Source organism: Erpetoichthys calabaricus, chromosome 10 (genome assembly GCF_900747795.2).
Source record: "Erpetoichthys calabaricus chromosome 10, fErpCal1.3, whole genome shotgun sequence".
Lineage (NCBI taxonomy): Eukaryota > Metazoa > Chordata > Cladistia > Polypteriformes > Polypteridae > Erpetoichthys > Erpetoichthys calabaricus.
This window is the reverse complement of record NC_041403.2, coordinates 40,275,817-40,347,905: the sequence shown is the minus strand read 5'-3', so window position 1 is coordinate 40,347,905 and position 72,089 is coordinate 40,275,817. Positions and strand designations below refer to the sequence as shown.

The window sequence follows — 72,089 nt, the reverse complement described above, 5'->3', positions numbered from 1 at the left end:
CAGTTCTTAAATCCTTACACTGGCTCCCGGTTAAGTTTAGGGCAGATTTCAAAATCCTTCTTTTAACATATAAATCATTAAATGGTCGAGGTCCGGCTTACTTGTCTGAACTTATCATGACTTATAAACCAGAGCGCACATTAAGATCTCAAGATGCCGGTCTGCTTATGATTCCAAGGATTAATAAAATAACAGTGGGGGGTCGAGCTTTTAGTTACAGGGCCCCTAAACTGTGGAATGGTCTGCCTGCTACTATAAGAGATGCCCCTTCGGTCTCAGCTTTTAAATCCCGGCTGAAGACTCACTACTTCAGTTTAGCATATCCTGACTAGAGCTGCTGATTAACTGTACAGACTGCATCTCTGTTGTTAGTCATTAGCACTTAAACATAAGTAACATGACAGTTATAATTGTATACTAACCCTCACTTATTCTGTTTTTCTTCTCGGTACTCAAATGTGGCACTTGGTGCCATGGCCCACCTGCCAAGTTGTTTTGCCTGCCTAAGGAAAAGTCATCCCAGATGGAGGATTGCAGGAATCGTGGGAGAGAGGGGTCCTTTCATCGGATTGGCTGGCCCAGCACTGTTTCAGCTGTGGAATGGCCAAATGGGGGAGGCAGCTTGAAGGATGAGGACTCTATACAAATACAAATTTTATTATTGGATATATCATCTACTGTTAAATTCTACTCTGTACTTCTAAAATTTATATTTTTTTTTTATTTCTTACTATATTGAGAAATTGTTCAGTGTACTGTACTGTATTGTATTGTATTGACCCCCTTCTTTTGACACCCACTGCACGCCCAATCTACCTGGAAAGGGGTCTCTCTTTGAACTGCCTTTCCCAAGGTTTCTTCCATTTTTCCCTACTAGGTTTTTTTTGGGAGTTTTTCCTTGTCTTCTTAGAGAGTCAAGGCTGGGGGGGCTGTCAAGAGGCAGGGCCTGTTAAAGCCCATTGCGGCACTTCCTGTGTGATTTTGGGCTATACAAAAATAAACTGTATTGTATTGTATAATGTCTGTGTAATTTCTACAATGAGAAATTGGTCATTGGTAAGTTAGGATAACAACAGATTCTGATACTGTATATGGGATGGTCCCAAGAAAATAAGACATCTGGTCACTCTGTATCTACTGCCAGATTGGCTAGACATGAAAATATCAGGCATCAAAATCTTCTAACATACAGTATCTTGTAGCTATTTTTAAACTTGTCAATTTTATTTCTCTTTAGCAGGAACTGGGACACCTCAAAGTGAAATTCGATGCAGCAAAGTGAGACAACTCTTTAAGAAAACTTGCTGCAGTCTTGCAAGGAAGCTGAAATTTCAACAGAAGTTTACTTTAACATACCTCTTATCACACAATCAAAGAATAGTGAGGTGACTAAAGAGTAAAAATCTAATATCAATAGGAGAGCTTTGACCTAAATCTAATTGCTAAACACCATTTTCTGAAGTAAAAAAAATGCTTTGTTTAATGTATTACTGTACATATTTTACCTTGCTTTTTTCAGACTTTAAGCTTATATTATGAACACCACAATTTTCCTAATAAATTTAATTTGGGCTACTTTTAAAAGCACCACCTTTGTTCATATATGGAGTGCGTGTGCATATATGCAAAGACATATGATCATTAGCCTCTTTATAAGATACACATATTTATTACCAGGTAGGTCCCACTTCTACCTCCAGAACCACCTAAATTCTTTGAAGAATGGATTCAATGAGCTACTAGAAATATTTCTTAAGAATGCTGGTCGAAGATGTGTTGATAGCACAGGTCCTGCAGATTTTTCGGCTATATGTTAGTGCAGAGAATTTTCTGGTCCAACTCATTACACTGAGATCTGAGAAATGTTTAGGCCCTTGGGGTAAACTGAAGTGATTTTCATGTCTGTGGAATCATCTTGAGAAGATTCATTCTTATGTCACATCATTTTTCTGGAACCTTTGGGAAAAAATAGATTGTGATAAAAAAGGGAGGCACATGGTCAGCAGCAATTCTTATGTGCATAGTGTAATTTAAGTGACTCTCAGATTAAGTATTAAGTTGGCATTAAAAGGTTCTAAGAAAACTGTCCAAATACCCTTACCCCAGCACCAGCAGCCTATATCATCTGAGACAAGACACAAAAGATTCATAGATTTATGTTTACACCAAATTCTTACCCTGCCAGCTGCGTTTCAGAACAGAAATTGAGATTTATTAGACTAATTTTTTTTTTCAGAATTCACTGTCTTAATCTTCTTTATTTATTTATCTGGTTTGTACAATGCTTTATACTGTATACACTGCCGTTCTTTATTATATTCTGTAAGTGCCTTGAGCATGGGAAAGGCGCTATATAAATAAAATGTATTATTATTTATTATTAGATGACATTCATCTAATTTCTCTACTATGCTTCGCCTTCCTTTTCTTATGTATATTATTATGTACAAAATGTATATACACTACTTCGTCAAGGCAAAGATAAATTATGGAATATTGATCAAGCACTTCAATCTTCTATAAGTGAAGTGTAATCTAAATTGAAATGAATTCAACAGAGTGTAACTGCAGTCCACAATACCACCCACAGTGTTGTACTCCACATGCTCATTCCAAGATATTTGACATGTGTACTAATAAACTGCATTGCATTTTTCATTTCAAGACATGGTGTATACAATCAACTCTATAACCTAATAAAGAAATTATTTAATAGAAAAAAAAAATGTTAGGAAATAAAATACTGATAGAGGATGTTCTAATTCCTTTAGAGCCCATTGTCTGTCACACAGATGATAACAGCTGGTGGTCAGGCTGTAGGGGTCTAATACTTGTGTCCTGGGAGGCCAGTGTGCCCTCTTTATAGCTGTTAATAGAATTTGTTACATATTTACACAATTAAATGTTGCTCTCATTTTATTACATTAATTAGAGCAGATCAGCAAAATGTTTAATAGACTTATTACCCATACATTCCTTTTTTATTTCCTATGTTTTATTTCTATTTACATTTTTCTTTGTTAAGTTATGCAATCAGTTTGTGTGTTGCCTTAGATATAAAGAACTTGGTATAGGATTCTCAATAGCAGTAATGATGTTTGTTATGTGCCATCTGTTAGAATTAAAATAAAATGTATTACTTATGTTAGGCAGTGAAATAAAGCAACATTTGCGATCTGAGCTCCTTATAATGACATTGAATTTTTATCAATTCTTAATACTTACACAAACCAGGCTGTTACCAGTAATGCATATACAGCATTTTCAAGGCACTTCTGTTTTTTATACAAACATTTGATGGAAATGCCCCATTGTGAAGACAGAGTTACAGCAGAAAGAAAGGAAAAGCTGGTGCAATGCCTGCAGTAGCCACCGTGATCGGACATTCCTCAACGTCTTACGCTTACAAATGAATCTAAACAACTGAAGTTGGAGGATCTGGTAGCAGAAAGAACAACATCCTTCTTCAATGTCCTTATGAAAAAAGGCAAAGAAAAGGCTCAGTTGCTTCTGAAGACACAGAACAGTAGACAGGCAATCTAATTTTCAACTGTCTGCACATATGACGGTAGTGAACAACACAGTTGAAAGATGAATGAGTCTCAATGAAAAGTACAATGACATATTAACAAAGGATGAGGAACAGAAACAGTTTCTACTTCAGCTGGTCACAGTCCAAAGCAAGAATTTTCCAGCTTCATCAAAGACAGTGCTAATGTTATAGACCTACAAGTGTGGAACAGTGGTGTGCTGAGATAAATACTGTCAAATGGAGTGACCTCTAAGTGGCACTCATTTTAAATTAAAATAATGTGCGTTTGTTATAAATATGATAAAGAATAAAACTAACTGTGAGGTGAACTTGAATCTATTATTATTATTTGGACCAAGTGATCAGAGATCTACGGTGAAGCTCCACTTTTAAATAATCAGATCATAGACTGTGCATGCTCTGAACTGGTGCGAGGGTGCACATGCCGGTGCCACTTTGAGGTTGATTGTGGTGCTTGGCTGATCATGCATTCACACGCAAATGCAAATTTGTCAGTCGAGTGCCTCATTCACACCTCAGAGTAGGTGGAAGACGACATCTGCACCCAGTTGGGTAGTATAAAAGGAGTCTGCACGGCAGAGAGGGGAGATCAGATCTGCACCTACCAACGGGTGTGTCCTCATGTTGCAAGGAGATACCAGATTTGAGGAAGATTCACTGGGGATTGTGCTTATTTTAAATGGATGGACAGATTTCTGCCATGATCTGAACCTCCACGTATAGATTATTTATTTATTGATGGGTGATCTGGTTTTGCACTGCACTTTTGAACACTGACACTTCTGCACTAACCCCTCATTTGCCCAGCTCATTTCAGTTAATAACTATCGACAGTTACAGGTTCAAGAGGCTTCAGGATACTCCAGGGAGCATTGAGCATACCTGGACTATCACAGACCACCCTAAAATATATATATTTGGCTGCTACTACATTATATGGGGTGGTGTTCCCAAATCTTTATCTTTGCTTCCGTCACTATATATATATATATATATATATATATATATATATATATATATATGTGTGTTACATATGTTACGGCCAAAATCCGAAATCGGCCAAATAAGAAAATGGCCAATGTCACTGTAAATTGACGAGCCAATGTCCAATCTATTCCTCGATTCCTTTGGGATTTGGCCAGCCAGTTGCGAAATGGCATGGGGCGATCAGCCAAAGTCGGAAGAAAACTGGCATGAGCAGCGATTTGTTGCGCACTTAGTAGTGCAATTGCATCGAGTGTAGCCTTGGCGGCTCTTCTTCAGAAAGCGGACGCCACTTGGTTGTTTCACAATAATTAAGATTAGGTATATAAGTAGGTTTTACATTTCTGTTATCATTTTAGCCCTAAAATAGTGACTTAACATAAGGAACCTATTTTATTGACCTTAAGGTTAGTGTTTGGGTGAGGGGAAGGCCGTCTGAAGTGGTGTCCACTTTCTGTACATGACCCACCTTGAGCAGTTTCTCATGCAGAATGGAAAACTCACTTCTGAATCTGCATCTGAAAGTTTTTAAGCATCTTCGCACCTTGAGCAGACAGTTCTTGCCACTTCGCGAAGTGGCCGGCCAAAGTAGCATACACACTGGTCATTTCTAGTAATTCGGACTTTGGCCACACCTCTCGGCCAAAATGCGAAACGGACGAACTCCGGGTTTTGGCTGTAACATATATACAGGTGCTGGTCATAAAATTAGAATATCATGACAAAGTTGATTTATTTCAGTAATTCCATTCAAAAAGTGAAACTTGTATATTAAATCCATTCATTACACACAGACTTATGTATTTCAAATGTTTATTTCTTTTAATGTTGATGATTATAACTGACAACTAATGAAAGTCCCAAATTCAGTATCTCGGAAAATTAGAATATCAATTAAGACCAATGCAAAAAAAAGGATTTTTAGAAATGTTGGCCAACTGAAAGGTATGAACATGAAAAGTATGAGCATGTACAGCAGTCAATATTTAGTTGGGGCTCCTTTGGCCTGGATTACTGCAGCAATGCGGTGTGGCATGGAGTCAATCAGTCTGTGGCTCTGCTCAGGTGTTATGAGAGCCCATGTTGCTCTGATAGTGGCCTTCAGCTCTTCTGAATTGTTGGGTCTGGCGTATTGCATCTTCCTCTTCACAATACCCCATAGATTTTCTATGGGGTTAAGGTCAGGCGAGTTTGCTGGCCAATCAAGAACAGGGATACCATGGTCCTTAAACCAGGTATTGGTAGCTTTGGCACTGTGTGCAGGTGCCAGGTCCTGTTGGAAAATGAAATCTGCATCTCCATAAAGTTCATCAGCAGCAGGAAGCATGAAGTGCTCTAAAACTTCCTGGTAGACAGCTGCGTTGACCTTGGACCTCAGAAAACACAATGGACCAACACTAGCAGATGACATGGCACCCCAAACCATCACTGACTGTGCAAACTTTACACTGGACCTCACGCAACGTGGATTCTGTGCCTCTCCTCTCTTCCTCCAGACTCTGGGACCTTGATTTCCAAAGGAAATGCAAAATTTACTTTCATCAGAGAACATAACTTTGGACCACTCAGCAGCAGTCCAAAGGTGAGACGCTTCTGACGCTGTCTCTTGTTCAAGAGTGGCTTGACACAAGGAATGCGACAGCTGAAACCCATGTCTTGCATACGTCTGTGCGTGGTGGTTCTTGAAGCACTGACTCCAGCTGCAGTCCACTCTTTGTGAATTTTCCCTACATTTTTGAATGGGTTTTGTTTCACAATCCTCTCCAGGGTGCGGTTATCCCTATTGCTTGTACATTTTTTTCTACCACATCTTGTCCTTCCCTTTGCCTCTCTATTAATGTGCTTGGACACAGAGCTCTGTGAACAGCCAGCCTCTGTGTGGATAGCGCTTTGAGTACTGAGAAAAGCGCTATATATATGTAATGAATTATTATTATTATTATTATGTGGCAGTTTAAGGCTTAAAGCCCCAAGATGCTGCCGAAACACCCTGCACATTCTAAGGCTTCTGACAATGAAAACGCACTTGCATGAATTACAGTACATATAGCAGTAACATCAGTATTTTACATTCTAGCACTGCAGGAGACATAGCAGTACAGTACTGTGCAGTATACGGGTTTACCTTTACATTCTTTTTTTAGGTAATGTATTAAGCTGAGTTTGAAATTAAATATTAAAGTGTTTTGGGGGCATATTTAGGGTTTAAACTATAAAAATAGAGTATTTTTTGACCACATCCAAAATTTGCGGTTTTTCACAATTTGCGGATGGTCTAGGAACGTAACCCCCGCAAAATTTGGGGGTGTACTGTGTGTGTGTATATATATATATATATATATATATATATATATATATATATATATATATATATATATATATACTGTACACTCACCACAGTAAATTCAGAAAGAATTCAGACCCCTTCATTTTTGGCACACTTTATTGAGTTGTAGATTGAATTTTAATTGGATAAATGTGCCATCTTTGCCGTTTAATCTACATTCAATACCCAATTATTGCAAAGTGAAAAAGGTTTGCAAATTTTTAAGAATTGAAATCTCTCTTTTATCATGTGATGTGAATTGCTTGGCCTCACTTTTAAGGACAATCCTGCACAACATTCAGAATGCTTAATTTTATTTCTTTAAAAAGACAGTCTTATTTTCAGTTAATTGCAATGCACTTTGAATAGAGTTAGTCACAGGGCTCCCACATGCAGTATTTCAGCGAACATGATGTACACAAGCTTACAAGTACGTGGATGGTTGTCCTTTCATACTAAAGCAGTTGCTGCACAGTTTGCACATGCGCTTTTCCATGTGTTTCCCTTTCAGAATTCACTCCCCCAAATCCCCACTGACTCTATTTGGGCTGTGCTTAGTGCTTTGAGGTGCAGACTCGTGCCCTGCTTATCAGGCCCAACTTAGTTAACCTCCTACAATATGTCATGTCAGGCTGGCTTCTAACAGAACAGAGCTTGGTGGTAATCTTAGTGAAAGATCGACTAGTTTTAATGCACAAGTATTCACAAGTAACATGATTTATGTGTTCTTTTTTTGCACTTCTGTTGGAGATGTGATATATTGTAAATTATGCACCATTATGGGGATACTGTTTTGTGTGGTCTGCACATTCCCTCAGTCTCTCCCCTAAATTCTCCTGTTAGTTTGTTCCAGTTTTTATATTGGATGTGAATAACAGATTTTTTTTTTTATTTTATTGTTACTGTTTCTTTTTATAACAGATAGAAGTATGGGCTCATTTGATACACACCCAAAAAAAGTCTACAGTACCAACAAATTGATAAACTGCGGTTTGGGTTGGAGATGCCAGTTTTCCCCAGGTGCAGATTCTCTTCTCTTGGCTTGCATTGCAACACCCTTTTCATCCACAAGATGGAGTAGAGAGCTATGAGACAAATCCAGTGAAAGTATGTTTTCTTACTAATGTTAGTATGCAGAATGTACAGTTTATATATTATATAAATTACAGTCTGCACTGACAATAACATAGTCCTTGTCACTCATACAGTATGTGATGGTTTGGTAATAATATTCAATAGATCTGTTCTTTCTGGAATTTAATTGGATTCATTGATATCAAAAGTTGTGTTGTTTGATTTCAGTTCATTAGGCATCATTTTGGCATTGTTTTCCAGTGTGGCTCCTGTAATTAATTTTTCATGAGATCTACAGTATGTCCTCTACATCTTTGCACCCCTTTGGATGTGTAAAGCTGACCTATATGTGCTTCTGCAGCATATTTCTGTCAGACATATTTAGATTGTGGTTGCCTTGTTCGCCAAGATTACTCAGTAAATAATGAGTTGCTCTTGAAATATTTGTTTTAAAGGAATTCTGGAATAATAATATTAGAGTATTTGATTTGATAATCTGCAGAGACTGTAATAATTCTAAATAGCCACACTACTATACAGCAAATATTTTAAAATTGTAAAAACTCAAACACAATTGCAATGATTGTGGTTTCTTATCTTTAAAAAATGTGCACTTTTGACATTAAAGTATTTTTGTGACTTGTGTACTCAATAGGATGGACCTCTTTTGATACTTTTATGTTTATTTTTTTTCTTCTTCCTCCCCATTTTGGCTAATAACTACAGCGTTCAGGCATATTGAGTGCTGTTTTTACAGTTGGCAATTCTGATATACCGTGTTTGATGGCAGAGCTCACATCTTGATATTTAGCAGTAGTACTAAAAATAAATAATCTAAAATATGAATTCCTGCAAATATCTTGAAGCTGCTGAGTTATGCACTTTGCTTACTACAGGCATCACGATTGCAAGAAAAATGAATTATGCATATTATGTCACACATCTTCCATTTATCACCATAGAATATTACTTTAATTGATCACTGGACCAATATTATAAATGAATAATAACATATATCTCTGTCTTCTTATTGGCCATCAAGCTACGAATAATCTACTCATTTACTTAGACCAATGCAAAATACTAAACTAAAGTACTGAAAGCTTCAGGTACAAGTCACAAACAAACCTTTTCAGGACAATAGCCCATTAAAGGGCTCATAGGTAAAAATCCAATTTTAAGACACCAATTTATTTAACATGTATGCCTCGAAGATATGGACAAAACCTGGAAAGCTCAATAAAACCTCACATAAATATGGGAGGACCTATAAACAATTTAGTCACGAACAGGCCATTTAGCCCAACATCGCTCTTCAGTCTCTATTGACGTCTGCCATCTGCTAAATACAGTGGGTTCAGAAAGTTTTCAGACCCCTTCACTTTCTGCATGTCTTACTGTGTAGTAAATTTAATTTTAAATTGATACATTTGCATTATTGCCTATCTGCACTCTATAATTTATAATGACAAAGTGAAAACATGCAAATTTGTTAAAAATCAAAAACTGAAAACTCTCAATCAGGCCCTTCGTTGACTGTTTTATAGAAGCCCCCTTTGACAGCAATTACAGCAAGGTGTTCTTGCCTTAGCCTCTAGAACAGGGACGACCAATGTCGGTCCTGGAGAGCCACAGTGGCTACAGGTTTTTATTCCAACCCAACTGCTTAATTAGAAACCATTCGTTGCCAATCTCAGACCTTATTTCATTTTATGGCTTGTTAGTCTGCAATGTAAGGTTCTTATATCGTAGATTTTTTCCTTTCCATGGATGTCATCCAAATGAGTTGAGGCCTAAAACGTATCATTTTCAGTCTGTCACATTTTTCTCTTAAGTTTTTTATTAAATCAAACAGTGCATGATGAACACACACAAATGTAAATTCAAACAAGCTAGATGGAGAACTGTTGGCTGCTTTGTCTTTTACGTCTTATTGCTAATAAGGAGCCATTAAAAACAGTGAATGCAGCTGTTTAAGACTGAAATGAGCAATTAAGGGTGGGGAACCTTAACAAGCAAAACCACTGAAATGAAGCATCAAAATGTCACTTAAGCAATAAGCGCTTCATCAGCAATAATCAACTTCTCATTAAGAAACTGAGTTGGGTCAAAAACCTGCAGCCACTGCGGCTGTCCAGGACTGACATTGCCCACCTCTGCTCTAGAAGCTTTGCACAACTGAATTTGGGCAGTTTACCTCATTCTTCCTTTGTTAGTTTCAATGAGAAGCATCTGTAAACCACCATCTTCAGGACTTTCCACAGATGTTCTATGTGGCTTAAGTCTGGGTTTTGGCAGGGTCACTCAAGGATAGTCAGATACCTGTCCCAAAGGCACTCCAGCATTGTCTTGGCTTAATGCTTTTTTGCTGAAATGTGAACCACCACCCCAGTCTGAGGTGGTGTGCACTCTGGGACAGGCTTTCTTTAAGAACATTTCTGCATTTGGCTGCATTCATCCTGCCCTCATTTTTGACCAGTCTCTGCTACTGAACAGTACCTCCATAACATGATGCTGCCACCACCAGGCTTCACCCTAGGGATGGTATTAGGCAGGTGATGAGCAAGTACTTCATGGTCTTAGCCAGACCTAGAGCTTGGAGTTCTGCCCAAAGGGTGTATTATAAGACCCGAGATTTTTTTTCCTTTAAACTGTTATGTGCTTTTTACTCAAGATTAGCTTATATCCAGCTACTCTACAATAATCTTCTAATTGATAGAGTGCTTCTGGGATGGTCAACCTTCCAAGAGGTTCTCCCATCACAGCAGAGGAGTTCTGAAACTCTGTTAGAGAGACCACTGGGTTCTTGGTCACCTCCCTGACCAAGGCCCTTCTTGCCCAGTTACTCTTTTTGGCTGAACGGCCAACTCTAGGAAGAGTCCTGGTGCTTCCACACTTCATCCATTTCACAATTAATGAGGCCACTATGTTTCTGGAAACACTCCAAACTTTAAAATGGTTTTATACTCTTGCCCTACAGAGAGTTCTTTAGACTTCATGGTTTGTTTTTTGTCCTGACATGCGGTGTGAATTGTGGAGCCTTATATACCCAGATGCATGTGTGCCTTTCTAAATGATATCCAATCAATACATTTTGCCACAGGTGGACACCAATGAAGTTCTAGACACATCTCAAGGATCATTAAATTGATCATAATATTCTTAAGAATCGCCTTAGTCAATGGGTGGGCCTCTCTGGCAGTGTCTTAAATTGGTTTGAATCCTACCTGACAGGGAGAAAATTCTTTGTTAGTTGTGGTAATTATAATTCAAAGACACATGATATTCTATATGGTGTTCCACAAGGCCATATCCTGGGTCCACTGCTCTTCTCAATCTACATGCTTCCATTAGGTCAGATTATCTCAGGGCACAACGTGAGCTACCACAGCTATGCTGATGACACACAGCTGTATTTATCAATAGCACCTGATGACCCCAAATCTCTTGATTTGCTAACACAATGTCTAACTTGTATCTCAGAATGGATGAATAGTAACTTTCTCAAATTAAATAAAGAAAAAACCGAAATCTTAGTGATTGGCAATAATGGATACAATGAGGCTATTAGAAATAAACTGGATGCGTTAGGATTAAAAGTCAAATCGGAGGTAAAAAGCTTAGGGGTAACCGTTGATTGTAATCTGAATTTTAAATCGCATATTAATCAGATCACTAGGACAGCATTTTTTCACCTAAGAAACATAGCAAAAGTTAGACCTCTTATATCATCGAAAGATGCAGAGAAATTAGTTCATGTGTTTGTTTTCAGTCGGCTAGATTACTGTAACGCACTCCTCTCAGGTCTACCCAAAAAAGACATCAATCGTTTGCAACTAGTGCAGAATGCAGCTGCTAGAATCCTTACCAGGAAAAGAAAATCCGAACACATTTCTCCAGTTTTGATGTCACTACACTGGTTACCTGTGTCATTCAGAATTGACTTTAAAATTCTGCTTATGGTTTATAAAGCTTTAAATAATCTTGCCCCGGCTTATATATCGGAATGTCTGACACCTTATATTCCAAATCGTAACCTCAGATCCTCAACTGAGTGTCTCCTTAGAATTCCAAGAGCAAAACTTAAAAGAAGTGGTGAGGCGGCCTTCTGCTGTTATGCACCTAAAATCTGGAATAGCCTGCCAGTAGGAATTCGCCAGGCTAATACAGTGGAGCACTTTAAAAAACTACTGAAAACACATTATTTTAACATGGCCTTCTCATAACTTCACTGTAATTTATTCCTGATACTCTGTATATCCAATTCATTATAATAACTATTCATTCAAAATCTGTACTAACCCCTACTCTCTCTTCTGTTTCCTTTTCCGGTGTCCTGTTGGTGGTGGCGTGCGCCACCACCATCTACCCAAAGCACCATGATGTTCCAACAATGATGGATGGATTAAAAGCCAGAAGTCTGTATGACCATCAGCATCAAGTGACTCCGTGAAAAACCCGAACTACAAAGAGGACTATTTCATTTATGTTAGGTAGAATGCCCAGAGGGGACTGGGCGGTCTCGTGGCCTGGAACCCCTACAGATTTTATTTTTTTCTCCAGCCTTCTGGAGTTTTTTTTTGTTTTTTCTGTCCACCCTGGCCATCGGACCTTACTCCTTTCTATGTTAACTAATGTTGTCTTATTTTAATTTCTTATTTTGTCTTTTATTTTTCTTCTCTTCATTATGTAAAGCACTTTGAGCTACTTTTTGTATGAAAATGTGCTATATAAATAAATGTTGTTGTTGTTGTTGTTAAATTAAACAGGATGACCACAATTTGGACTGCCTCAGTGAAGAGTCAAGATACTTGTATGAAGTACAGATTTCAGTTTTTCATTTTTAATACATTTAAAGACCTTTCTGAAAATGTTTTTTCTTTGTCATTGTGGGCATTGCCTAGAAACTGAAAAATGTTAATCCATTTAAAATTAAATCAATAACACCATAAAATATGCAGAATGTCAAGAGGTCTTAAAACTTTCAGAGTCCACTGTGTCACCAGTCTGAATTACTGTTCTTCTGTCCACTACACTAACTGGCACAATATTTCACATACTTCTCTATATAGATGAGACTCTTGAGTGGATAAAATCTTTGTAATGGTGGCCAAAAAAGCTAGTGATAAATTAACAGGTGGCATGTTGAACTTTTCTATCATGTCTCCTCTAAGCTAATTTTTTAATTTAATTTTTTTACATTTATATAGCACTTTTCTCACTACTCAAAGAGCTTAGCAATTGCAGGTTAAGGGCCTTGCTCAAGAGCTGAACAGAGCAGAGTCCCTTTTGGCATTTACGGGATTTGAACCGGCAACCTTCCGATTGCCAGTGCAGATCCCTAGCCTCAGAGCCACCACTCCTAAGCCAAGGAGTTCTTCGTCTTTAGTTAAGTGTGATCTCCCACGTCTTAGACCAGGTTGACTTTTCACTAATACTTCTGTACTTGATAGGTGTAAGAGCCAATTTTAGAAACTTAAAGTTTTGAGTTAAACTCATATTAATGTTTGCTTTATTTGAATAGAATAGAATTTCTTCTAACGTCATAGACAATGGTAAAGTCTTTCCCCCCCTATAAGTTAGTAAGAGATAGAATCTTCTTGCTATAATTGAGAAACAGTGTGATATTAAGTTTTGTTGTGTTTAGAACAGGTCCCAGTAAAGAGGGACTTGATAAACCCATTTTAAGTTTAGAAATGGGATAAGCATACAGTTTTCTGACCGTTTTGAAATGGTTCAGAAATTATAAGTGACTAGTAACGATTTAAGATGTAACAAGATTAAGCTTAGAACTACATTTTTTCTTATTATAATTTTTTCTTTTTTTTGCTATTTTAATTTTTCTTCCTTTATTTTTGTGTGAACTGTTTTACTTTTAAAATTTAACTAAACTTTTAAAAACGAAGATATTTTGTCTGTGGAATCATTTCTGCACGTCAGGTCTTTGCTGAATCTCATTTTTTTTAGTTTGAGCTGCAGAATTTTAGAAACTTTGGGAAAACACAGCTACAATAGGTGTTACTCAACCTTTTCATTATTTATTGCTACCAGTAATGCACCAGTAATGCATATTGTTTCTAATGGACAATATTTACTGTCATTTTTTATACAACAGTACAGTGTTTACAAGCTTGAAATTTTTGTGGCTTCAGAAAAATGTATAGTGAGGGTTCACATATGTAATCACTGTGCTTCTTAAGCTCACTGGGCTAAATGTTATTTGGTCCCAGTGATTTATTTCAATCCTAGCAGAATTTTACTTAATTTCTTAAATGCTGAGTACCTCCTTAACAATCCCTGTAGTTATCAGAAGGTGTAATGTGACCAGGAATAAACTGTGATAGACAGGCCATAAGTTGGGGCACCAGAATAATCAGCTCTCGTTAGCATCATTTCTTCTTTGGCTTGCTTAGCTTGGGATTCAGAAACTCTGTCCTTCCCTTTCACTGGTCAAAGTCTGGCGCCTAGATCCTGGTGGCCAGGTTTTTATAGTGACAGCGATTGGGGGCGGAGTCTTACCAGACATGCTGGGCAGAGTTAGTGCCTTCCTTCAGTGCCTGTTCAATGCTGCTGGGGAAGGAGACAATACCGTTAGCAGAAGTGGAACTACTTACCTCACCAAAGCCAGGAAAGTAGTTCCTAGACACATATGCAAGACAAAGTTTATCAACTTCTTCATAAATGAAAACTAGAAAAATAATGTGCAAACTGCCCACAGTCAGTAACCCAGACAAAAATCAAATTCATGTCCCTTCTGCCATGAGGCCGCAATTTTAATTGGTTTGCCACTGGACTTCCCATTTTTTAATTTTTTGCTCCCATAAGGATCTTAACACAGAAATTTGAAACGAACCTGAAGCTACAACTCATGAAAAAACTGGAGACATGCTTATAGCCAGTGTTTGTGGAATTTAAATGAACTTGCTTTGATGTGTCAAAATCAAGAACCTCCCAGGCTATTAAGTCTGTTATCATGAAACCTGGACAGCATTAAAAGAAAATCAATATATTAAAGTTGTTGATTAGCATGACTTGCTATAGTCATCTCAGTGGTGCATTCTAATGTAATGACCTACGTGTGTTATGTTCAAAGTCTGCCTCTTCCTAAATCATTGATTTTGTTGTTACATAACCTTAATTTAAAGAATATAAAGTATGAAAGGTAAGGGTATTATAAGGTGGAAATTTTTTACTTTTAAACTAATGTACCAAAATGATTTTCTCAAGTGTTTTTCAAGTTGGGGGTGGCACTGTGGCACAGTGGGTAGCGCTGCTGCCTTGCAGTTAAGAGACCTGGGTTCACTTCCCGGGTCCTCCCTGCGTGGAGTTTGCATGTTCTCCCCGTGTCTGCGTGGGTTCCCCCCACAGTCCAAAGACATGCAGGTTAGGTGCATTGGCGATCCTTAATTGTCCCTAGTATGTGCTTGGTGTGTGTGTGTGACCTGCGGTGGGCTGTTGCCCTGCCCAGGGTTTGTTTCCTGCCCTGTGTTGGCTGGGATTGGCTCCAGCAGAACCCCGTACCCTTGTTATCAGGATATAGCGGGTTGGATAATGGATGGATGGATGTTTCAAGTTGTGTGCTCAGCTCTGGTGTATTTTTATTCTGTATACTGCCAGTAAAATTATATGTTAATTTCCCCTTGGGGATTAATAAAGTATCTATCTATCTATCTATCTATCTATCTATCTATCTATCTATCTATCTATCTATCTATCTATCTATCTATCTATCTATCTATCTATCTATCTGTCATATAGTGCCTTTCACATCTATCTATCTATCTATCTATCTATCTATCTATCTATCTATCTATCTATCTATCTATCTATCTATCTATCTATCTATCTATCTGTCATATAGTGCCTTTCACATCTATCTATCTATCTATCTATCTATCTATCTATCTATCTATCTATCTATCTATCTATCTATCTATCTATCTATCTATCTATCTATCTATCTATCCGTTTGGCTCTCGATTGGTGTAGTCTGGGGTGGGCGTGTCTGTGGTTTCGGTCATCGACGGCTGGTGCGTGTTGTGAGTATCTCTCTTTTTCTTTTTTTTTTGTTTGTTTGTTTTAGTTTTATGAATACTTTTTCTGTTTCTAAAAAGGACGCGATAGCGGCATCCAAAGTTATACAAGATGGCTTATCTCCACATCGTTTTTCAAATCTTTCTAGAAGGCACGCCATAAGGTTGCTAGTTGATTCGGTGGTCTTGGTGGAGGCCTGTGTTATGGAGGTCTGTAAGGTGGTGGGGTGTAAAATATGCGGTCAGCATCACATAAAGCAGTGGTGATTTTCCTGGATGATGAAGAGCTGGTGCCCCGACTGGTCTATCTATCTATCTATCTATTTGTTTTTCTTTTGTACATTGAATCTATGATTTTCTGTATTATTGTTTATATTTGTTGAGGTTGGGCTGAATTTTACAAGGGTTGTAATTGCATTTAGTGGGGAATGCAAGAGAAAAAAGTTGTACAGATTCTATAGTGGCCAGGAAAAGAATGATAATCCCCTGGAAACAATTTATATATAAATGTGTCTGAAAATATGGTCTGATCTTCATCTCAATTACAATAATGAACAAACACAAGCTGTTTTAAATAATAATGCAGAATTATTGCATGTTCGTGTACATATTGTTGTTGTCATGTGGTGGTACAGCAATGCGCTGTATCAGTGTGTGCTCCTAACCTCTCTCTTTCTCTCTCTACTGTAGAAGTGTTGGCTAGTCAAGATGTCTCAAAAGGCACATGGAATGCTCAATGAGGTTAAAAAAAGAACTCTCAAGTAACATCTAAAGGCTTGAAGGAATCATTGGAACAGGTAAACATCTCTTTTCATGAGTCCGTCACTCATAAAACACTAAACAGGCATGGTATTCATGGCAGGACACCAAGGAGGAAGCCACTGCTCTCCAAAAAAATAAATAAAGAAACATTACAACACACCTGAAGTTGGCTAAAGACCATCTTGAGACTCCACAATGTCATCGGGAAAATGTTTTATGGGCTGATGAAACTAATTTTGACTTGTTCAGGAAGAATATGCAGTACATATGGTGTAAAAAGAGCACCTCATACCAGTATGAAAAATTTATTCCCGTGATGAAGTGCAGTGGTGGGGCCTGGATAGCTTGCCATCATCAAGGAGAAAATGAATCGTAAAGTTTATCAAGAATCCTACAGGGTGATGTTAGGGTGGCTGTCCGCTAGCTGAAATACAGTAGACGTTGGAGGTAGTGCAGGACAGTGGTTCTGAACCTGTGGGGCAGGCCCCCCTAGGGGAGCACGAAGATGTGAAAAAAAGAAAACAAGAATTGAAAATATGAAAAATACATCTATTGAAACCAAAACAAATTTACTTAAACTACATTCTGATACTAGAAAAATAAATATAGAGTTAGATAAATGTCAATAAAAGTTAAGTAGGTATAATAAAATATGCATCTATGATATATCATTAATTAAAAAAGAACAAATTGGTATTAGTGGACTCCTTTCAAAAAAACGTTAGGGGGGTGCAATTAAAACTGTTATGAAAACTCGGGTCGCAAATACTTAAAGGTTGAGAAACGCTGTAGTAGGACAAAGACCATTTAGCACTGAAGTTAATCTATTACAGAATGGCATCAAAATAAAAAGACAATCCACCTTTTGAGATGGCCCAGCCAGAGTCCAGACCTTAACCCAGTGTAGATGCTATACGATAAACCTCAAGTGAGCCGTTCACACCACACAACCTAAGGATATGGCTCAGCTGAAGCAGTTCTGTAATGAAGAGTTTATCAAAATGTGATTCACAAGTACTGGAAGCACTTGTTTGAGGTTATTGTTTGACCAGTTATTAAATCCAACAGTTCACTTACTTTTTCCACAGCACACTGTGAATGTTTGATGGGAATGATAAATAAAGGTACGAAAAATAATATTTGTTTGTGTGTTGTCAGCTTAAGTATGTTGTATTTGTCTGTATGTGTGACATTTTATGACCAACTAATTCAGTAAACCAGGTCATCCCAAAGGGTTTGCATACTTTTTCTTACCACTGTATAGTAATACAATTGAGGCTGACATACAGGCAACTGTTCACATCTGCACAACACGCATGAGAATATGAGCAATTCTTTTTTCACCACTTGTTCACATGTGTGCTGAATGGGTTTATAGTTTCATTATTGTCTAGTGTGCAGAGTACAGTGGAATTCTTACTTGCATGAACTAAGCCTTATCTTAACATGTCACGTTTACAGAGACATCAAAAAAAAAATTTAAAGAGCTACTGTAGTTCAATGCAATGTGTCTATGAAAAAGGATTTATTTAGTACACCATGTTATACATATTCATTCACATGATATAATCAAAGAATGTAAAGTAAAATATTAACATGCAGTCTACTTATTTTGTCATCTACCTATCAAGTCATGCGCAACACCTTCAGATATCTGAGGCAGAGTTTTTCCATTACTTTTAGGTCAAATCCTACAACTTTGTAGCCCGTCTGCTACCTATTTGTTTAGGTGAATACATTGCAGTCATTTATTTAATTTTCAAAATAAGGTGAATGACACCTATAGTACAAAGTGTCCAAACTGGAAATCTGTGTGGATTTCTTTAGAATTGCCATAGGAATGCTCATGGCTCTCAAAATTTCAGTTGGAATTTTCACTTTCCTTATCTTATCTTTATTATTAATTTGCACTTTTTTTAACCAGTGGTTAATTATAGAAGTCCAAAGGCAATGGGAATCACATTCACCTTTGCACCTGGTGTCCATAAAGTTCAGTTAAACAACACTGACTAGTTTTATCTCTAATAGCAGCGGATGAATTTCACATGCAGTCCACACCTGCTTGAGTTCAGATTCTAAGGTATAAAAAGCCATGAATCTCTTAAGCTGAGCCTTGAACATCTTTCTGTCACTAACGGTCACCATGAAGCTGCTTGTGTTCGCGTGGATACTTGGGGTGTGCTGGGCTCAGTACAATCCTAACACTAAGCCGGGCACAACATCCATTGTACATTTGTTTGAGTGGCGCTGGGCTGATATTGCTGAGGAGTGCGAGCGCTTTCTAGCACCTAATGGTTTTGGTGGTGTTCAGGTACAGTATGCAGTTACAAGTACTTTAGATTGATACAAGTCTAACTGAAATCCCATTTTATATTGTGATTCTAGAAGATGGTTGTAATTATTCTTTTTTTTATCTTTACAATGCTATAACAAACCTAAATATACTTGGTTTGTGAAGCATATTCTATAATTAGTAATCGGTTAATTGTTTTTGCATTATGTATACAGTAAATACATGTTATCATCTCTTTGTGTTGGGTAAACAGTGGTAGAAAAATTACTTTATATATGTGTGTGTGTGTGTATGTGTGTGTGTATACATGAAAATGAATCAGTTAGGATACAATGGCTTGAATACATAAATCTATGATAGACTGTTTTCGATATACGTGTGTGTGTATATATATATATATATATAGTCTGAGTCCCGACCTGAATTGTGTGGGTGGTTACCTACCAGGTAACGCTTGTGGTTGCTCTGCCATTCGGCAAACATCCGCCACGGTGCCCTCTTCAGTATGTATGTGATTGTGTGTGTATGTGTGTCCTTCACATGCTGCAGACCCATCAAGACATGGACTACACAAGACATCTGAAGCTGTCCAGTAGTATCTGGCACCAAGATGTTTACAGGACATCTTTTAAGTCCTGTAAATTATGAGGTGGGACCTCCACAGATTGGACTTGTTTTTCCAGCACATCCCACAGATGCTCAATCAGATTCAGATCTGGGGAATTTGGAGGCCAAGTCTACGCGTTAAACTCTTTCTCGTGTTCCTCAAACCATTTCTGAACAATTCATTACAGTTTGGCAGGGTGCATTATCCTGCTGAAAAAGGCCACTGTCATCAGGGAATATTGTTGCTATGAAGGTCTACGTGATCTGCAACAATCTTTAGGTATGTGGTATGTGTCAAAGCAACATTTACATGAATGCCCAGAGCCCACATCATCACACTGCCTCCGTTGACTTAACTTCTTCCCACAGTGCATCCTGCTTCAATCTCTTCCCCATGTAAATAATGCACACACAATCTGCCATCCACTTGACCTAAAAGAAAATGTAATTCATCAGACCATACCACCTGCTTCCTTTGTTCCATGGTCCAGTTCTGATACTCAGGTGCCCATATGTCCACTTTAATAAAAGGAAATGTGTCTGTGTGCCTGTCTGGGTGTCCATCCATTTGTTACGTCTCTGTCATTCCAAAATGCATCACAAACATTAACACTGTTTTTATGAATTCCATACCAAATGGCATATAACAGAGACATATGCATTGCAAATGTTAATGCTGAGGTCTATGTTATGTACTTGGATTTCAACCTAAGGTAGGTAGCACTTGTAACAAATAATGTATATATGTGTGTATGTATGTGTGTGCCCAAGAAACAAAAATATAAATCAGATTGGACAAAATGACTTGAATTCATCTATAATAGATTGGCTTGGAAATATATACAGTATATTGTTATGTGTACATGCAGTGGGTGAGCACAGGAAGTGATGTCAGTGGAGGTATAGCCATCAATCTTCTGGTCTGTAGAGGGAGGAAAAGAAAAGGCATTAGCACACAGTGCCAGCTCCTGGAGCAGCAGGAAACTACCATTCCCAGAGGACTTAAGCTGTCCCCTATGCTCACATGCATGACTATATATATATATATATATATATTTATATATACATATTTGTTTTAATTATATCAGTTCAGATATATACATTAGTTGGAATATATGCAGATTTAAATACAGTACATCAGTTTGGATATAAGTTTCCACACCTTTTTTAAACTCTTAATTTGTTAAGAATTTCAAAAACAAATTACATTACTTTTCTACAAAGTCACCTTTAGTCACCTTCCATTACGATGCAGTTTTCCCAGTCACATGACACTCTCACAACCAATTACTGCTCCTCCCACCTTCACCGTTTCCAATGAAAATATGAAAGTGCAGAAACATTTTTTAAATATATTTTTATACATACCCCACATTCAGACGTGTTCATTGCCTTAGATCAGTGATTCTCATACTCAGTCATGGGACCCCATGTTGCTCTACATTTTTGTTCCAACCAGTTTTACAATCATTGGGTCATTTTACCTCTACTTGATCTTATTTATTTAGCTGATCTTTTTTTTTTTCTCTTCTTCTGCAGTCAGAAAAGCACAGTAGTGTAAATTTTACATTTCTAAGACATTTTCAAATATTTGTACTTTTGCTATACCTTTAAATATTTCATATATTTTCAAACACTAAAATTATCCCAATGTAATATGTATAATATAAGTACAATACAATACAATACAGTTTATTTTTGTATAGCCCAAAATCACACAGGAAGTGCCGCAATGGGCTTTAACAGGCCCTGCCTCTTGACAGCCCCCCAGCCTTGACTCCCAAAAAATCCTAGTAGGGAAAAATGGAAGAAACCTTGGGAAAGGCAGTTCAAAGAGAGACCCCTCTCCAGGTAGATTGGGCGTGCAGTGGGTGTCAAAAGAAGGGGGTCAATACAATACAATACAGTACAGTACACAGAACAATTTCTCAATATAGTAAGAAATAAAAAATATAAATTTTAGAAGTACAGAGCAGAATTTAACAGTAGATGATATATCCCATAATAAGATTTGGATTTGTATAGAGTCCTGGAGACCTCATCCTTCAAGCTGCCTCCCCCATTTGGCCATTCCACAGCTGAAACAGTGCTGGGCCAGCCAATCCGATGAAAGGACCCCTCTCTCCCACGATTCCTGCGATCCTCCATCTGGGATGACTTTTCCTTATGCAGGCAAAACAACTTGGCAGGTGGGCCATGGCACCAAGTGCCACATTTGAGTACCGAGAAGAAAAACAGAATAAGTGAGGGTTAGTATACAATTATAACTGTCATGTTACTTATGTTTAAGTGCTAATGACTAACAACAGAGATGCAGTCTGTACAGTTAATCAGCAGCTCTAGTCAGGATATGCTAAACTGAAGTAGTGAGTCTTCAGCCGGGATTTAAAAGCTGAGACCGAAGGTGCATCTCTTATAGTAGCAGGCAGACCATTCCACAGTTTAGGGGCCCTGTAACTAAAAGCTCGACCCCCCACTGTTATTTTATTAATCCTTGGAATCATAAGCAGACCGGCATCTTGAGATCTTAATGTGCGCTCTGGTTTGTAAGTCATGATAAGTTCAGACAAGTAAGCCGGACCTCGACCATTTAATGATTTATATGTTAAAAGAAGGATTTTGAAATCTGCCCTAAACTTAACCGGGAGCCAGTGTAAGGATTTAAGAACTGGAGTTATGTGTTCGTATTTTCTTGTTCTTGTAATAATTCTCGCAGCCGCATTTTGGATTAACTGGAGGCTGTATAAAGAACAGTTTGAACATCCAGTGAACACCGCATTGCAGTAGTCAATCCTACTAGAGATAAATGCATGAATTAGTTTCTCAGAATCCTGTTTATTTAAAAAGCGCCTTAATTTCCTAACATTTTTAAGATGGAAGAAACATGTTTTGGACAACTTTGTAATATGCGCTTTACATGACATGCTAGAGTCAAAGATAACTCCTAGATTGCGGGCTGATTCAGTAAAATTGACTGGGATTCCCATTGAGTTAAATGATGACAAAATATTATTGTGATCAGCATCATTCCCTCCAACAATTAACATCTCTGTTTTATCTGTATTTAAAGACAAGTAGTTCTTATTCATCCACTCCTTTAATTCACTAACACAACTAATTAAAGACAACAGTGGAGGAACTTCATTTGATTTAAATGAAAGGTATAACTAGGTGTCATCTGCATACGAGTGAAAATTAACATTATGTTTCCTAATGATAGATCCCAGTGGAAGCATGTACAGTGAAAACAGTAAAGGTCCCAGTACTGAGCCCTGCGGGACACCATATTGAACTTCTGTGTATAATGATGGAGTACTGTCAGCACATTTCTATACATATTGGAATCGATTTGATAAGTAAGAACTAAACCAAGCGAGCACGGTGCCTGTAAGCCCAACATCATTTTCTAGCCTGTGCAGTAAAATAGAATGGTCGATGGTGTCAAATGCTGCACTTAAGTTCAACAACATAATTACAGTTGAGTTTCCTTCATCAGAGGATATCAGAATGTCATTTGCAACCCATGTTAGTGCCGTTTCTGTACTATGACCAGTGCGAAAACCAGACTGGAATTTCTCAAATAAATTGTAATGCATAAGGTGTGTCTGAAGCTGACTGACAACTACTTTTTCTAGTATTTTAGAGAGTAGTGTTTGGTATGTTCTAATAAAAATTTACCAAACTTTTGTAACTTCTATTTTGACCCCAAAACATTAACCCTGACAAATAACAGCTTGTTTAATTAAACTAGGAGAGACAACTAAAACAGAAGTTTGTTGGAGCAAAAACCTGCAGCCACATAGAGTCCTCAGAGCTAAGTTTGAAAACCGCCGTTTTAGATACGTCAGTTTGGATATTTAGATTAGATGAGCTATATACATTAGTTTGAAATATCGGTTTGGATTTACAGGTCACCACAGCATGGCAGCCTAGTTCAGCGTCTCAGTTTCGTTTAATCATTGTTTTAACATCCTTGCCATTATTGTACATATTTTATACCAGATTTACAAACCTGTCAGGCTTGTTTTATTTCAGAGGTCATACTGGTCTTGTGTCCTCATACTTTCCTTTTCTTATTTCACATATTGCACAAATTCCCACCACGCCCCCTGCTCTGTCCCACCATGCCTTATTCCACCCACCTCTCTCTTGGTGTCCCCACCTACGTATTGGAAATCCTTCTCAGAAGCTTATTTTTCTGCTACACACAAAATGGAGAAGAAGTGATATTTTATAAGACTAGGGGGTTTGCCCCCTGCTCGCTTCGCTCACCAACATCCGAGTTGGCGCTACGCGCTAGCCACTTTGCAGTTCTGCCAATCGTGTATGGGAATGCAAATGTACAATTTCAACAGATAGTTATTTTCATGGGAATTGTTACATATGCATAATAGAGCTAACTATTTTACATTACAGCGAGTAAATAACCATATTAAGAAAAAGTAAAACGTAATAATTTGAAAGTAAATTATGTTTCATGTTGCGTTAGAGTTATTCATTGTGTTATACAATTTCGTTCTGTTTGGATTTGAAATTAACACGCAAATACTTTTAAAACTTACACTTTTACTGTTAAACTTCAGGAAAAACTATTTTCTGAATTCAATTTTCGCCAATATCACATTGAATTTTGATTCTGTGTTTGGACTTACATCGATAGATAGATAGATAGATAGATAGATAGATAGATAGATAGATAGATAGATAGATAGATAGATAGATAGATAGATAGATAGATAGATAGATAGATAGATAGATAGATAGATAGATAGATAGATAGATAGATAGATAGATACTTTATTAATCCCAAGGGGAAATTCACATACTCCAGCAGCAGCACACTGATAAAGAACAATATTAAATTAAAGAGTAATAACAATGCTGATAACAGTGTAGGTATACAGACAGACAATAACTTTGTATAATTTTAATTTTGTCCAGCTCCGTCAATAGAGCCTGCCTTCCTCACCAGTTTGTCCAGGCGTGAGGCGTCCCTCTTCGTTATGCTGCTTCCCCAGCACACCACTGTGTAGAAGAGGGCACTCGCCACAACCTCCTGATAGAACATCTGCAGCATCTTATTGCAGATGTTGAAGGACGCCAGCCTTCTAAGGATGTATAGTCGGCTCTGTCCTTTCTTATACAGAGCATCTGTATTGGCAGTCCAGTCCAATTTATCATCCAGCTGCACTCCCAGGTATTTATAGGTTTGCACCCTCTGCACACAGTCACCTCTGATGATCACAGGGTCCATGAGGGGCCTGGTCCTCCTAAAATCCACCACTAGCTCCTTGGTTTTGCTGGTGTTCAGGTGTAGGTGGTTTGAGTCACACCATTTAACAAAGTCCTTGATTAAGTTCCTATACAACCTCCTGTCCATTCATGATGCAGCCCACGATAGCAATGTCGTCAGCGAACTTTTGCACGTGGCAGGACTCCGAGTTGTATTGGAAGTCCGATGTATATAGGCTTAACAGGACCGGAGAAAGTACAGTCCCCTGCGGCGCTCCTGTGTTGCTGACCACAATGTCAGACCTGCAGTTCCCGAGACACACATACTGAGGTCTGTCTGTAAGAGAGTCCACAATCCATGCCACCAGGTATGAATCTACTCCCATCTATGTCAGCTTGTCCCTAAGGAGCAGAGGTTGGATTGTGTTGAAGGCGCTAGAGAAGTCTAGAAACATAATTCTTACAGCACCACTGCCTCTGTCCAAGTGGGAGAAGGATCGGTGTAGCATGTAGATGATGGCATCCTCCGCTCCCACCTTCTCCTGGTATGCGAATTGCAGAGGGTCGAGTGCATGTCGGACCTGTGGCCTCAGGTGGTGAAGCAGCAGCCGCTCCATGGTCTTCATCACATGTGACGTCAGAGCGACAGGCCGGAGGTCGTTCAGCTCTCTAGGACGTGATATCTTTGGGACAGGGGTGATACAAGATGTTTTCCAAAGCCTCGGGAGTCTCCCCTGTTCCAGGCTCAGGTTGAAGATGCGCTGTAGAGGACTGCCCAGCTCCAACGCACAGGCCTTCAGCAGTCATGGCAATACTCCATCTGGACCCGCTGCTTTGCTGGTACAAAGTCTCCTCAGCTCTCTGCTCACCTGCGCTGCTGTAATTGTGGGTTGGGGGGAAACTCTGTTCTATGCTGGTATCAACAGAAGGATGGTTGGAGGGTGCACTACTCTGAAGTGAGAGTGGGTTAGGGTGGTCAAACCTGTTAAAAAAGTTGTTCATCTGGTTTGCTCTCTCCACATCTCTCTCGATGGTGGCACCCTGCTTCGAGCTGCAGCCAGTGATGATCTTCATCCCATCCCACACTTCCTTCATGCTATTGTTCTGCAACTTCTGCTCCAGCTTTCTCCTGTACTGCTCCTTCGCTGCCCTGAACTGGACTCGGAGTTCCTTCTGCACGCGCTTAAGCTCATGCTGATCACCGCCTTTAAAAGCCCCTTTCTTCTGGTTCAAAAGGCCCTTGATGTCACTTGTAATCCATGGCTTGTTGTTAGCATAGCAGCATACTGTTCTTACTGGAACTACAATGTCCATACAGAAGTTGATGTAGTCAGTAGTGCAGTCAACAACCTCCTCAATGTTCTCACTATGTGACCCCTGCAGGATATCCCAGTCTGTAATTTCAAAGCAGTCTCTCAGAGCCTGGTCTGCCTGAGGGGACCACTTCCTGAATGAGTGTGTGGTTGTAGGTAGGACCCTCACTCTTGGTTTATAGTGAGGCTGAAGCAGAACCAGGTTATGATCTGCTTTCCCAAGTGCAGGCAGCGGGGTGGCATTGTATGCGTCTTTAACGTTTGCATACAGTAAGTCAATAGTCCTATTTCCCCGGGTGTTACAATCCACATACTGGGAGAATTGTGACCTGGGAGTGAATATCGTTTCTTTCTCTCTAATAAATAAACCGACTTTTTTGAATGTTTGGCTCTGAGATTTGTTAATTGTCTTTGCAAAAGCCATTCTAACTGGAAACTGTTAACATTTTAATACGAATGGCATATCAAGATCTCCTATGGTGTATATTGTTATCCGCGGGAGATATACTACATTACTTTTCTTGGATACATCTTTCTTTCAACAGTAATTCGGGCAGTGGAAGACCGTACGGTGCTAACAGTTGTAGATATTCTTTGGGATATTGTAAGTTGATGTTTTCATCTTCCACACGATCACCACCAACTGTTTCAGCATAGTCTATTGATACGCATTTAACCAATTTGCCGTGTAACCGATCAATAATTTTCACTTTAATTCATAGTACTAGGGTATTGTACCGTGTTAGCCATTATGAATGTAGTGAGAAATCAAGCAAAATGACACCTTTTATTGGCTAACTAAAAAGATCACAATATGCAAGCTTTCAAGGCAGCTCAGGCCCCTTCTTCAGGCAAGATGTAATCACTTACATCTTGCCTGAAGAAGGGGCCTGAGTTGCCTCGAAAGCTTGCATATTGTAATCTTTTTAGTTAGCCAATAAAAGGTGTCATTTTGCTTGGCTTTTCTCCACTTTAATTCATTTAACTTCAGCATTTCTCTGTGCTAGGATTGCCCGTGAACTCATTTCTTCTGTTGATAACCCTTCGGGATGAAATTCTCCAATAAGATTTGGACATAATAAGTCTTCTTTAATTGGGAACTTAAAGTGAGGAACACGTAAAAATTTATAAGATCTGAGAGAGCAGGAACTGTGTCTATCAAAAGCATTCACACGAATGAGATGTGAGATGACTGTGTGTGTGGTTGAATATGGTTGAGAGGAGGGCGGGACTTGAAAAAATCTCATGGCCAAAGTCTCGTCTCAGGATTTCCTTTTATAATAGAGAGATGTTATTTCAGCATGACTGCACTGTACCACATCCTTTTGGTGTGGGAAGAAAACTAAATTAGCACATGTAAACTCCACAAATATAGAAGTAGAGATTTTCTTAATGCATACTTTACCATTTACAAATTTATAGTGACATACAAGTGATGCATTTTTCATTTTTAACCCGCCTATGAATTGATCCACCATGTCAAATGTGGTTACATTCATTTGAAATAAGGAAAATGCGGGATTCTTCTGGTGTTAGTCATATTGTCCCTGCTTCCTCATGTCAGGTGTACAAAACAAAATGTTGAACTCCAGCTTGATCTGTGATGCATCTGCACTAATCACTCTGACACCCATGGAAATGTCCACCTTTCAAATTAACTTTTTTTTTTCTGTCATTCTGTAGATTTCTCCTCCACAAGAAAGTATTCGTCTTACTAATCCATGGATGCCTTGGTGGCAAAGGTATCAGACCATCAGTTACAATCTTTGCTCAAGATCTGGGACAGAAAAAGAGTTGAGAGACATGGTGACGAGATGCAACAACGTTGGGGTAAATATTTTTGCTCTTAAACAGTCAGCTTCAGTTAATGGATTTTTTTAGTATTTTATGTATAGTGATCACTTATACAAAACACACTACAAATAAAACAAAACAAGTGAAAGCAAGTTAAAAATGTTTTGTTCCACAAATGTATTTTTGCATAAAGCACATGCATTGTCACTCCTGTGGTTAATACCAGATTAGTGACCTGTTGCTGTTCACACTTATGGAAAGGTTACTGCAAAATTATCTTACTGGTGAGACCCTTAAGAATCTAGTTCTGTCCTATTTACTTTTACAGTACTTTCTGCTTCAGAATCCTATGGTTTAAGGCAGCATTTCTCAACTGTTTAAGTATTTGCGACCCAAGTTTTCATAACAGTTTTAATCACGCCCCCCTAACGTTTTTTGAAAGGAGCCCACTAATACCAATTTGTTCATTTTAAATTAATGATATATCATAGATACATGTTTTATTATACCTACTTAACTTTTATCGACATTTATCTAACTCTATATTTATTTTTCTAATATCAGAATGTAGTTTAAGTTAATTTGTTTTGGTTTCAATAGATGTATTTTTCATATTTTTCATTCTTGTTTTCTTTTTTTCACATCTTTGCGCCCCCCTTTTTGTTACATCGCGCCCCCCTTGAGGGACCCACCCCCACAGGTTGAGAACCACTAGTTTAAGGAGTCTATTAAACAGAAATCTGCATCTCTTCCATAGCAGGGAAAATTAGGTGAGGTGAAGTTTGAGTTTCTGCATTTAGCTCACAAAACAGAACATTTCACATCACGTAAATTATCTTGAAGGGACAAAATGATTATCTGTAAGAATGGTGCTTTCTTGAAAATGTACACTCTAAACAGGTTCAGATTCTGCAGGGCAGCTGCTTGCGCTGGAAATTGTATTATATAAAGTGCTTTGTGCTAATGTGAATATTGAAGAACATTAAAAAAAAGAATGACTGATAAATCCCTTAAGCTACAGCCTGTATTATATTGTTTCCAAATCTATTCCAGTTTCTTTTTTTTAATTTGTACTGAAACATGATCAGTTTTGGACGTATGGACTTCTCATTTTTAGGTTCGAATTTATGTTGACGCAGTAATTAATCACATGTGCGGAGCAAGTGGAGGAGCTGGTACCCATTCTTCATGTGGGACTTACTTCAATGCTGACACCAAAGATTTCCCTTCTGTACCATATTCTGCGTGGGATTTCAACGACGGCAAATGCAAATCACCCAGTGGAGATATTGAGAACTATCATGACATCTATCAGGTTTGAATCTAGTTTATTTTGAATTAAGAGGTTCCTCCTTATTATCTTGATGTATTGTATGAATGACGTGATTATAATCCATAATCTCTGACGAGAGCCACCTAGCTCGTTCCCATTTTCACTTTTGTCTTCTGGAGAGTGCTATGTGCTTCAGGGACATCTTCTTCCCCCAGGCCACAAAGTCACTGAACTCCCAGTAACTTGATCCTATCTTCCCTGCACTGTGTTTTGTACTCACCTGCTGGTTTATGTGAAATTGTACTGCACATTACATTTTTCACTCTTATTTACTGTATTTATGTATTTTCTTTACTTATTTACTTATCCTCTGCTTCTTCTTTTTCTTGTTTCAGCTGCTCCCATTAGGGGTTGCCACAGTGGATCATCTTTTTCTGTATCCTCCTGTCCTTTGCATCTTGTTCTCTTACACCCATTACCTGCATGTCCTCTCTCACCACATCCATAAACCTTCGCTTAGGCCTTCTTCTTTTCCTTTTTCCTGGCGGCTCTATCCTTAGCATCCTTCTCCCAATATACCCAGCGTATCTCCTCTGCACATGTCCAAACTAACGCAATCTCGCCTCTCTGACTTTGTCTCCCAACTGTCCAGCGTGAGCTGGCCCTCTACTATCCTCATTTCTAATCCTGTCCATCCTCGTCACACCCAGTGCAAATCTTAGCAGCTTTAACTCTACCACCTCCAGCTCTGTCTCCTGCTTTTTGTTTAGTGCCACCATCTCCAACCCATATAACATAGCTGGTCTCACTACCGTCCTGTAGACTTTTCCTTTCACTCTTGCAGATACCTTTCTGTCACAAATCACTCCTGACACTCTCTCCATCCATTCCACCCTGCCTGTACTCTCTGCTACTTTTATTTATTTACGCATTTATTTAGACATCACCCTATCTATCTATCTAACCGTGGCACAAGAATTTCACTATGCTCTCACAGTGTATGTGACAATAAAGATCTCTAATCTAAACAAGTAATTCTGCTGTTCTTGATAGGTGCGAGACTGCCGTCTGGTTAGTCTTCTTGACCTCGCTCTTGAAAAGGACTATGTGAGAGGCAGAATCGCAGAGTACATGAATTCCCTCATTGATATTGGAGTGGCAGGATTCCGAGTCGATGGTTGTAAGCACATGTGGCCTGGTGATTTGAGGGTGGTGTTTGATAAGCTGAAAAATTTGAACACAAAATGGTTCGCAGAAAACACAAGACCCTTCATTTTCCAAGAGGTGAGAGGTTCTTTGGTGGTCAGAAAATAAAACAGAATTGAATTTGGTTTCTAGTGTGATGTAATGTGAAATTTCCTTTCATTTTTGAAAGTAACAAACCTTTCTGCTTTCCATCTATGCCATGCATCTTCTTTAGGTAATTGACCTTGGTGGAGAACCTATCACAGCCAGTGAATACTTTGGACTTGGCCGTGTTACAGAATTTAAGAACAGTGCAAAATTAGGGACAGTCTTCCGCAAATGGGATAATGAAAAAATGGCTTATTTAAAGTAAATGGAGATTTTATTTTTTTAAATATGAAATGAAAATGATGAGTTGCTGTCCTTTTTTTTTGTTTCTTTGTTCGTTTAAAATTTTGCAGATGTATTCCTCATGCAAAATATTTCTGAAATAGTTAACATAGTTATTCAAAAAGACTTCTGTAAATTATTTTACTTTTTCTTCTATGGTGTGCACTTGATATGGCTGAATTGATATCTAACTCACCATTCTGGCTTGATTTTCAAAACAGTATGACATATATTTTATATATTCCTTTATTTTTTATTCTTATTCTTTTAAGAAATTGGGGAGAAGGTTGGAGTTTAATGTCCAGTGACAAAGCAGTAGTGTTTATAGACAATCATGACAACCAAAGAGGGCATGGACCTGGAGGAGCTTCAGTGCTCACTTTCTGGGATTCAAGGTAAGGCATCTAAACCATGAGGTAAACTCACTAGCATGATACTTTTTGTTACTACTAAAGCATGTGAGTATCTAACACAATAAAATTGCTGAATGGTCTGAAAAGCAAACCAGACAACAAAATAAAGGGTCCAAATTCTAAACGTGTATACCTACTTTCAACAATATTGGGCCATTGTGGAGTCATAATAACAGGTATAATAGACAGGCCATCTATTACTTAATAATTAATCATTATAATTGGGTAATAATAATAATTATTAATATTAGACAGGTGTGTATCACACAATAACAATGGATAACCAAGATTTTGCTTCCTGAACACTTTAGGGTGTATCTTATGGATTTTAGCCTGCTGAAAATCCCCTTTAAATGTTCCTATCATGTACTGTTCTATTGCAATCATCCATTTTTATGATTTTCTCTCATAATATAACTATACATATACAGCACAACAAATACAACAGGAATATCTGTGGTAATCTACAAGTAGAGGTGCAGCTGCCAGTAATGTAGCTTGGATATTGCAAGTACTACGAATGGGAGAGCCATGCTAAGGGGCCTCATTACATTAAAAAAACTGGCTGCTCCATAAGCATTTGGTTCTAAGACTGAAAAGGGTGGCGCATAAAATAATTGTTGACCCAACAGAGATATTTTTGCTGCATCTTATAATAATTTGATTGATTGAAAATTTTTTGAAAGTGATGAACAAAGAAAGTGAATTGTTTCAATATCTGAGACAGGTGTCTCTATGAATAACTGATTACAAAATTAAGGAAGTCATTTTTGTTGGTCTACAAATCAATGACATCAATGTTAGTCTGGCCGGAGGAAATCTCATGGAAGGATGTTGTTGAGAATGTTGTTGGCAACCAACAAGCAGCAAAATCCATCCAGTTGGTTGCCAACATGCTTCAAGCAAGTTCAATGTGCCAGTGAAGATTCATTTTCTGCAGTCACACTCGGACTTCTTTCCTGCTAATCTTGGGGCAGTCAGTGATGAACATGGTGAAAAGTTTCACCAGCACGTTGCATCGATGGAAAAAGAGTATCAGTGCAAATGGAATCAATCAATGCTGGCTGAATATTGTTGGACACTGCAATGAACAGCATCACATGCAGAGTATGAACGACAACCAGCAGCAAGACATTTCAATTCAATTGCACTAATGCAATGTGTCAGCATCATTAAGCAATTAAACACGTTAAATTCAAAAAAGTGAATTTTGTGTTTCTCCAAATTACTACGTGACACCGTTGATTTGAAATTTTGTGAAATTTCACCTTGAAGCTGTCTATTATAATCATCAAAAGTTTTTCATGAAGGAAAACCTTTGAATAAATTTGTTGTCCAATGTAATCGAGCAGTTTGGCCTGTCATTTAGGATTCTGACCCTCTGAATGTCTTTCCAACAATGTCTTCCACACCAGTTTTCAGAAAAGACCTAACTGTTCTGTGCTTGGCTTCTACTATATGTTAGAGAAGAGGGTGTTATGGACACATGTGTCTTTGTATAAATTAGGATAAGGAATGGAACTTTAAAACATTGTATGCTGAGTGTTAGGTGGTTGGGATGATAATTACCTCTTTTAAATCTAAAGTAATTGTCTTCTTCCAGCAAAAAGCAGATTTTTACCAATAGGTCATGGGTAAGCAGTAACCCCAAGTAGCTTGGGGCCCTGTTTACCAGTGAGAGTTTAGATGACCATGAGATTGACAAACAAATCTGTAGCAGTAGCAGTTTTTTTTTGGAAATTGTGCCAGGCCATGGTGGTGAAGCAGGAGTTAAGTCTTTGAATAATGTTTTCATTTATTAGTCTGCCTACACCCATATTCTCACCTATTGTTGTAGGGTTAGAGAAGTTACCTTAAAGTGGGGCTTAGACATACAGGCAGATTTTGGAGAATTACTGTTTCTCCAGCTCATTAGGAACCAGTAGAAGTGGTTTGAACATGGAGTTATGGGAGCTGTACAGGCATGGTCTGCTTTGAGAAGGCTTGTGTCCAAAACCAAGACAATTCTCAACAGGAAAATCAAAATACAAATGATAATTAATATACTATAGTATCCACCCTACTCTTTCCTAACTGCTAATATGCAATTTTTCAGGGGAGTATGATGAGCATTTACTAACCATTGTAATTTGTCATTTTGGAAGTTGGAGGAAGGAATGACTGAACATGAAAACCAATCCAATTTCCATATTCTTTGCTGGTGGCAGGAAAATAGGCTAGAGCAACAAAGAAAATTGCTTGGAGTTGACTGTACACCAATTCATCCAACCATTTTCTTAACTTGTTTAATCCAGTAAAGCGTGCATATCCCAGTAGCACTGGATATAAAGCAGTGTTCAACCTTGATACCTTCATGCACACATTTAACAAATTTAAAGTCTCTCATACCAGCATAAGTTGGAGATATCTATTTACATGACCATTCATGGGGCATGAGATAAAGCAGGAGTACAACAAGATGGTGAGGATTTACAAACCCCGTGAAGACAATGGCTGAGTTAGAAACTGAACACTGGCTTCAGGCTAATTTGAGGGCTTGCAGAATATCAGATTCATATATATGAAAACCCTCAGCTACTTTGTCCATATAGATCTAACATTGTCCAAGCTTTTGATTTTTTCCTGAATCATTTGTGTCTTTTTCATAAATTGACAAAACTGGGTACAACACTTTTAATTTCTTTTATTATACCTTTTAACTTCCCTATGTAATAAATGCTATATTCTAAATTTTCCTAGGTTATACAAAATGGCAACAGGTTTCATGTTAGCGCACCCATATGGAGTCACCCGTGTGATGTCAAGTTTCCAATGGCCCAGGCATATTGTCAATGGAAAGGTAATGTTACCACATTAGTGTGTTTATGTAATAATTACCATCTATTATATTTACAGCAAGCATCTAATTTTCATTACCACTGTTCTTGGGTACTTCCATATCACAGAAACATTTTCCCACTGCTCCTGGGAAATTCCATGGTGCCCCCAGGCCAGTAATAAGATATAATGCCTGCAATGTGTCACCCAGATGTCATGGTACTTTGTCATGCCCAGTACGGTTTCATGGAAGGCACCTAGCTGACATCCTGACTAGGTGCCCAAATCATCTCAACTATTTCTTTTTGATACCACATGGCTCTGAATTCTTGATCTCTTCATCCTGTCATTAAGAGAACAGATAATTGTGCTCTTGGTCTCATTCTTTCTGTCATTACACAAATGTTGAACATATTTCACAATAGGGTGAACTATTTACTTGTCAGTTTAGGAACTTACTTCCCTCTTCCCACTCAGTACTGCCAGTGCTGAATCATGATCCTCTCTACTTCATTTGCAAATAAGACCAAAAAGATACTTATATTCCACCTCCTTTTTGGGCAACAACCTCTCCAACCAGGAGGGACAAGGCCACTGGTTTTCCTTAGAACAGCTTGTCTTTTGATATAGAGTTGATGATTTCCATCTCAGCCACAGTACACCTGCCTGTGCACCTTTCCAATTGGCACTAGAGGTCACACAGGTAAGGCCAAAAGTGGATATTCTTTATCCTAAGGGCAGCCGCCCCCTACGCAACATTGAATCGGACAGCACATCAAATTTAAAGTTACTTGATCATGTCGAATAGAGGATGTTAATTTATAAAACAGAAAATTGCAGGGCATGATAAGTTACATGACTTGCTCATGACGTTTGAGTATAGTTTCATATTTCCAAAGTACAGCAAGTTAGCCACATTTTGACAGTCAATTAATGTGCTGTATGATAGCACCACTGGCTGTACAAATGTTTCCCAGCTGCAGTCTCGGCCCACCTTTTTCCATTACAATTCAATACGATTTATTTTTGTATAGCCCAAAATCACACAAGAAGTGCCACAACGGGCTTTAACAGGCCCTGCCTCTTGACATCCCCCCAGTCTTGACTCTCTAAGAAGACAAAAGAAAACTCCCAAAAAAAACCCTTGTAGGGAAAAAATGGAAGAAACCTTGGGAAAGGCAGTTGAAAGAGAGACCCCTTTCCAGGTAGGTTGGGCGTGCAGTGGGTGTCAAAAAGAAGGGGATCAATACAATACAATACACAGAACAGAACAAATCCTCAACACAATATAAAAATAAAAATTTTACAAGTACAGACCAGAATTTAACAGTAATTGATATCACATAATATGATTTGGATTTGTTTAGAGTCCTGGAGACCTCAACCATCAAGCTGCCTCCCCCATTTGGCCATTCCACAGCTGAAACACTGCTTGGCCAGCCAATCTGATGAAAGGACCCCTCTACCCCACGATTCCTGCGATTACTCCATCAGGGATGACTTTACCTTAGGCAGGCAAAACAACTTGGCAGGTGGGCCGTGGCACCAAGTGCCACGTTTGAGTACCGGGAAGAGAAACAGAATAGGTGAGAGTTAGTAACAAATTATAACTATCATGTTACTTATTTTTTATTCCTAATGACTAACAACAGAGATGCAGTCTGTACAGTTAATCAGCAGCTCTAGTCAGGATATGCTAAACTGAAGTAGTGAGTCTTCAGCCGGGATTTAAAAGCTGAGACTGATGGGGCATCTCTTATAGTAGCAGGCAGACCATTCCAGAGTTTAGGAGCCCTGTAACTAAAAGCTCGACCTCCCACTGTTATTTTATTAATCCTTGGAATCATAAGCAGACCGGCATCTTGAGATCTTAATGTGCGTTCTGGTTTGTAAGTCATGATAGGTTCGGACAAGTAAGCCGGACCTTGGCCATTTAATGCTTTATATATTAAAAGGAGGACTTTGAAATCTGCCCTAAACTTTACCGGGAGCCAGTATAAGGATTTAAGAACTGGAGTTATGTGTTCGTACTTTCTTATTCTTGTAATAATTCTTGCAGCAGCAGCATTTTGGATTAACTGGAGGCTGTATAAAGAACAGTTTCAACATCCAGTGAATACCGCATTGCAGTAGTCAATCCATCCATCCATCCATTTTCCAACCCGCTGAATCCGAACACAGGGTCATGGGGGTCTGCTGGAGCCAATCCCAGCCAACACAGGGCAGTAGTCAATCCTACTAGAAATAAATGCATGAATTAATTTCTCAGAATCCTGTTTATTTAGAATACGCCTTAATTTCCCAACATTTTTAAGATGGAAGAAACATGATTTGGACAACTTTGTAATATGCTCTTTAAATGACATGCTAGAGTCAAAGATAATTCCTAGATTGCGGGCTGATTCAGTTCAGTTTTTATACACCAAACATCAGGCAGCCTCTCTGCTGTTTGCATAAAGCAGTGTTTCTCAACCCATGGGTTACGACCCAAATGTTGGTCACTGGATGCCTTAGATGATCATCCCATATCAGCCATTGCTTTAAAGTTTTATGTGGCTACTGATTTCAGATTTCAGTCCTCCACCAGTCAAAGAGACATTTTGTTCCTACATATTGGAGAGTTGAAATGACTGACATAAGTCTATTTATGAGTAGATGACAACCTGTTATACACCACATGCTTCTTTAAGAAAGCAAGAGAACATAGTTCCACAAAAGCCCTGTAGCATCACCTACTCTGAACGCTTCCAATTCTGTATCAATCTCACCAGATTAATCCCAAAATCCTGAATCAAAAAGGAATTTTAAAAGAAGCTTCAACCCAAATTTTCTGAGGTACAGTATATATTTACTTTTATCATGAAGTGTGGCAAGCAATTGTTGTAATGCATATCTGCAGTGTAGTAGAACTAAATGAAAGCATAAAGCCTTCCAAACCATAAACATGTTTGGTAACAAACCTTGCAACTTACAGAAGTAAATTGTTTGACCTTTTTAAATGAGAAAATGTAAATTTTGAGCCTTCCAAAAACATTCTAGTATGTTTGTATAACAAGCTAGTAGGCACTTGGAGTATTGACTCATTGAAAATGGAATTAACGAATACAAGAAAGCGCACACTGCAGGACAGCTCATCCTGGCTTCTGCAATAAATATACAGACTGGTATTGTAGACAAGTCAGTTGCCAGCAAACTAAAACATCTTCATTCTGCAATCTCTTCATTCATTCCTGATTTCTAAAATCTTGTGAAAATCAGACAAGCTCAGGTTACCCCTTAAAAATGACAAATGGACACTAAATTTGATTCAGTGTTAAACACTCATGTGTCAAGTTATTTTTGGATGAATAGCTTGCATATCTATAATGTACACAGTATTTAAGTGTTGCATATGTATTTAATGTTGTTAACCTCCTTAGCGTTAGACCTGAATATCACTCAGGCTGTGAAAGCACTGTTAATCCCTAGTGTCACTCAGGCAACTGTATAGATGTGTCTTGCGTAAGTGTTAGAGTCGAGGATTACTCGGGCTGTAAAAGTGCCAACAGCATTAGCCCCTAGCATTACTCAGGCAACATTATAGACATTTCCTACATAAGCATCAGGCCTGAGTGTTACCCATTTAACGGTCTGTAGTCATCTTCTCCTAGCCTCATAATGGCGTCTCATAAGAAACGTATTTCAGCAGCCCCAGGAGTTGCATTCTCTTGACAGTGATACAAGCAGTGATAACAAAGTGAATCTGTCCTCAGGCAGTGGAATTGAAACTGACAGTGAAACTGAAAGTGATTCTGATGAATTCGAAAGTGATGGTAGCGTTTGGGTTTCTATTGACTGTGCTTCAAATAAATCAGCACCACCTAGTTTGATATTTGTGGAGCTGCCAGGAATAAAAGTGAACATTGACAACCAAGATCCACTTACTTACTTGAAGTTATTTCTTGATGACGACGTAATTGAAAGAATTGTTGTTGAGTCGAACCGTTATGCTGAACAGTGTTGGGTAAATGACCATAAACCTAAGTAGTTTTCCCATTCAAAGATATACCACACAAAATACATATTTTGACAGTTCAGTATTAGCATTGTTATGATTATTGTTCATTTCATATTATTATTTGTATCATTATTATACCTTTTTACACTAATGGCTTTGTACCTTTAGTGTTTTGCACATTTCACAGTAGAAAGATGAGATTTAATAAAAAATGTCACTTTTCAAGCCAAAAATGCAACACTTTTCACATGTTTTTTAGAGAAAAAATGTAACACTAATGAGGGTAATATGTGCGATTCTGGGGAAAATGTTAGTTAGTTTACATTAAAATTTCTACTAATAAATTGTTTATCACTGAACACAAATAATAAAACTAGGTCACAAGGCCAAATAGGTTGATAACCACTGGTCTAAAACACCCATTTTCCTTCTTTCCTTGTGGTCATATTGTATGCATTGTACATCCACCTGAGTGCTAAATCATACCCATATGAGCCCACCCTGCTACTTAAGATAAAACCAGACCTCAAGGAATGTTGTGGGCTGAGTCACTGGAGATGTCACACTACATAACTGGAAGTGAAAGCTATGACTGAAAATCACTGGAAAAGTTGTGTAATGCTTAAATTGAACCTTTTTGTCTTGTTTGCAATAAAAAACAAATAGGAAACAGATTACACCTTACAACAACCTAAAATGCATTTGACTCGATGTCAAAAATGAAAACACATCATTACAGCCCACAGACAAAATGACTGAGTGGCATGAAACTGTGACCCTGAGTCCCTGTTCTCTTTGTCACTTCCATTCATCCACCCATTATATCCTAACTACAGGGTCACGGGGGTCTGCTGGAGTCAATCCCAGCCAGCACAGGGTGCAAGGCAGGAAACAAACCCAGGGCAGGGCGTCAGCCCACCACAGGGCGCGCACACACATACAACCACACACACCAAGGACAATTTAGGATCGCCAATACACCTAACCTGCATGTCTTTGGACTGTGGGAGGAAACCGGAACACCCGGAGGAAACCCACGCAGATATGGGGAGAACATGCAAACTCCACGCAGGGAGGACCCGGGAAGCGAACCCAGGTCTCCTTACAGCGAGGCAGCAGTGCTACCCACTGCGCCACCGTGCCGCCCCTCTTTGTCACTTTCACAAAACAATAAAAAAATCTTCCATACTTGGTTATAAGCCTACTCCAGGCCTACATAACACATTTAGGTTTGGCAACCTCTTGTAGCCCATCAAATTACCTTCTCAAAGACAAAGAGCCAGCTCTCTAAACCACTGCCAACACTAAATCACATTTTACATTTTCATCAGAGTTTCATTTCTTGTGTCCAAACTTTCTGCAATCTCGTCAATATCCACTCACAAACAAACAACTGGTCAATTATTGCATGGCCATGATGGACTCTCTGCTTCCTCTTCTGAATCTGGTTAGACTCTTCATCAGAATTTCACATGGGCTTTCAGGAGAGGTCTAAGAGTGTGATTCATCAGTAAAACCTTCTGATTGTCCTTAAAACCTTAGGAATGCATACAACAAAGATATTCAATCTAAAACAAGAATAAACATACATTAAGCGCATTGCAAGATTTTTAGAGAAAAGCCAAGCAAAATGACACCTTTTATTGGCTATAAAAGGTGTCATTTTGCTTGGCTTTTCTCTACATTCATAATGGCTAACACGGTACAGCGCCCTAGTACTAAAGATTTTTAGAGAAATTATATGAAATAATTGTTACTTTTTACTTACAACATTACAGACTGTGTATCATTTCTACCCTATTTTTCCTTCCAAGTTATGACTTTATACAGAAATGTTACCTTTCCTTCCTGAATGACATGTTTATAGGCCATTGTAGAATATTGTATAAGAAACTGCTTAACCGAATGCCTGATTTTAAATTCTCTGTCACTTAGGATGAAAATGACTGGGTAGGACCACCATCCTACAGTGACGGAAGCACAAAGCCTGTTCCCATTAATCCTGACAGCACTTGTGGAGATGGCTGGGTCTGTGAGCACAGATGGCGTCAAATCAAGTTAGCAATTCTGTTTTTGTCTCAGCCTTCAGTTATTTGCACAGCATGCCAGAAATCTCTTTTGTCTGGAATTGTTTATTTTATATCTGGATTTCTGATCCAATGGATAAAGTCTAATGGAGTTAACAGAGGCAAGGATGAATGTCTAACCTGTAATTTTTAATTTTCCTTTTGACAGTTACTTTTTGAAGTACACTCTCAATAGTATGCCTGTTTAAAAGAAAGTAAAAAAAACCACTTTTATTATTCCAATATTCTTTAGACAGTGACTCTTACAGCTCATTGATGAAAATCACATCTTTCTAAATTGTGTGTCCTATTAGTGTTATCCTACACCAGTGGTCTTCACAGTTAGACTATGAGATGGAGAGCAGCACTGCCCAAAGCAACATAAATGAGAGAATGTATCATGTTTTGTTTTTTTCCACACAATATTTGGCTCTAAAGTGCAATGTAACATGCTTCATTAGTGGTCTGCATGGTAACTGCCTTAAGTGTGGCTGTGTTTACCCAAAATTACCAAAGTTCTGCAGCTTTAGTTTGCTTCATGGGATTCTGGCAATAACTTGACACGTTGAAATGATTCCACAGACAAAATATCTTTGTTTTTAAAAAAACCTTTACTAAAAAAAGCTTTAGTAAAATTTCAAAGTAAAAAAGTTCACACAAAAATAGAGAAAAATTGATACAGCAAAGAAAAGAAACGTTCTTGTTTAAGAAAAGTTCTGTTTAAAGCTTATATATCTTTTCATTCTTTAAGTTTGCTCATACAGTTGAACCATTTCTAAACGGTCAGAAAACTGTATGTCTATCCCATTTACATACTGCAAATGGGGCTTAATTAACACACTGTGTTTCAGATATAGCTAAGAAGGTTCTATCTCATGTTAACTTACGGGGGTAGAAGGCTATACCATAATCTATAGCAGGGGTTGTCAACTCCGGTCCTGGAGGACCACCATGGCTATAGGTTTTCATTCTAACCCTTTTCTTAACGAGTGTCCTGTTTTTGTTGCTAATTAACTTCTTTTGAACTAATTTGAATTGACTTGTCCTTGATGCGGTGGGTTGGCACCCTGCCCGGGATTGTTTCCTGCCTTGTGCCCTGTGTTGGCTGGGATTGGCTCCAGCAGACCCCCGTGACCCTGTGTTCGGATTCAGCGGGTTGGAAAATGGATGGATGGATGGACTTGTCCTTGAAGACTCAGACCCCTTAATGCAGGGGTCTCCAACTCTAGTCCTGGGGCCTCATGTATAAACGGTGCATACGCACTGCCTCAGCCATTCTTTGGCATAGATGAACATTATTTATTTCTGTGCCCCATTATGCTATGCAAGGCCAACGTGACATCACAAAGCTATAGCAGTCATGCACAGAACTTTCATGTATGAGTATAGTACTCATACTCCTCCTCTCATTTTAAGTTGCTGTCCGATTTGTTTCACATCGGTGTGATTTCACTACCTGATCTTTTCTACAAATGGATTTGCACCCTTCATGCATGTTAAAAAAAAAAAAAAACTTGCAGTATTTCATTTGAGGGGTACATTAGCTGACCATAATGGGAATATTATGAGTATGGCCCTCAAATACGTAACATTGATCCCTGTGTGCTCACTCGCTCCCTGCTGCGCCACATGGCTAATTTTGTATGCTGGCTGAATTAATGAGTAATTAGTCATGCACTGCAGCCACCAGTCAAAACAAGCCTTACAGGAGCCCTACTCCTCATGAGACCCTGTGAAATAATTATTACTATTTACAATGTCTTTCTGTCTTCTTGATGGAAGATGAAAGTGCAAAGCATCTGCACAATCAAATCAGTAACAAAAAAAAGACATTCAGCTCTGCCTGTAGCCACAGTTTCAAGCAATGGAAGGAACCAATCCCAAGGCATCACTTTGTGGCCGTGAAGATCTGAGCTCTTTGAGCACAATGATATATATTTTTTACTAGTTTGTGCCCATTTATTGCATGTTGTTTGTGGTTATCATTTTCTCTACATCTTTTATTGTTTGAGGCATGGCGGCACAGTGGTTAGCAGTGTTACCACACAGCTCAAGTCACAATTTTGGCCACAATTATCAGTCCAGCATAGTTTGCAGGTACTTCCCTAGCTTTCAGGGACACCTGATAAACCATTTCACCATTATAATCTACCCAGAACTTGTTCAGTGCCTCTTCCCCATTGACTTCAAAGCACTTAACAGTGTACAGTGAAATTCCAGAACATTTTAGATCTCATGGTGACGTGAACACTGTAGAGTTCACTCATCAGAAATAATGACATGAGCAGAAGAATGTATTCATCTGCTTGATGGTTGTAACGTTATATTTGATGTCGGTTTTGGAATTTCTTTTTAGTCAGTTAAGAGGCATCCCATAATGTTCTTACAACATTAATTGTTAACAATGGGGATTCACATACTGTATATTCTGACAAAAAGGACATCATTTTTTGCACACACTGGCTCATGTTAGGAAAGCCTGTCTTACAGCTTACAGTCCAGGAGTGTCTAATACCTGTTTCAAGTTCATCTTCAGCTTTTTACTTATCTACAGCTTAATAATTTAAATTTACAAAGAAGCACACTGAGCAGGGCAGAGAGGGGATGTGGGGTCAGGGAGAGCACATATAAAGGGGTTATCAATTAAAATGATCCTTGATACATGTACACCATTGCATCCAGGAACCTCAATTCAAGCTCATCTCCTCTGTCTTTCCCAATTTCGGGTTACTTTTGGTCAATGCTATCAGCTAGGGAGAGGGATGATATTTTTCTCAGGTAAATTCACTGCTGTCACTTGGTTTTGGAATAGATGTATTATACACATAATGATATCTGGATGTTTCTCTATCCCTTGGGTTATAAGATTCAGTGCATTCAGGTGGCATATGATTTCAGGCAAATGCCAATCTGACGATCGAGTCTGGATTTTCCAAATCTGGCTCATTTTCCTCATCTTCCAACAGAGTTAATGTGTATTTCTGTGAGGATGCTAAGAAAGATTTCACTTTATTGTAAATCGGTCATTATTTACAAAGTACGCACTATGGACTAAGACCATGTGGAACTTAATCTGCAAAGTATAAATTGATAATTCAGAGTCAAGCCATTGATATTTTGCTCACCTGTAAAGAAAATTAATGCTGTTAATCTTTTTGATTTGAGGGTTCAAATAATTTGATGGGACCCAAAAAGATTAATTATTACCATCATTACCACTGCAATACATAGACAAATAACTATGGCCATATAATAAAAAAACAGTACATGTTTTCATTTCCATTTTGTTTCTCACATGAATACTACTAAAAAGCAAAAGTGGAAAACAAAAACCACATTGTTAATTAAAACAATAGTTATCATTCAAAACAGGGAACAGATTCCTGACATCTGTTACTGTCGGTGTATATACTTAATTCAGTAAAGCTAAGAGAAGTAAATGCTTCTTTATGAGGAGTACAGTGCGAGGGTATGATGATTTTTAAAGGAATAGTATGTATGGACGCCAAACTTAATCACTTGAGCCATGGTGCCAGTTAAGTGTGGTTTACCACATCAGGCAGAATGTCATTTGAAGCTGCCAGGGAGACACATTGACCTGATACCTTTATCCTTACTGTATTTATCCGAGCTTTCATCAAAGTCATTAATAAGTTGTGTGTATTTCTTTTAATTATTTTCTAGAAACATGGTTATTTTCAGAAATGTAGTGAATGGTGAGAATTTTTCATACTGGTGGGACAATGGAAGTAACCAAGTAGCATTTGGCCGTGGTAACAAAGGATTCATCGTATTCAACAATGATGACTGGTACGTAAAGTAAAAAAGAAGAAAGAAAAGTAATAAGTAACATTTGTTGGTGACCTCTGCCAAAGGATTTTTATTTTGTTTCTAAGCTTTAATGTTGTCGCCATCTAAGTCCAGAATTCTTTATCTAAAGGTTTCACCCTGCTGGATATAAATACCAACTTGAGAATAACAATTTGATTGCAAGTTTTTTTATTTTCTTGTAACCGTTCTTCTTTTCTTCTACTCTTTTCATCTCAAGGTGAAGGAGATTGCAGGCTTAGTTGCATTTGATTATTTTCAGCAATAAATCAAACCCCTCATGGTGTCATTTTGCATTTCCACCTGACACCAGGGAACCTATTTCTGAATGTCTATGTTGTAAGCACAAGTCTTTGATTGCTTTAACATATTGGGATTTTTCACAGGACAAAAGGTCTTGGACCAAAAAAAAGAGAGATAAAAATCTTTCATTCAATCAGAATCACATCACCTTACCGTAAATTAACAAACCAAATAGAATTGTTTTTATGCAGCAATAAATGTGCAATAATAATAATAATAATAATAATAATAATAATAATAATAGGTTCAGCTGCTTCTTTACTTACATTTAGTTACATGTGAATTTTATTTTAGAGTTAATATGACTTATCAGAAAACACTTAACTCAACAGAGATAATCAATGAGACAATTTCTTGATATGCTTGAAAACTATTTTAAAGAGAACATCAAGCGCTGCTATCAACAGTATTTTATAAGAAATACTTTCGTTTCACCACATTTTAGAAAAACTATATACAGTAAAACCAACAACCTGAGGCAAAATTAAATAAAGATTAGAAAGCTATAAACTAAATCAATGGCACCTCATAAACACTGTTACACCTATCTATCTATCTATCTATCTATCTATCTATCTATCTATCTATCTATCTATCTATCTATCTATCTATCTATCTATCTATCTATCTAATACAGAGACTTTCAGTGTCACCTTTTTACCTAATATAGTGCCTTTCACAGTCACATCTCTATCTAATATAATGTTTTTCACAGCCATCTGCCCATCAAGGTGAGATAGTGATCTCTGTTCCAAAACTACACAAAATCTTTCATGAATGAAGAGAGGACACTTTATGCAACTATGCTACATTGCATATATTTTAATGAAAAAAGAAAGCTGCCAATTTCTTTTATTAAAATGCATGTAACCCTTTCAAATACAGTGTGGTAGTGAAACATCCAGGAAATGCAAATCCAATTCATTCAATGCTCATTGTGTGCACAGGAACATGGATGTCATACTACTGACTGGCCTCCCAGCAGGAACCTATTGTGATGTCATCTCTGGACAAAAAGAAGGAGGTCGCTGTACTGGCTTGCAGATAACCGTGCAGGGAGATGGAAGAGCTCGTTTTCAGATTAGCAATACGGCTGAAGATCCCTTTATTGCAATTCACATTAATGCAAAATTATAAATTGTGAAGCTATTCAAATAAAAAAAAAATGCCTATGTAGCATGATGTGGTACAGTTTTCTTTGTTTCCTTCTGATTAAACGAGGCACCATTGTTGGCATGAGTGTCATTTAAGTGGATCTACACCTTCACTTATTTATATTCACAAAGTATTAATTCAATACAGTTGGGGAAATAAGAATTTGACCCCCTACTTACGGCAAACTTAAGAGGTGCCTGTACATGTGCCTTCTTGAGCAGGGGGACATTGTGGGCGCTGCAAGATTTGTCAATCCATTACGGCGTAGTGTGTTACCAATGGTGTTCTTGGCAGCTGTGGTGGTACCAACTGCCTTCAGATCATTAACAAGCTCCTTCCATGTAGTTTTGGGCTGATCCCTCACCTTTAATAATACATTTATTTATATAGCTCCTTTCCCATGCTCAAGGCACTTACAGAATATAAGAAAGAACAGAAGGGTATACAGTAGATAGCGTTGTACAAACCAGATGAATAAATAAAGAAGACTACGACAGTGAATTCAGAGGAAAAAAACAAAAAAAACAGACAACATAATTGATGGTCTCACACACACACACACACACACACACATACAGGTTACATGAGCATCTTGACAGAGAAGTAAACTGAGAGAAGGGTAATAAAGTCAAATAGAGCTAAAACCCTTCCTGAACAGATGAGTTTTGAGTTGTTTTTTAAAAGAATTTGTGGAGTCAGCTGACCTGATTAATTTCGGTAGGTCATTCCAGAGTCTGGGCGCTATATGGCTGAAGGCCTTGTCACCCGTGGAGAGTAGATTAGTGTGGGGCACAACAAGATTGCCAGAATCAGAGGACCTTAGTGGGTGGGCAGGCACATAGTGATGGAGAAGGTCACTGATGTAGTTTGGCGCGAGGTTATTTAAGGCTTTGTAGGTTATTAGTAGGATTTTATATTCAATTCTGTAAGACACAGGGAGCCAGTGAAGATGGAGCAGGATGGGTGTGATGTGCTCGCTGCTGCTGGTTCGAGTAAGGACTCTTGCAGCTGAGTTTTGAATAAGCTGGAGCTGTGATAGAAGATTAGAAGGGGCACCTGCCAGTAGGGAATTACAATAATCGATGCGGGATGTGATAAAAGCATGGACAAGTTTCTCAGCATTAGAGAAGGAGAGGAAGGAGCGAACACGGGATATGTTACGGAGGTGAAAGTAAGAAAGTTTCTTAATGTGATTTATGTGGACGGAATAAGAGAGTGAGGAATCAAAAATGACACCAAGATTTTTTACAGTAGAGGCAGGTCTGATGAGATCACCGCCAAGATAGACTGGGAAGGAGCTCATTTTATTAAGTTGCATTTTAGTCCCAATTTGCAGGAGTTCAGTTTTATTGCAATTTAATTTTAAAGAGTTCTGCTCCATCCATGTTTTAATTTCACTAAGGCAGGTTGTGAGCTGAGAAAGCTCTGATGAAGTTCCACTTTTAACATTGAAGTAGTGTTGAGTATCATCTACATAAAAATGATAACCCAGTCCATAGCTACGGATAATATAGCCAAGGGGAAGCATGTAAATACAGAAGAGAAGAGGGCCGAGGACAGAGCCCTGTGGAACCCCTTGTATGACTTGGCGCTGAGCTGGATCTGCTGTTGCAGAGACTAACAAACTCTTGCCTATCAGTCAGATAGGACTTGAACCACTGGAGGGCAGTGCCAGAGATTCCCAGCATGTTCTCCATTCTGGAGAGTAGAATGTCATGTCTGACCATGTCAAATGCTGCACTGAGGTCTAATAGAATTAAAATGCTGGTTTGTCCAGAGTCTGCTGCCATAAGCAAATCATTGGTTACCCGTAGCAGAGCAGTTTCACAGTACTTTCTCATGATCATCCTCACCCCATGATGCAAGATTGTGGATGGAGCTCCAGACCGAGGGCGATCGATGATCATTTTATATTTCTTCCCTTTCCGAATAATCGCACCAACAGTTGTCACCTTCTCACCAAGCTTCTTGCTGATGGTCTTGTAGCCCATTCCAGCCTTGTGCAGGTCTACAATCTTATCCCTGATGTCCTTTGACAGCTTTTGGTCTTGCCCATGGTGGTGGAGAGGTTCAAATGGAAGAAATGGATTCTGTGGACAGGTGTGCTTCATAAAACATAACAAGTTGAGATCAGGAGTATCTGTAATTGACTGATCAATTGATTGATTTTATTCTGTGTGCCAAATGCAAATGGAGCTGAGGCTACAAAGTGCCAAAATGCTGTGATGATCAAAGTACCGAGCAGACTTGCTGTCTGTTTTAGTGACACCTTCGATATGCAACGGAATAACAAAAAGGACAAAAGATGGCCTACGGTCAGGTTGCTGATATACAGTAAAGTGTCTTTGCTGTTTACTGCTTTTTCATACATCCATTTATATGTGCCATTTTAACTATCTTTTAGTTTACAAATTTGTTTTTCACATTACAAAGTTTTGAATAGTCAGCAGCTATACAGAAAAGCCACATTTTAAATTAATGTTTAGAAATACTGTAAATTTATCATTTGTAGCAGGGTGAATGATGAGACAGGGAAAATTCGAATAATTGGGGTGCCAACCAGGCAAAACCCCATTTGATTCCAACGAAAAGCAAAACTTCATACAAAACATATGCTCAATGGTGTTACCTTACTAGGACTGTTGCCCTTTCGAACTGGTCACTCTTGTCTGTCTCTCTCCAACAAAGACACTTCCCTTTTATACTACTGAGCAGACCGGAAGGGTGGGGCTTCATTGGCTTCATTGTCCTAAAGAGGGTGGTTTCTTGAGGCTGTGAGTGAAAAAGGAGACAACCGTTAGTGAGAGAGCATACCTTAGGTGTGCCCGGACGGTGATCGTCCGGCATGCATGCATGTGTGACAACTTTTAATAGGAACAGTTGTTACATGTCTAGGTATTCATTTCTTATATCATCTCATATTCTAAAATATGCTTTTTTCAGTCAGTGTCACAGTGGTAGCAGGCCAAGCAGGTCAACCCAGATTTCCACATCCCCAGCTACAGTTTCCAGCTCTTCCTTTGGAATTCCCAAACATCTGACAGTCAAGGGTGGCATCCTTACGACAAGGCCAAATTACGTCAACTGGCTGCTCTTAGACTCCGCTCTGAGGCTCTCCAGAACTGCTGATCTTTTCACAGAATGAAAAAGCAGCAATGTGAAGAAAACTAATTTCTGCCACTTGTACTCACAGTCACATTATTTTGGTCATTAGCCACAGCATGTGGCATGCAAGGCAGATAAAGCACCCTTTGAATGGCAAAATGGTGTTTTGGTCCCCATATTTAAGAAGGGTGATCAAGGGTACTGTAGGGACCCTGAATTGCTAAGCCAGAGATTCAGGAGAAACAACATGGGTTCATCTTGGCTTTAGAACAACAGATCAGCTTTTCTCCCCGATGCAGTTGCTGGCTCATGTGTTTTGTAGATTTGGTAAAAACCATATCACTGTGTACCTCAGCATGCGTTTTTGGAGGTGCTGCAGAAATATGGGCTATGTGAATGCAGTCAGGGTTGTGTATGAATCCTTTGCCTTAAGTCAAATTTATTGACTGTGGACATCAGGCTCCATCAACACTGTGTTTTGTTACCACTCCTATTTGTGTGTCCTTTTTGAGGAGGCTAGGGGTAGAATCATTGGTTTATAAAGATGTAGTTGTCCTATTGCCTCATCTGACTGTGACCGTCAACATTCACTTGAGCAATTTGCTGATGAGTGTGATGACGCAGGGATGAAAATTAGCACTTCCATGTCTGTGGTTCTCTCTCAGATAAGAATGGACTGCTCTCTCCAGATAAGGGGAGAAGATCTAACCTTATTGGAGGAGTTTATGTATCTTGAGATCTTGTTTACGAGTGATGGAAAAAGGGAACATGAGATTGACAAGCAGATCAGATTGGTGGCAGATGTTCTGCATGCACTGTACTGGTCTGTGCTGGTGCAACTAAAGACTAAACTCTCAGTTTACCAGTCAGTCTTCATCCCTGTCCTCAAGTATGGCTGTGGGTTGTGGGTAGGTATTGATTTAATGCTGCAAACGTTACTTTAACTTTGGTCTTTATCCTTGCAATGCTGGGCACAACAGAGTAACCAGCTCTGGATGAAATGCCAGTCCATGGTTGGCCTCCGTCATGCACACACCCACACTCACTCATACCGAGACAATTTCTGTTTGCCATTTATAATAATATGTGTATCTGTGGTTAAAACAAAAAAAAAATATGACCTGAAGAAAACTCACATGCAAACTCCATATTGAAACTGACTCAATAGGGATCCAAATCACAGTCTAAAACTGATGTTCAGTGGCACCAGCCATTCTAGCATCCTTTGTATTGGTATTCTGTTCCAAAATGGTGAAATATTTTTAGTCCAAGGTCCAGTCTATTATTTATTTATTATTATATTATACCAACATTTTTTACTTTGATTACCTTATTAAACTGCTCGTTCTTTTGCGAGTTTTTTTGCTTGGTATTTGCAACAGAAATAACTTATGCTGGATTCCAAAGTGCAGCATTTGTGAAGACTGATTCTGCCATTTTCTGATTTTGAGTTCAATGGCTTTGCTGCCTTTCCATACCAAATTAATGGAAAAAGGGAACCTGACCTAAAGTCAGATGTTTACCGCATATACTTCTTTATTATGTGTCTTTCACTTCTGAGTTTTATTAACAACTGATTAACAATTCAAGAAGAACAACTGAGTAGTTCTACTATGGGTGGAAACTGCAGCTAACAGCAAAATGTACAAAATGGAGCTTTTATGCTACAATCTGAAATAATAAATACACACGAAGTACAATTAAGAAAATAAAATAGCCCCCTAGACTCTGGAGAAGCATACATAAATGCCTAGCTGTGAATATTACAAGAGATGCATTTATGAGCAAATAGAATTAAACATGTCTAGATGTATTTGGTAGATTCTGAGAAGTATTCTTTATACATTTAAAGCTTTGGCAATAAGTACATATCGTAACTGACAATTACTTCTCAGGGTAGCTATTGTTGTACAGTGCATATAAAAAGTATTCCACACCGTGGATGTTTTCACGTTTTATTGTTATAAAACATTGAATTGCATTGGATATAAATTGGGTTTTTTGATGATTATCAGCAGGAAAAGTCTCTTTAATGACAAATAAGAATAGATATCTACTAAATGGTCTCAATAAATTACAAATATAAAACACAAAATAACTTTTTACATAAGTATTCATCCTCTATAATACGACACCCTAAATCTCACTGGATTAGCCAGTTGGTTTTAAAAGTTACAGAATTAGTTCAATGGAAATCACCTGTTTGTCAATTCTTTTGTGTTTCATATTTGTAATTAATGTTGACTATTTTGCAGAGATCTGTTTACACATTGACATTAAAGAGTCTTTTTCTGTTGATCTATGTCAAAAACGGCAAATTAAATCCATTGTGATTCAGTGCTGTATAACGATAAAATGTGGAAATTTTCCCCAAGATGGGGAAATACTTTTTATAGTCACTTAGTTGTTTTAGGATTATCATTTATTTTGTGTAACAGCAAAAAATGGTGTACCTTGGTGTGCCATTTACTCCTGTGATATATGATGAGGACCCAGAGCCTATCCTGATAGAAACAACTACAAAGCACTATAATAATTGACCAAACATCTGTTCCATAGTTTACATATTCACATTTAAATGCTGAAAAAGTTTGTATTCATTCTTAGTTTGGCCACATAAAACTGTCAAAAAACAGTTACAAAAATCAAAGTTAAAATCAGTCTCTGCTTGAAAGCCTATGTATATGTGTTATTCATTTTCATTGATGGGATTTGAGCTGGTATATCACAGAGAGATGAGATGGTGGCCCCAGCTGGCTTTTATTGTTACTGCTTCATTTGGCCGGCTATGTCCCAGAAGCGTGCGACAGATTGTAAAGAAATAAAAACAATGCAGTGAAATATGGCATGAGGGAGGGATGCCAGCTAGTAAATACAGGCAATATAATCAAATTATTGATACATTCAGAGCAGATAATGTATCTGTTTAAAAAACACTACATTGCTGTAGCTTGTCTTTAATGAACAATTGTTTGTTTTTTTTTTTTACTAATTTATGATGAGTTTTCACTTATAAATTAGAAGTGTATTTGGTTTTATTATATAGTGCCTCTCAATCTTGCCCTGCCTGTCTGCAGCATATCTTACCTCATGGTGGGATAGATTTATTTAGTAGGTAATAATCCTGCTGACACAGTTGGGTTGTGATCACTGATCGGGGGGGGACTGTGTTGTTTTGTTTTTATTTTAATTTTATAGATATTATTGAAATTGCACAACATTCCATACAAATAGATCAATTTTTACAACAATAAGATTGAAAACAAATCAAACCCCACCCCTGAGAAAGTAAATCGATGAATTAATAAGCAGATAAAGATAAATGAAGAAGAAAAAGAAGTGGGGAGAGAATCTGCTTCCTCAGTACTTTAAGAGCTTAATCTAAAATATTATTGATTAAATCCTGCCATGTTTTGAAAAAGTTCTGCACAGATCCTTTAAGTGAGAATTTAATTTTTTTCCAATTTCAAATAGTATATAACATCAGTTACCCACTCAGTTAACAGAGGAGAGTTAGGATTCTTCCAGTTGAGCAAGATAAGTCTACGTGCCAATAGTGTAGTGAAGGCAATCGCAGTTTGCTTGTCCTTCTCCACTTTAAGCCCATCTAAGAGTCCACCAAACACAGCTGTTAATGGGTTAGGAGGGATTGTGACACCAAGGCTGTCTGAAAGGCATTTAAAGATTTTGGTCCAGAATGATGTTAATTTGTATGAAAAACATGTGGCACAATGAGGCTGGAACTTGATTGCAGTGTTCGTAGGTTGAATCTCTCCCTGGAAACATTTTGGACAATTTTAAATGAGACAGATGTGCTCGATATAGAATTTTAAGTTGAATAATTGTATGCTTTGCAAATATGGTGCTCGAGTGAATTCTGTGCATTGCTACCTTCCACTCCTTTTCTAAGATATTGAGTGAGAGATCCTTTTCCCATTGTCCTCTTGGATCTTTGAAAGGAACGGACTGTAAAATGGTCTTATACATTATAGAAATGCTGTCTGAGTCCTCGAAACTGAGCAATATTTTTTCCAGCATAGAGGGAGGTGGGTGGTGAGGAAAATCAGGCAGTTTCTGTTTAACAAAGTTTCTAATTTGAAGATAGTGAAAGAAATGTGTAGCTGGAACGTTTAATTTGGAATGTACTTGTTTGTAGGATGCAAAGACGTTGTCTATGTACAGATCTCTAAGTGACTTAATCCCAAATGTTTTCCAGATATTAAAAACTGCATATGTTTGCGAGGGTTGATAAAGGTGGTTCTCATGCAGAGGTGCCACAGATTAAAGGTTCTCTATCTTAAAATACTTTCTACATTGGTTCCATATTCTGAGTGAGTGAAGCACAATTGGGTTGTTAGTATATTGGCGATAACTTACATTTATAGGGGCATAAAGCATGGAATATAAAGAAGTACTGCAGGATTTTGTTTCTATTGCGGACCAAGCCTGTGTATGTTCATCTATTTGTGTCCATGTCCAGGTTTTTATAGCTTGTATGTTTGCTGCCCAGTAATAAAACTGAAAGTTAAGTAGAACCATGCCACCTTTCGCTTTAGGTCTTTGTAGGGTCGCTCTTTGGATACGTGGATGTTTTAAATTCCAAATAAATTAGGTTATGGTTGAATCTAATTGCTTAAAAAATGATGTATTGATGTACATTGGAATGTTTTGAAATAAAAAGAGAAGTTTAGGAAGAATACTCATCTTAACAACGTTAATTTTTCCAGTTCAAAAAGTCTTGCTTAATTTTTTCCATACAGACGGCGAATTTTTGCTGATAAAGAGCTTTATGTTTACTTTTGTTGTTTACCCCTAGGTATTTAAACTGATCTGCAACGATAAAAGGGAAGGTGTCCAATCTAATACTGTATGCTTGAGAATTCACTGGAAAGAGCACACTTTTATTCAAATTAATTTTGAGACCAGAAATCTTTTGAAATTCTGTAAGTGCTGTTAGGACTGGAGGCACAGTATTTTGTGGGTCTGATATATACAGTACCATATCATCTGCATATAGAGAAATTTTCTGTTCAAGTCCTTCTCTGATAATCCCCTTTATCTCATAAGCATTTCTATAGTGAACTGCCAGTGGCTCAATGGCAATTGCAAATAGCAGTGGTGACAAGGGGCATTCTTGTTTAAAGTAGTCTGAATTAATGTTGTTAATACAAACTGAAGCTTCTGGATTGGTATACAGTAGTTTGATCCATGCAGAAATGTTTGAGCCAAACCCAAATTTCTCCAATGTAGTGAAAAGGTAGTTCCATTCAATCATATCAAATGCTTTTTCTGCATCCAACGATAATAATATCCCTGGGGTGTTTGACTTTGCTGTTGAATATATTACATTAAAAAGGCGTTGAAAATTGGAAGCTAAGTGTCGGCATTTAATAAATCCAGTTTGATCTTGTGATATTACTGAAGGCAGCACTTTCTCCATACTTCTAGCTAGGACTTTGGAGAGCATCTTAACATCATTATTCAAAAGAAAATGAAATTGGTCTGTATGATGCACATTGTAATAAGTCCTTAATTTGCTTAGGAAAGACAGTGATTAATGCTTGGCAAAAAGTTTGAGGTAGAATTTTATTGTCTCTAGCTTCTGTGTATGTTGCTAATAAAAGGGGAGCTAGCTGAGTGGAGAATTTCTTATAAAATTCGGCAGGGTAGCCATCAGGGCCTGCTGCTTTCCCACTCTTAAGTGACTTTATAGCATCTAGTAATTCTGATAGCGCCAGAGGTTTATCCAATTCCTCTGCACTAAGAGTATCTATTTGTGGTATCTGTAATGTATCCAGAAATGCATTAGATTGTGTGTTGTCTTCTTTGAACTCAGTAGAATATAAGGATTTATAGTATTCTCTAAATGTGTGCATTATATTTTTATGGTCAATAATTTTGTCTCCGTTTGTGTTGGTGATTGCATTGCAAACTTCTTGCTTGTGGATTTGTGGAGCTAAGAGTTTATTAGCTTTCTCTCCATGTTCATAGTAATGATGTCTTGATTTAAAAATGAGTTGTTCAGTTTCTTTAGTTGTTAAGAGGTTGAGCTCTGAATGCAGAGCCTGTCTTTTCCTATGAAGAGCCTCACTTGGACACCTAGCATGTTCTTGATCTATTCTAGTAATTTCGCTGGTTAGCTCTGATACCTTCTTGGTTTCTAATTTATTTCTGTGGGAAAGATATGAAATAATCTTTTCTGTTAAGAAGGCATTTAGAGTTTCCCAGATTATTCCTGCAGAGGCCTCTGAGGATGTATTTGTCTCTAGGAAGAAACTGATTTGTTTTGATAAAAATTCTGTGCAGTTCTCATCTGCTTTTAAAAGTGGGTTAAGACACCATCTGCGAGATGAGTATGTGGGGCATAATGATTTTAGCTCCAAGATCAGAGGGGCATGGTCTGAAATAAGAATGGCGTCGTACTTGCAAGATTTAATTGTAGGCAAGAAATTGTTATCTATAAAGAAATAATCAATTCTTGAGTAGCAATGATGCATTGGTGAGTAGAAGGAATATGTTCTTGAGTTGGGTTTAGAAATCTCCAGGGGTCTGATAAGTTGTAATCAGTTACAAACTGTGTAATTGTCTTTGTAGTGTTAGATGTCATCACCCCTGTGACAGGAGACCTATCTAAGATTAGTTTTAAAATACATTTAAAGTCCCCAGCCATTATATTTTTAGGAGTGTTCACATTTGGAATGGATATAAATATATTTTGCATGAATTCCCTATCATCCACATTTGGTACATTAACATTTATCAAAATCACTTTACAGTTAAATAAATTGCCCATGACAATCACATGCTACATCTGATACCACAAATGAGACTGATCTATGTATGAGAATTTCCACACCTCTAGTTTTCTTTGTAAAGCTGGAATGGAAACATTTGGCCAGTCCTGTCTTTTTGCAGCTGGAACTGATGCTTGCTTAATAAGTGGGTCTCCTGTAAAAATACTATATTAGCATTTAGACCTGTTAGGTGAGAGAATACTTTCTTTCTCTTTAATTTGTGACTCAGGCCCTTAACATTCCAGCTCACAAAGTTAACTGTCCCATCACTAAGACATTGATTCTGAATTTTTGATGTCATTTTGTAGTATTAACTGAAAGTGAGACAGCTTTAACCTTAATTTCTTATTTTCCCAGGAGTTATTGCCATGCAGACTATTGTTACGTTGGTAATTATAATTATAAGGATTAAAGGATAGATTAGAGATAGCTTGCTCTCTTTCTCCCCCAAGTCCCCCCACCCCCCCATTTTGCCTCCCCACGTGAGGCTGGACCCCACTTCACAAAGTCCCAGTCCTCTGACACACCTAGAGATACAGCACATCCAAAACAAAACAAGTATCCCAGCAGCGGCGTATGAGGATTAAAATTGAGATATCTATTGCCGATACAGTCTAAATACTATAAGCATAAAATATAATCTTTAACAGTCTTGAAATAGTAAGATAGTAAACCCAGGGAATGGTGTTAAAAAGTGGCCCTGGATAAGCATAGTAAACCCTAATGCAATAATAACAATAAGCCAAGGGTATGATGTTAAACAGTCTCCTTTAGAATAGTAAAAAAAAAAGTTATTAATTTAATTTCTTCCACACATATACATATACGCGTATAATTGTAATTAAAATATAAACAGAAAGTGGCCTAGAAGGGAAAAGGACTGTGTTGTTATTCATATAACACAACACCATTCATATCAGTGCCATCTTAACCACCAGCTTAAATTGATTGGATTTGTTTTGTCCAATGCAGAATTTTTGCAGAGAACAGAGAGAAAAGCTAAGCAAAATGACACCTTTTATTGGCTAACTAAAAAGATTACAATATGCAAGCTTTCGAGGCAACTCAGGCCCCTTCTTCAGACAAGATGTACATCTTACCTGAAGAAGGGGCCTGAGTTGCCTCGAAAGCTTGCATATTGTAATCTTTTTAGTTAGCCAATAAAAGGTGTCATTTTGCTTGGCTTTTCTCTACATTCATAATGGCTAACACGGTACAACACCCTAGTACTGCAGAGAACAGAGGAATAAACATACTGGACCAACAACTGTCATGGAATAAATATGAGAGAAAAAGTAGTTATTTATAAACATATACAGTGGGAAAAAGTCACCCACAGCAAATGTATGCACCGATGAAAGCATTTCTCACAGAAAAAGGCAACAAAAGATATGTGCAAGGCTGAATATATGATAAGAAGTCAACTCTAACCTTCAGTACAAGTAAAATCCAGTCTTGTCTAGTAAATGAGAACAGTTTAACCTTGCAGATAGACAAAAACAGAAAGTCTTAACTCCACAAATGATAAACATTTTGTGCTAATCGCTGGAGACTTTAACCATGTGGACAAAACATTACCTGCCTTCTCCCAGTATGTGGACTGTAATACCCAGGGAAATAAGACTATTGATTTACTGTATGCAAACGTTAAAGATGCATACAGTGCCACCCCGCTGCCTGCGCTTGGGAAAGCAGATCATAACCTGGTTCTGCTTCAGCCTCACTACAAACCAAAAGTAAGGGTCCTACCTGCAACCACACAATCATTCAGGAAGTGGTCCCCGGAGGCTGAGAATGCTTTGAGAGAATGTTTTGGAATTACAGACTGGGAACCTGCAGGGATCACATAGTGAGAACATTGAGGAAGTTGTTGACTGAACTACTGACTACATCATCTTCTGTATGGACATTGTAGTTCAAGTAAGAACTGTACGCTGCTATGCTAACAACAAGCCATGGATTACAAGTGACATCAAGGGCCTTTTGAACCAGAAGAAAAGGGCTTTTAAAGGCGGTGATCAGCATGAGCTCAAATGCGTGCAGAGAGTCCAGCTCAGGGCGGCGAAGGAGCAGTACAGGAGAAAGCTGGAGCAGAAGTTGCAGAATAACAGCATGAAGGAAGTGTGGGATGGGATGAAGATCATCACTGGCTGCAGCTCGAAGCGGGGTACCACCATCGAGAGAGACGTGGAGAGATCAAACCAAATGAACAACTTCTTTAACAGGTTTGACCACCCTAACCCACTTTCACTCTCACCTCGGAGTACTGCACCCTCCACACATCCTTCTGCTGATACCAGCATAGCAGAGACATCCCCACCCATAATTACCACAGCGCCAGTGAGCAGAGAGCTGTGGAGACTTCATGCCAGCAAAGCAGCGGGTCCAGATGGAGTATCGCCACAACTGCTGAAGGTATGTGCATCGGAGCTGGGGGGTCCTCTACAGCGCATCTTCAACCTGAGCCTGGAACAGGGGAGAGTCCCAAGGCTTTGGAAAACATCTTGCATCACCCCAGTCCCAAAGGTATCACATCCTAGTGAGCTGAATGACTTCCGGCCTGTTGCTCTGACATCACATGTGATGAAGACCATGGAGAGGCTGCTGCTTCACCACCTGAGACCACAGGCCCTCGACCCTCTGCAGTTTGCATATCAGGAGAAGGTGGGAGCGGAGGATGCCATCATCTATATGCTACATTGATCCCTCTCTCACTTGGACAGAGGCAGTGGTGCTGTAAGAATTATGTTTCTAGACTTCTCTAGTGCCTTCAACACAATCCAACCTCTGCTCCTTAGGGACAAGCTGACAGAGATGGGAGTAGATTCATACCTGGTGGCATGGATTGTGGACTATCTTAAAGACAGACCTCAGTATGTGCGACTTGGGAACTGCACATCTGACATCGTGGTCAGCAACACAGGAGCGCCACAAGGGACTGTACTTTCTCCGATCCTGTTCAGCCTATATACATCGGACTTCCAATACAACTCGGAGTCCTGCCATGTGCAAAAGTTCGCTGATGACACTGCTATCGTGGGCTGCATCAGGAGTGGGCAGGAGGAGGAGTATAGGAACCTAATCAAGGACTTTGTTAAATGGTGCGACTCAAACCACCTACACCTGAATACCAGCAAAACCAAGGAGCTGGTGGTGGATTTTAGGATGCCCAGACCCCTCATGGACCCAGTGATCATCAGAGGTGACTGTGTGCAGATGGTGCAGACCTATAAATACCTGGGAGTGCAGCTGGATGATAAATTAGACTGGACTGCCAATACTGATGCTCTGTGTAAGAAAGGACAGAGCCGGTTATACTTCCTTAGAAGGCTGGCGTCCTTCAACATCTGCAATAAGATGCTGCAGATGTTCTATCAGACGGTTGTGGCGAGCGCCCTCTTCTATGCGGTGGTGTGCTGGGGAGGCAGCATTAAGAAGAAAGACGCCTCACGCCTGGACAAACTGGTGAGGAAGGCAGGCTCTATTGTTGGCATGGAGCTGGACAGTTTAACATCTGTGGCAGAGCGACGGGCGCTCAGCAGGCTCCTATCAATTATGGAAAATCCACTGCATCCACTAAACAGTGTCATCTCTAGACAGAAGAGCAGGTTCAGCAACAGACTGCTGTCACTGTCCTGCTCCACTGACAGACTGAGATCGTTCCTTCCCCAAACTATGCGACTCTTCAATTCCACCCAGGGGGGTAAACGTTAACATTATTCAAGTTATTGTCTGTTTTTACCTGCATTATTATCAATCTTTAATTTAATATTGTTTTTTGTATCAGTAAGGTGCTGCTGGAGTATGTGAATTTCCCCTTGGGATTAATAAAGTATCTATCTATCTATCTATCTATCTATCTATCTATCTATCTATCTATCTATCTATCTATCTATCTATCTATCTATCTATCTATCTATCTATCTATCTATCTAACATACAATCATGTGCTTATTTTTGATATAACTGTTAGGCCATTCTAGTTGCACTTACATAAATTTATATAAACCAAATTTATGTTATATAACACTGGAAAGAATCCTGTACAATTACTCCACAAAATGAAGTGACAATGTTTGATGAAAATTTGGAAGTTCATTCCATAATGAAGTGTAGCATAGATAAATGAATAGATAGTGGGACTGCCATTGAGGAGAGATGGACATCCTGGATGAACGATGGCAAGACCTTATACCAAGATGGAAGGTGCTGGGGAATGGATGAGAAGAAGCCAGAAGCTAGGAGCCATTCCATCCCCAATTTCGTTAGGTGGCAATGATTTGCTGAAGGTGTTCTGGAACACCTGCAGAGGTTCATGAGAAGTGGAGTCCAGAAGTGTAACACTGTCATGGTCCTTGGGTGCCACAAGAGGGTGCTGTCGGGGGAGGACTGCCCTGGTTCTCAAACAACCCAGAAGTGATCCCCACAAGTCATGCTGGGTCAGCAGAAGCTATTTCAGGTCCAGTATAAAAGGAGCCTGCTGCCTTACCTCAGAGAATCAGAGTCAGGGGGGAGCAGGCAACACTCAACTGGATGTGTGGTGGATTAAATATGCATTATTTGAACCTGTGACTGTGCTGGGTATTATTGAGTCTGGGGTTTAGGGCTCAGTGGTTCTACCTACTGGCTACGATACAGGAGGGCCAGAGCCTATCTTTGTAGTAATGAGAACAAGGCAGATGGCATCCCTGGACAGGCACCAGTCCAATGAGGACGCAGCCATATAAAAACCCAAACTGATATGCATGTCTTCAGAGAAGAAAGTGGATTACCTGGGCGCACAGAAAAAAATATCACGTATACACAAGGGTAAGTGAAAACTACTCCTAGACAAAGACCAAGCACAGGGTGAAAATATAAGAAATAAGAGTCATAAGGCATCAGCACTAATCACCACACCTCCGTGCGACCCTATATTATGGAGACGGAAATATTAGAAAGGCAGCAAATGAGATAGATAGATAGATAGATAGATAGATAGATAGATAGATAGATAGATAGATAGATAGATAGATAGATAGATAGATAGATAGATAGATAGATAGATCAGCACCCATACCACCTGCAATTCAGAACAGGTAATCCACCTGAAGCTAAGCATGGTCAGGCCTGGCCAGCACTTGGATGGGAGACCAAATAGGAAAAGCTTGGGATGCTGTTGGAAGAGGTGTTGGTGAGACCAGCAAGGGGCACTTGGTCTGAATGTGGATCCCAGTGCAGTGACAAGGATACTGTCTTGTAGAAATGGTGTCATCCTTTGGAAGAGACGTAAAACTAAGGCCTAAACTGTCTGTGGTCATAAAAGGTACCTGGGCATCCTTTGAATAGAGTATGGTGTATCCCAATGTTCAGGCTAAATTGCTCACAACAGCCTAGTCATTAAGGCCCCCTTATCATCTCATCTCAAATTGGCTATCTCTATCACCACTTCATCACCTAGCAGCCAATGTGTGGTGAGCTTGCTGGCAGAAAATGGCTGTCATCGCATCATCCAGGTGGAAGCTGCACATTAGTGGTGGTTGAAGTGGCTTCCCACTCACTATATAATGCCCTCTGAGTAATGGGAAAAGCTCTATATAAACATAAAGTATTGTTATTATGATTATTATCATTATAGGATAGGCTCTAGGTGCTCACGACCCTGAAGTGGATTAAGATAAGGTACAAGAATGTATGCCTATGTCGTCAGCTTTGAACCAACTGTAGACCAGTTAGAGCCACCATCTAACACCACAGTAGGGAAGAGGGCACAAGATTGACAGTTGAGGTCAATTTAGGGAAGCACCTCACATTTCCAGATGTTATTTAATTTAACCAATGGCAGATCAGATTTAGTTCTAATGTAAGAATATTATCCTGGAACATATAGTGTGCCAGGAGGAGGAAGCAACATATAAAGAGATAGAAAATTAGTCTGGTTGACACAGAGGATTGACTTTGTAACTTAAAACTTCACACGAGCCAGGACATAATGAAAACCACTACTGAAGCAGCACAGAATGTTTAATGATGGCCAAAGATCAAGAATCACCAATAAATAATGTACACATTTGGTGTAAATGGGGTTGTCTCAGCAAGTAAGTCCAGTGTCGAAACACCCAAAACACCCTCTGACCATATGTCCATATGCATGCTAACATGCGCCTTACAAGTAGTTCTTCAGTTAAGGCATAAATCGCTTTCTTGGGTTGTTGGAACCCAATTAGTCTTTAATAAGAGGCCACTTACTGCAATGGCCTTGTTCAAATTATCAAACCGTAGGTGAATTTCACAGCAAAGAAACAGTTATCTACTGTAATTATCTCACAGCTTGGTATACCTTTGAACCTGAAAAGAATTTTATCTTCACTTGTGAGCTTTGAGCATATGAATATAGTGTGGCTAGACAATCAGAAATATATTAATTGGTAATAAATTACACATTCAACTTTTAGAAAGCAGAATCCAACAATAATTTCTGAATAAGAAATGCTAGCTTTTTAAATTCAGTGCCATATATTACTTACATTAGTTATATTAATAACATTCTATTAAATTGATTTAATTTAATTGTTTTAATACAATCAGAAACAGGCTGTCTTATTTTTATTTTTATAAAAGGATTGATATTCAAAGTTCTTATTTAGACTCAAAGATAGGGATAAAAAAATCAAACCTTCATGGAGCTGGTACTGATAGCGTCTTTTTTAAAGTCTTTTTAAACCAATGACATATTACACGTCTTCTAGTCAGAGTGGGCTTACTAGGTATACCATTTTTTCAGTACAGTTACACTTTTAATACAGTTAACATTCGGAATTTAAGAAGATGTCCCAGTTTAAATTGGCCAAAACTCCAAAGGGGACACCTCCCCTATCTGTTCTTCCATTTAATCAACTTATACCACACTGACCGGAATAATGACTTGTGTCCCATTTTGGAAAAATTAAAATCTGATCAGCCTAAATTGGAGGGAATGTCAAAACTGACAACTGCAGTTGGCGATCTCATTGCCTGAGTATGTCAGTTTACATGATTAGATACTGCTTAAGGATGTCAAATTGCGTGATCCTATGACAGCTTTCCAGAACAGTTTTTACATTTCCAGTTTTACATATCAATTACAGATACGGACGGTTCCTTACCTTTGACTTAAGCGAGGAAACGCCCGCACCATGTTGTGCACCACGTCGCGTCCAAGAACTGCTCTGGCCACACTACCACGCACCCCTCTTTAAGCCGTGAGTGTGGCGATTATTTGTTTAAAACTTGTCTTTTCTTCTAAGGCTATACCACACCAACGTTCAAAGAACTCATTCAGGTGTGGCTTTTGCTATTTATCTTAGAGAAATTACACTTTGCATAGACATGGAAGTGTAATATATTTAGAATTTGTAATCCATAATAAATGTGAATTCTGGTCAGCTTTAATTGCATTAAAACAGTCAGTTTGTACAGTATTATATTTATAAATAAGACAATACGCTTTCAGAAAAGGGCACTATAGTGGTGCATGGGTTAGCAATGTTACGAGAGGTCTATGGTGGTGCAAGTTTAAATAAACATTGAGTGCTCTGGCTTTGGAGGGGTCTAGGTGTGCAAGGTAGTGTGCTAAGCAGCTCTAGAGGTTGATGGTGTGTGCAGACATGTGGGGGTTCGGTCCAACTGCCTCATTAGCTCTCCAGGGTCAGTAATTTGCGCACCTGCATCCCTTGCAATATCCAATCCATCCATCCATTTTCCAACCTGCTGAATCTGAACACAGGGTCATGGGGGTCTGCTGGAGCCAATCCCATCCAACACAGGGCACAAGGCAGGAACAAATCCAGGGCAGGGGTGCCAACCAACGCAGCCCTTGCAATATAAAAACAGGAAATGCAAGGAATGGAAAGAGGAATATCGGAGGTTAAAAATGAAAGTGAAAGAATTGAAAGAGATGGCAGGATGGTAGAGATGAGCCAGTTACAATGAAGAGTGGAGGGCAGGCAGTAGGGAGTGTCATCTCAGGATGAGTGCGTGTGGTCGGCACCTGAGGGAGAGGGACTTGCAGAATCCCTGGGATGCACAGGCCTGGAGTTTAAAGAACTGACTGTGCCTCTCAGTAGAATTCTCTTCACACTGATGAGACCTGAAGGATGAGCTAAGGAGACATCAAGTGGAAAGGCAACCAAGGTGAGCTTTAGTTTTAAAGGAAAATGATCCTGTGTGTTTTAACCCCTTTTATGGATTATTCATTGATTATTTATTTGAATTTTAACCTCCATGAGCACTTTTTATTAAATATGTATTTGTTGACTTTATTTAATGAGCACTACACTGCTTACACTTTTGGACCCTTTACTGTTTGACATTTGTTTAAAATAAAAGCACTCATGTGTCCTTATTTGCTTGGCTCACCCCAGTCATGTAATCAATAGTTGCAGCTTCAAGGACATTTGGCAGCTGGAGTCAACCCAGGCCATCACATACCTCTCCACTCCAAGACCATACGTTGAAAAGCCTTCTGAGAACTGTCTGTGTGGAGTTTCTACGTTTTAAACATTTACATGATTTTCTCCAGGTATTCTGCTTTCCCCGATTTTTATGACTGAAAAAGTTTTTGTTTTATGTTCTCTGTTGGTGGGGCTCTCACTTCTGCCACCTTTAGGACAGTGGACAGGACACTGTCACAACAAAACATAAGTGTCCTAAAGCAAGCTTGAATGCTCAGATATGTCCTTGGGAATAAAAGATCAAAGCTCCATTAATTATGATGATTGATATGAGTGAAGACCACATAAGCTGAACTTCACAATCCTTCTGACATCTTGGTTTTTAAGACGGAGATGTCAGAAAGGTCATGACAAGAATAACTGGCTTATTTTAGTGAAACATTTTTAGCTTTTTGATACATTAATGTCTGCTCTTTCTAGCATTGTCAAGCAGAATTTGCAAAACACTGTACTGTTAAACCATTATAATAGAACATTAGCTGAGATTAGATTGTCACGAGACAGGCGAGTGTTAACCTACTTAGAATGTGGTTGTCCAACAGCAGTCTTGCTCAGTCCAAGAATGACCACGGGTTCTGTCCTTTGGTCAACTGGCTAAGGAGGAAATAATGCAAATGTATCATCTGTGAAATTATGACTGAATATTTCTAGTCAGAATCCCACTGAAAACTAACAATCATAGTGCTTTGGGAGTCTTTGGTGGCCAATGGCCATCCCACCTTTGGTGAACCAGGACAGAGAGTCACTCAAGGCTGAGATGAATATCCGCTTTACTCTTCCTCTTTCTTTTCTGCATGTCATGTTTGTGGTAAACGTGATGCTAACTCATTCCTAGGTGATCCGATTCTCCAAGTTGGCCAGCTGTGAATGTCAGTGTTTGAATTCATTCCTGCTTTGTCAGACTAGGACTATGCATCCTATTCTGCATCCTATTCTGCTTTGCTCCTAGTGCTACTGGGAAGTGTCCATGACTCTGAACTGGACTAATCAGATAAAAAAATGGATGAAATAAAGAGTAGAGAGTCAAGAGATTCTTTTTAACACTTCAAACCTGACATTTTTGTGTGACATCATATGGAAATGCACACTCAGAGAATAAGTAAATATATATATACATGTCACCTTGAGCTTTTAAAAATGACTACACACTAAACCACCCTGATCAGCTGAACAAGACAGAAAACACGTAAGTTTAGGACAGCTGATTCTTTGTTAAATGTTTGCTATGCCCTGCATGTCTTTTATTTGTCTTTTTTATAAAAAAATGATCATATTTGTGCTTATCAGTAAACAGTCTTATTATTTTCCTTAAAATAAGTGTTTTTCAGTTACCTGGATGTAAACCTAATGGCTGATACTCCATTCCACTGAGAGAGGTAAGTAGAATTTTTGCAAATGCCTTGCTGAAGTAATCTTAAAAATTACTGACTTTGTGAAAAAGTAAAAGTGGTCATAAATTAAATAGCAACCTCTTACAGCTTTTTATTTATTTATTGGCTTATTATTCATATTTTGCATTTACCAGGTTGAGTAGTGTGTTATGTTCTACATAACATTTAAAGTTGCACAGTGTCATAATCAGCATTTCAAATAAAGAAAAGGCTGTGCGTTTGTTTTCAAATTATACAGAAAAGAAAGTAATGTTGTCTCGTAAATATGAAATCAAGTTCAGAAAGTGTTTTTTGATTGCTGAGTGTTTATTAAAAGTATTGCAGTGTATAAAATTTGGAATTTATTGAGTTTCGCTTTGATATGCAGCAGAAACCCTGCATGTTAATCAGAAAACGGTGGCACCAAGGCTGGCAGATTATACAAGATCTGATAGCTGCCTGCGCTGAGGCTCTAGGAGCAAATTAAAGATTTACAGTAAATCATAGGCTATATCTCATCTCCTCTGTTGTGCTCAGCACATTGGAAATAGTAAAGAATGATGAAGGTCAAGAAATGAGCAAGGAGTGGTTCTACTCAAAATGAAGCTTAGGGTTGGAGAATATTAGAAAAGGCAATACACACCAACACCCGAAAGGAGTGTTTGTTATTGTGGACGTGTTTTTCTTCTGTCTTTGACCGGATTGGTTAATATCTTTGTTCATTCAAAGATAAATATCTATACATGAGACCTATTTGTGTAACATACTAATTCGAATCTCAGTGTCATATAAAGCATTTTGCAACAGTTCTGTACACAATCCAGACTCCAGTTCTGAACTGGGATAAAAGGTCCACTTGCAGAATAAGGGAAGGAAAACCAAAGTGCCAATGGAAAATATGGAACAGGGCACCCAGCCAGTAACCAAATATATGACATGTGAGAGAAAAACCTGCCCCTAAACAGGAAAATACACAAATAATAATAATAATAAATCTGTTACATTTATGTAGCACTTTTTCCCACTATTAGGGAAGAATTTGGGAGATATGCTGCAAATTAATGTACCTCCATTTCCTTTTCCAGCCCAGAAGACTCAGAATAAGCCAAAGCTTTGTAAGAAAGCTCCAACTCCCACCACGCCTCTTCTCATTGCACCGCAACCAAAATGCCCTGATGACTAGGGAGTCACTTGCAGCCAAGTGGCTAACAGACATGGTGGTGCTTTGTGCAAAGCATTCATTAAAAACCTGCTAGGCTTAAAAAAATCCTAATTGTTCAAATTTCATCTTCAACTGACAACATTAAACGGGGTAACCCCTAGTACCCAAACTACTGAAGCATCCCTTGTGGTTTTCTTATATACCGTATATACTTGTGTTTAAGTTCTCCCCACATATTTTATAGTGTCGAAAGTGGAAAACTCACGCTATTGGCCCAAGAGATTATGACATGCTAATGCCCACCTGAGAGAGTATCCACGGAGCACACTGCTTTTTTTTGTATGTATTGTGCCTATGTGACCCCACGGTAATACCCAAACAATTCTGAAGCGAAATTTGCACTGTTTTGTGTTTTTTATATCTCACACTCTCATACACCTTTATCGTAAGAGCATCCCTTATCTACGATGGAGCGTTTGATCAGAAAAAAATATGAAGCTGGTTTTAAATTATAAGTCATTGAAGTGGCAAAAGAAATTGATAACTGCGTTGCTGCAACAAAATTCAATGTGTCTGAGAAACTGGTGCGGGATTGGAGGAAGCAAGAAGATGTAAAAAATAAAATAAAATGAATAGTTGTATTTCTGAACAGGTGTCTGATGTTATGATCAATTTTTTATGGTTTTCAAGACCCGACTTATGCACAAATAAATACAGTATACGCATTTTTGCTTCCCTTTGCGGGGATCGAACTATGGACATCAAACGCCTGAGGCAGATCCTTAGATGTTGTACCATGGTGGCTGGTTCGTTTATTTGACAGGGTGAGGATCAGAGTATTAGCATTATCTGATTATTTGGGTGGGTCACCTACAGGGTAACACTTGTGGTTGGTCGGCCAGTCAGCAAACATCTGCCACGCTGTCTCAGTTGCGAGAAGCAGATAGGTCATACAATACACAACACGTATTTCGCCTTTCCCCACAAGGGGAAGCAAAGGTGTGTAGACCTGATTAGCCCCAAGTAGCGTGAAACATGTGCCATGTACTCTTTGTATTATTTGACAGGTATTGTATTGCACACACACATATATATATATATATATATATTATATATATATATATATATATATTATATATATATATATATATATATATAATATATATATATATATATATATATGTAATATTTATATTTTATCACTGAGCTCTTCAATGAGTTTCTAGGACTTTATGGCTTGGTTTTTGTCCTGGCATGATGTTTGAATTTTAGGACCTTGTATAGCCCAGCCGTGTGGCTTTCTAAATGATGTCCATTCAATCCAGCTGGCCACCAGTGGACTCAAATCAAGCTCTTAACAAACCTTAAAGGTAAGTGAAGCAAACAGGAGTCACCTGAGCACAGTCCGAAGTGCAACAGCAAACAATCTAAATACTTACATGAAGGAGGGGATTTCAGTTTTTGATATTAAATACAGTTGCAAACCTTTCTGAGAGCATGTTTTCACTTTGTCATTATGGGTTATTGAGCATAGAATGACAGAAAATAAATAAAGTATGAATGTGACAATAAAATGTGCAGAAAGGGAAGGATCTGAATACTTTTTTAATCCACTGCATATATATACTACAAGTCAGAAGTTTTAGAACACCCCCATTTTTCCAGCTTTAATTGAAAATTAAGAAGTTCAAGTCCAGTGAATAACCTGATATGGTACTCAGATAAGCAATAAACTGCCACAGGTTTAAAAAAAAAGTTTAGGTTATCAAAAACTGACCAAAATTGTTATTTTCAGAGTTATACAAAAAGGTCTTTTTCTGGAAACAAATAACATATTAACAACTCATAAATTTGCATGCATATTTAACGTTTTACATGCCTAGTTGACCAAAATTAATTACATTTTGTGACATATAGGGTTTTGGGGTCAAAGAACCTGATTTTGATATGAGTTTCTTAATTAGAAACTGTTTTCAAAATGATCAGTGATTTATTATGTCTTTTTCTGATGCTTATTTTGGGTTTCATGGCCACTGCCCATTTTATGGGATCCTGCTACCTAAGCATAACTCCTGGATGCCAGGTGCATGGTCACAGATTTGATGTTGTTAATGCCATGGGATTTAAAGGTTAGCATCGGTGGCAATGTTCCATCTGAGTTTGTGAATAACTCAAAGAAAATAATTGGGGTGTTATTGCTCATTTCAGGTTCTTCTGTCCTTGACTATGATTTCTAGTTTAGCGATTTCATTTGATAAAAGATAGGACTGTCTCTCAGTACTGGTATTATCTTTTTGTCTGGTGTGTGATGGACGGCCAGCAGCTCATCCCGGCCGACACATCCAGGACGCTAGATGGCGTCTTCCCTGCAGCCTAGAGGTGCCCCCGGATTCCCACAGGCATCATGGAAGATGGAGTTTTGGCTTCACAACCCTGCTGGGTACCATGGGGAGCACCGTGTGATGCTGCAGGGAGACGAGGGGATTTTTGTTTCCCGTATAGCCCGGAAGTACTCCCAAGTCATGGTGATGGAGGAACAGAAGTACTTCCGGGCTGAAGAAAAATGTAATTCTCCATCTGACCTGGAAGTGCTGACAAGTCACGTGAACAGAAGAGGAGAAGGACTATGGGAGACGCAACAAGCCTAGCCGGAGTTGGGACGGAGTGTGATGGAGCTGCTCTGATGAGAGGAGGAAAAATTATTGTATTTAGTACTAGTTGATTACCCAGTGGCTTCGCTCACTGAGTGCAAGGGAAAAAATAAAATGTAGTCTATAAGTTATTAAACAGTAAAACATTAACATTTAAGAAGTAAAGATATATTGAGCACTACTGGAGTAGTTTCAGGTAAACTACATTTTAAAGGCACTATAACACAACAGGTAAGTAGTAGATCCCTTGTGAAAGGCGCTACACGACCGCTGTGGTATAGAAATAACATTTTCTATGTGATCGACCAAATTATTCCCTGACAACCTTGCACTACATGCCTGTGATTTACTTGTTAAAATAATTAATTACAAAAGCAAGCTTGAATGTTGTGGAGTTTTAGTGACCCGAACTTACCTTAAGGGATAGTAAGTAGTTGTGCATGGCAATTTACAAACTGAGTCCTGCTTCGATAGCGCCGATTACATTCATTTGCATAGATTTCCACTCTCACAGGAGCCGACGGGGGACTTGAAGTGTCACAAACAGTGCGAGAAGAGAGGACGCTGCCCGAAACTATGAAGCTTCTCGACTCAGCGGAGCAGCCCGACATTCCGCGCCTCCCAGCGTCCACTTTGTTCTCACGACCCCTCACAGCTGAAGGCGGTCTCGTCTTCACATTGTTTACAGCTCAGCACAGTTAAAAAGTAGAAAGACACAAAGCTGTTTTCCTCATCTCTTCTACTATCAAGTAGTGCCAACTAAAAAAAAAGTTACAATGTGGCGGTTTCAGCGACAGTCACGTGGATGAATAAATAAAACTTCTCAAGCGTCCACATATTGACAGGTGGTTTAATGTTTCTTTTCCTGGTCACTTCCATTATACAGAAAATTTGCCGATTTTTTTACAGCAACCATGGCAACTTTCTTTAAACGTTCTTTATAGCATTTAATTTGAATATGAAATCAGAAATTTGTGCTTATCAACTGATGCACTAATGCAGAAGACAAACAAGAAACATAAAGACCAAAACATATATAAGCATGTTGGGGTACCAAATACATAAAAGTAATAGTTACCTGAATTTCATATAAATCAAAATGTTTCCATAATCTCTCTCTCTCTATAAATATATATATATATATATATATATATATATATATATATATATATATATATATATATATTGTGGTGGATTGCCGGCTTCCTATTCCGGCCCTCACTCCCTGGCCGCCAGGAGGAGCTCTCCCAACAGCATAGACGTGCCCCGAGTTCCAGCAGGGCCTCATGGACTATGTAATTTTTATACACAGCCCTGCTGGATACCTTGGGGACCACTAGGAGTCGCTGTCGGGAAGCCCGTGGACTCATATGTGCCCTATAACCTGGAAGTACGTCCTGGTCACGTGAGCAGGAGAGATGACGTGCTTGCAGGTTGAAGATAAGGACTGTTTACCCTGACCCGGAAGGAATAAGGAACTGTGGACTGTTGGGCAAGAACACCTCCGGGTTAGGATGTATAAAGGACTCTGGGAAAGCCCAGTACACTGAGCTGAGCTGGGAGGTAGGGTGGCTAAGTGTCTGGGAGAGGAGGATTGGTATTGTGAGTAAAGAGTTGATTTATATGAATAGCGTGGAGTGGAGGGTGCTTGGTGCACTGTATTATTGTACAATAAAGAAGAATTGTACTATTACCTGGTGTTTGGGAGTGGTACCTGAGGGTTCTAGAGGTGGACAAAACACCTCTACTGCTACAATATATATATAGTAAAGACCACGAGGGGGGAGACCACCCTGGTTGCCTTTGGGGCCACGGGTACAGAAGCTTGGAAGCTCAACCCTGTAGGGGCCCGTGGTCACTGCCAGGGGGCGTCCCCATGCCTGGAGGACCCTGGACCCCAGCACTTCCGCCACACCAGGAAGTGCTGGGGGGGAAAAAGAGAGGGGACTCCCGGAGTGCTTCCGGGGAGACAGCCGGCATTTCCGCCACGTTGGAGATTGCCAGTGCACACCTGGAGCACATCCAGGTGGAGATAAAAGGGGCCGCCTCCCTTCATTCGGGGCTGGAGTCGGGTGGGAAGAGGACAAGGTCTGAGAGAAGAGAGAAGGAAGCGGTCTGAAGGCATACTGTGGCTTTGGCCTGGACTGTTGGGGTGATTGGTGCTGCGGCACTGGGTTTGTGCACTTAATTAACTGTAAATAATTGTGTGTTGGACTTTTAAAAAGATGTCCGTATATTGTCAAGTATGTATGCCAGAGGGTTGTCTTCCAGGCTCACGTAAGGTAAGTGGTACCACCCCGGGACAAGAGGAGGCAATGTCACTAACAGCCTTGTCTCCTTTTTCCCTCCCACCCTTAAGAAACTGCCCCTTGAAGGCAATGGAGCCAATGAAGCCTCACCCATTCCAGTCTGCTCAGTTGGACCCAACTGCTATAAACTGTGAGAGAGAGGACATCCTATAAAAGAGCACTATCTTAGGGGAATTGTCCCAGCCACAGCGTGGCAATGAGCTTGTGTTTTATTTAACATTTTTATTTTCTGAAGGAATTAGACATTTGAATTTTGCCCTGCCTTATTATTCGCCTTGTTACAATATACAGTATATATAGTGTGACTAGGAGTGAGCTGAGTGGACCAAGTGGAGGTGATTACCCGCCAGGCCAGGGGGTGGTGGGCTGCTCTAAACCTATTTCTGTTATCTCTGCAGACCAAATTATGGGAAAACCTGCCTGATTTAATGTCACTTTCTGTTCCAGTCAAATGACATCAATTCCAGTTTACAGCATATAAAACCTCCATCTTTCCAAACCAGTTCAATTCAATCTGGGAACTCAACCAAACAGCATCCTCTTGTTTTCTTTAAACATTTTGCAGCTGGGAACAATATACAGCGCATCCAGAAAGTATTCACAGCGCATCACTTTTTCCACCTTTTGTTATGTTACAGCCTTATTCCAAAATGGATTAAATTCATTTTTTTCCTCAGAATTCTGCACACAACACCCCATAATGACAACATGAAAAAAGTTTACTTGAGGTTTTTGCAAATTTATATCAGGCAATTTCAGAAAAGAAGCAAACACAGGAAAAGGTTTGGGGCATGTCCGTGACTCCATATAAAGGAAATAAATGAAAGCAA

At 38.8% G+C, this 72,089-nt stretch overlaps 1 protein-coding gene across 1 annotated transcript; it reads left to right on the top strand.

The window, feature by feature from the left end:
* Positions 1 to 18,780: 18,780 nt before the first annotated feature.
* LOC114658950 (pancreatic alpha-amylase-like) lies at positions 18,781 to 45,419 on the top strand. The gene is made up of 10 exons (XM_028811101.2): positions 18,781 to 19,043; positions 27,860 to 28,006; positions 29,088 to 29,285; positions 30,297 to 30,527; positions 30,664 to 30,797; positions 31,091 to 31,213; positions 33,971 to 34,070; positions 39,981 to 40,102; positions 43,796 to 43,921; positions 45,190 to 45,419. The coding sequence occupies exons 1-10, from the start codon at positions 18,876 to 18,878 to the stop codon at positions 45,377 to 45,379; spliced, it is 1,539 nt and encodes a 512-aa protein (XP_028666934.1). The 5' UTR covers positions 18,781 to 18,875; the 3' UTR covers positions 45,380 to 45,419.
* Positions 45,420 to 72,089: the final 26,670 nt, after the last annotated feature.

Coding starts and splice junctions, on each gene's coding strand:
- LOC114658950 (XM_028811101.2), top strand. CDS start 18,876: ATGAAGCTGCTTGTGTTCGCGTGGATACTTGGGGTGTGCTGGGCTCAG. Junction 28,007..29,087: donor CGAGATGCAACAACGTTGGG/GTAAATATTTTT, acceptor TCTCATTTTTAG/GTTCGAATTTATGTTGACGC. Junction 30,798..31,090: donor GAAAAAATGGCTTATTTAAA/GTAAATGGAGAT, acceptor TATTCTTTTAAG/AAATTGGGGAGAAGGTTGGA.